Below are 72,089 nucleotides of genomic sequence, written 5' to 3'. Positions count from 1 at the left end.
TCTTGATTCATAAATGTAAACACCTCTTGGCCTCTTGGAGAGACATGAAAAGTAATATTGTCACGTGGTCCTGATGTTGAAGACTGTAGTAGTAGGCGGGGTTGACACCAAACTTTTTATTTCAGTGAAACTTTGCCTGAAGTACAGAAAGTCAAACTAAAAGCAATACATAGTCTGCCCTGATAGGTAAACAGTGCGTCGGTCATCAATAATCTGACAAGCTTACAGTGCATCTGCTTTTATACAAGTGCTACTCGAAATTCTGGGGTTATTGCTGGTGGCTGCGCTAGCACTTGACTATTCGCGTCCTGTCCACTAACTTAACAGTGTGATCTCAAGTTATCACGGAGCTCCTGAAAAAACTGCTGCGCCGAGTGTTTCTTAGAGTCTTTGTGAGCGATACCCGACTTTATCGAAATAAAACACATGGGGCAATATGCATGTACTTAGTTGTCAGGCTTGCCCTACCGCGGTGGTCTAGTGGCTAAAATACTCGGCTGATGACCCGCAGGTCGTGCAATCGAATCCCGGCTGCGGCGGCTGCATTTCCGATGGAGGCGGAAATGTTGTAGACCCATGTGCTCAGATTTGGGTGCACGTTAAAGAACCCCAGGTGGTCAAAATTTCCTGAGCCCTACACTACGGCATCTCTCATAATCATATGGTAGTTTTGGGACGTTAAACGCCACAAATCAATCAATTAGTTGTCAAGCTTGTGATTTATTTGCTAAATTTATTCCAAGTAAAAAGATATTTTTACCCCGAAAGGTAAAAAAGAAACGTCTGAATTTGACGTGTTGTGCTGCATGTGTTATTGCTGTGACAAATATATGAAGCAATTTACATAGCTGTAATAACAAAATACATGAACTTCACATTTCCCAAGCAGTTTGCAGTAGAAGTATTTTTTTTATTTTCAACACATTTTAATGCAGCCTTAAGTAATCTTCTCCTATCCAGAATTATCTGGCAAAAACAATTGTCATATGGCATTTTCTGTTTTTATTTCCGGACAACATTGAAATGTTGATGTGAGGTTTTACACTTGTTTTTATTATTGTTTTGTAACAAAGCACCCAGAGTATGTAGGCATTTGACTCAACTTGAGTCAGAAAATGGATGCTTTAAAAGCTTCTCAGAAAATACATTTTATTGATATTGTAAGCACATTATTGACAACGTTTGACCTTCATCTTCTTCATCTGTATATAATCATCATCACGAAAAACGTCGTTTTCGTTCGAAGGGTTCATCAGGCGATTCGGCCTAATGAACGCCGTCGAAACTCCAACGCTGCTACTGTCTTACAGAGTGGTAAAGGCTGCTTCAATCCCCAAGTCTTCTCCGACGTCACGTTCCCCAGGAGCTTCGTTCGGTTCACCGCTTGCTTCCCCCGTCCGCTGTCATGGCTCAAGAACCGCTGCCCGGAACATCCAGCATCCCTGTCCAACAAACCATTCTTGCATGAATCGTCAATGCCCGGCAGCATATTCTGTGGTCTTCCACGCGACGACATCGAGGTATGGCTAAAAGAATACGACATGACCAGTGTTTATAATTAATGGTATGAGCCTCAAAAACTTCGTCACGTCGCCTTCTATCTGTCCGATGTCGCGAAAACGTGGTTTTTTAACCATGAGAGCAGCTTCTCGGATTTGTCTACTTTTGCTCCACAAGTCTGTAGGATTTTTCGGAAACCGCACATCCATTCCGAAGTGTCGAAACGAAAGCTCGATGGGCGTGCCCAACATCCCGGAGAGACGTACACTTCGTACATTGAAGACGTCCTTGCCCTTTGCCACCGCGTGAACTCGGCGATGACAGAAGCTGATCGTGTTGGCCACATCATCAAAGGGATAGGCCATGTCGCGTTTAACACTCTGGCTGTTAAAAACCCCACCACCATTGAGGACGTCATCACGACATGTCAGCATCTTGATAAACTCCAAGCCATTCGATTTCACCCAGACTACCATGACGCCAGTGACAGCCGGCCTTCCTCGGATGCGGATTTGCGCGCGCTGACTCGCACTCTGATTCGCGGGCAACTTCAAGCGCACGGGTTGTCATGTACACCCACCCCTCGGCCTCACTCTCAATCTGTTGGTCTGCACGACATTATAAAAGAGGAGCTCTCATCCATGGCAGGCGCTCTCCCATCGAACACTACGGCGCCATCAACACCACCCATGACGTATGCGCAAGTCGCTGCCATGCCACCTGCCTTGGTTCAGCACGCGCATCCTGTTCCTGCGCAGTCCAATGTAGCAGCATTTGCACCACACTCGCCTGTCCCAGCGCCAGTACCAGCGCCCGTGACAGCTCCAGCACACTACGCCCCCTGGCGCTCGCCTCGCCCAATATGTTACTATTGTGGCATTCGGGGCCATTATTCACGATTTTGCCGCAAGCGCCAACAGGACAAACGCCGTGGCTACGATGTTTAGGAAAGGAATTCGGAGCCATCCCCGAACCGATACCAGCGACGCCCTACGACACGTTCTCCAACTTCTCCACTCGCCGCACCTCGCCCCTGCTATCCCGGACGCCGCCGGTCCCCTTCACCTCTACAACGCTCAACATCTCCTCTGAGACCGGCTGTACCTACTTCTGACTACCACTCGGAAAACTAGCTGGTGCAGTTTTTCGAGGGAAAGCTGCATCGCTCGAACAAACACCAAGACCTCCAGAAGGCCCAGCCAACTTGTTATTAGTGTATGCGGAAGGGGTACAAGTTCGGAAATTGGTGGACACGGGGGCTGCTATTTCTGTTATTCATGCGGATTTGCGTACTCATCTACGTAAGGTTACCACACCTTATACTGGCACTCTCTTACGTAGCGCAAATGACTCGCAGATACGGCCATCAGCACAGCGCACCGTTAGAGTTTTCATTGATGGGATCCGGCACCATATTCAGTTTGCCGTGCTGGCTTCTTGTGCTATTATGCTTATTTTAGGATGGGACTTTCTGATGCTGCTGCTTCCATCTCTTGTCGACAATGACTCATACATATGCGAGAGACGGATGATATTTCCCCGAAATCTTCACGTGACCGGCTACGAACAGCCAAATACTTCCTTGTGCCACATAACCACGAGCACGTGATCACGGTTATGTCTGACTCCATTGACCACGGTGACGTCCTAGTCAGTCCATCAGCCCGTTGTGTATCCAGAGGGATTGCACTTTCATCGAGTCTTGTCCGCTTCTCCAACGGCACCGCATTTCTTGCAGTACTGAATATCACCAATGAGCCGATTTTGCTGACCAAGGGCACTGTTGTAGTTTCCCGCGTGGACACACAACCTGTCTCTGTAGTGGCTTCGGATACCAGTCTGGTGAAATCACGTTCAATACCAACAGATGCTCCACCTACTATGGCTCTCGTCAATGCCATCAGCACGGATCTCACTCTCACTCCCGCGCAAGCAGACGAACTACTGGCGTTGTTGTCTAAGCATAATTTTTTCTTTTGAAGTACATTCCACTATTCTAAGCCAGGCTTCTGCTGTGGCTCATCGCATACACACCGACGGAACGTCTATTGTCCGTCGTCTCCCATACCGTGTTTCTTCCAGCGAACGTGAGATCATCGACAAGCACGTTGCTGATATGCTCAAGCAAAACATCATCCGCCCCTCCTCAAGCCCTGGGTCGTCACCTGTCGTTCTCGTATGAAAAAAGACGGTTCGAGGTGATTCTGCGTTGACTACCGCGCAATAAACAAAGTAACCAGAAAAGACGTATATCCTTTGCCTCGCATTGATGATGCCTTAGATTTCTTACAAGGAGCGGAATATTTTTCGAGCCTTGACCTGCGCTCCAGTTATTGGCAAATTCCAATGCACGAAGATGACAAAGAAAAAACTACCTTTGCCACACCCGACAGACTTTACGAATTTAACGTCATGCCTTTTGGCCTCTGCAATGCGCCAGCAACGTTTGAACGACTGATAGACACTGTATTGTGGGGCCTTAAGTGGAGAACATGCTTATGTTACCTTGACGACATCGTCATATTTTCTTCAACATTCGAACAGCACTTGCAGCACTTAGGTGAAGTTTTGACGTGTGTCGCAGCTGCTGGCCTTCAGCTAAACACCAAGAAGTGCCACTTTGCTAGCAAAAGTATTAAAGTACTCGAATATCTTGTCAGCAAAGATGGAATCTGGCCTGATCCCGACAAGATTACCGCCATTCTTCACTTCCCGGTGCCTCAACGCGTCAAGGAGCTCCGAAGCTTTTTTGGCCTTGCGTCGTACTTCCACCGCTTTATACGAGACTTCGCCATCATTGCTGCGCCACTTCACTAACTCCTTTTTTCGGGAGCGTCATACGTATGGTCGGACGAATGCCCAATGGCTTTTGACACCTTGAAACGTGCCCTTACGTCTGAGCCAGTGCTTTGTCATTTCGATAACACGCACCCAATCTCCTGCATACCGATGCCAGTGGACATGAACTCAGCGCTGTACTTTTGCAACGAACAGAGCGTTATGACGAACGTGTGATTGCATACGCTAGTCGCACCCTCACAGCAGCAGAGAAAAACTACCCCATCACCGAGCAGGAGCGTCTCGCCGTTGTCTGGGCCATCCAGAAGTTTCCACCATATCTACACGGCCGCCACTTTACCGTCGTCACTGACCACCACTCTTTGTGCTGGTTGTCGACGTTGAAGAATTTGTCTGGACGTCTCAGTCGCTGGATACTTCGTCTCCAAAAATACGAGTTTGACGTTATCTACAAATCTGGCAAGAAACACAACAATGCCGATGCCCTTAGCCGCTGTCCTTTACAATCCTCATCAGGCACTCCTGACCTGTCGCCAACTGTAAGTGAACCCATCAAAGTGTCCCCGTCAGTTCACTCACTCGCCGCTGTCGATTTTCTTTCTACCTTCGGCAACGAGACGTTTGCATCCCACCAACGCAGCGACACTTACTGTCGCTCTATAATGCAGCGCCTTCAAGGCTCCTCTCGTCCTCACAACGCCCGCGCCCATCGAGAGCTGGGGAACTTCAAGTCTGAAAACTCAATCCTTTACCGCTTTGTCTTCCACCCCGAAGGACAGCGCTGGCTTCCTGTTGCTCCTCGTTCCCTAAGGGCGCAGATTTTTGAGGCGTTTCACGATGACTCCAAGGCTGGTCATCTCGGTTTTCAAAAAACCTATGAACGCATCCGCAGTCGTTTTGCCTGGCCTGGCCTTTCCAACTGCGTAGCGCGATATGTTGCGTCCTGCTCGTTATGCCAACGCCGCAAGCGACCCACTTCCTCCCCGGCCGGTCTTCCACAACCTCTCCCGAGTCCTGACGCTCCCTTCGATGTCATTGGCTTTGACCTCTATGGACCGCTACCAATATCCGCTAGCGGCAAGCACTGGATTGTCACAGCAGTTGACCACTTAACAAAGTACGCCGAAACAGCTGCAATTCCTTCAAGATCAGCAGAGGACATTGCCGCATTTTTTCTGGAGGCAATCTTTCTAAGACATGGTGCACCACGGATCTTATTGAGCGATCGTGGCAAGGCGTTTCTTTCGAAACTACTCGAACAAGTCCTCCACGCATGTAATACGATTCATAAGACGACATCCAGCTACCATCCCCAGGCTAACGGCCTCACAGAGCGCTTCCATCGAACTTTGACCGACATGATATCTATGTATATCAACGCCGACCACACCAACTGGGATACCAACCTGCCATTCGTGACTTTTGCGTACAATACCGCTACGCAGTGCACCACTGGCTATTTCCCATTCTTTCTCGTCTATGGCCGTCCACCAAAATCTTTGCTCGACATCTCCTTTTTTGACGTCCCTGTGAACTCGTCATCGTCATCGAGGGAGCACTTAATCTCTCGCCTGGCCGATTGTCACCGACGCGCCCACCTCAATACACAGGCAAGCCAACAAGAGCGGAAGACTCGCTACGATGGCGTCCATCGCGTAGTTCACTTCAATACTGGAGACGAAGTACTGTTGTCGACCCCAACGCGGGTTCCCGGCCTGTGTGATAAGTTTCACTCACGTTTCATCGGCCCCTACGCTATAATCGAGCAGGCCTCTCCTGTTAACTATCGAGTAACCCCTGTTGTCATGCCTTCCAACGGCCGTTTTTGTGGTACGGGGGTTGTTCACGTGTCGTGCTTAAAAACATTCGTGTGCCGTACACCACCGTCATAAACAGCGGCCTAATTGGCCGCTTCCGCGCGAGTGGAAAATTAGTGTAAGCAGAATATTGACAACATTTGACCTTCATCTTCTTCTTCTGTATATAATCATCATCACGAAAAACGTCGTCTTCGTTCGAAGGGTTGATAAGAGGATTCGGCCTAATAAACGCCGTTGAGACTCCAACGCTGCTACTGTCTTACAATATTAACAATTATAATTTATTCAGGCTGTCACTTGCGATTTAGGCAAAAATTTCGCCAATGTATTGGCACTCACTGCATTTTCTGTGTGGCATGTGTTGAAAATAAATGTACTTTTTTGTAGTTTGCTTAGTTAACTTTATTCCTATTCAGCGGAGTTATTTGTGCTATCTGACCTTGTGTTTTATCATTAGAGCACAAATATTGCAATAATAAACAAGTAAGTTCTTATGAACAGGCTTATGCTTAGTTAACTGATGTAAGCTAAGAGTAAAAAAGATGTGCAATAAACTGACCCTTCTTGCCATCTGAAGATAACTTTCGTCACTCAGGTATTCACAAGTTTCCGGCGAGTGAAGCACTGTCATTGTATGAAGAAGTGCTCAAGTTAGCACATGTTTACGATTTTTGTAGCGGCCATGTCCTGCTTTTCTGCACACCAGCAGTTTAGTTAGCGTGAACGACACCACGTGGCGTATTGACCTTAAAACATTTAAAAGTTCCGCCATGACGTATGCCATGACGTAACTTTGAGAACTCTAGAAATGGGAGTATAAAAACGAAGTGTAAGATATGTGTTTTTTCTTTTGATTTACTTGATCGATTTGTGGGGTTTAACGTTCCAAAACCAACATATAATTATGAGAGACACCGTAGTGGAGGGCTCCGGAAATTTCGACCACCTGGAGTTCTTTAACGTGCACGCAAATCACAGTACACGGGCCTACAACTTTTCCGCCTCCATCGAAAATGCAGCCGCCACAGCCGGTATTTGATCCCGCGACCTACGGGTCAGCAGCCGAGTACCTTAACCACTAGACCACCGTGGCGGAGCTCTTTTCATTTAGTTCTTGTCGAAATAAGGCTGCCACCTCAAGCGTGGCGCCATCGAAGCGGCTGTGGCTCGAACTTACTTACGCAGTCAGGCTTCCTTTTACACAGCACCATGACCTCGGTGCCACACAGGCATTTTCGCTCGCGATCAAGGCCGGCACGAATCGACTGCGGTTCAGTTATTAGCCGCTCAGCGATTGAGAGTAACCATGCAACACGTCAGGAGAATAATGACATAGAGCGGTAGTGCTCCAACACTGACAAACAGCACCTCAGACTGTCGTGATCAAACCTGCGTTGAAGCGTCCTCGTGTCATCCTGTCGACGCTGTCGGTGTGCTCCTACACGCGCCGGCAAAAAGAGAGAAATAAACAATGATCACCTTAGTGAAAAGCATACGAGAGAGTAGAACGTAAAATATTATTGGATCATTTAAAATTTTATGAAACGTCTAGGTATATGGTAAGGTAGTTTAAGGGAGTTTTCAACTAATGAGGGAGTTTTATTGTCTACTGAAGTGTCATTCTTAAAATATACATTCCAGGTTGTGAGGAGTTCTTAAGAGAGCAGTAACCTCGCTTTTTCATACCTACATGTATATGCAGTATACCTACAGCAATTTTGTGCTTCAGACAGTGATATACAATCGACATATAATCGCTTACTATTGTATAAGAGCTCAATTATTAACCATTGCTAGCAATTCATTTAGTTCTTAATGTTTTAAAGAGTGCAATTACAATGTTACCTTTCGATACTCCTGTCACTATTATTTAGAATAACTTGCAACGTGCGAAATATATCACTGTTGAACTCAGTCAAATATTAGCGAATATCTTATGATAACCACCTTTTTTGGCATGCGAACAAGAAAGTAGTACGGGTACTGAGATCCTCACAAATGCTTTGTAATATGCGTTCAGGGATACAGAGACAACCACTAATTATGTTTTACAAAATCTACGTACATGCAGCATTTCAGCACACAAGCGGTTGAGCCCCGTAATAGCATTCGGTTGTGTTTTATATTTTGGTGCACCGGCTTATTACTTGTGGAAAGGGAGGCCCAAATTTATTCTTTAGAATACCGAAATTCACATCCAATATTGTCTTCTATTTAAAAGCAAGATTGTCCTCTCTTTTGGGCAGGTTAGCGATACTAACTGCGCATTCATTCCTTAAGATTTATGGGAATTCTGTAAAATGAAACATTTTCGTGTATACATATTTATGAGTTGTTTTTTATGTATCTTATTGACTTGGGGTTCATACAGCATGGTTGGACTTCGTAAAAGCACTTCTTAGACCATTATATGTTAAACTGCGTGAAGTTCCTTGCATCGGAATTGTAAAACAGAAATTTAAAAACGTTTTTCACGATATGTATCCAAATCATGCAAAAACGTTTCACTACTATACATTAAACTAGCTTCTGAAGAGGCATTTTTAGCAGACAAATGTAAAAAAAGTATCACAACTACAGATGCCTCACGCTCTAAAAAAAAATTCCGGACGGTAATTTTTCCGAGACGTTCAATTGTTCACTCTCAATTAGCCTTGCCAATTTCTTGTCAGTTGCTTCAGCGTGATGGCATTATGAAAACTCAGCCTATCAATCTCAAGTGTAGCCATAGAGACAAATACTTTAACTGTTTTCGGCACTCACTAAAAATAGCTTTTCCTAATTGTCACGTGACTTTGGGACGTTATTATTAATAATATTATGCTCAATTAAATCACGAACTTTTCCTTTTTTGTACCTTATCAACGTTACTCTAATCAGCTTAATCAGGCCACAAAGGGACAAAATGAACAAAAATGACGAAATAACGGACGCTCCGGCAAAAGGTGATCCGATATTCGCAATTTTTCTCAATCTCAGTGATCCGATACTCTCAACGTTTCTGACAACAGCCCTCATGATTCGTAACAGATTGAGAAGGCGATTGATAACTTGACCCATTGAAGTCATTTATCACTCACCTATACGAGTATTGACACCTCTTGTTCCCTTGGCGTAGCGATTTCTGTTCAACGCGAAAACTGGTATAGTAACTTTTATAAAATTACGCTCTCACTTTTCAAAATTGAACTATAGTATATACGCACACTGGTGGTCTAGATCCTTCCCCTCCTTTCTAGTCTTGTAACAAGGACAGAACAACTGAAGATAATTTTTTATCATTCATCCACTTCAATTTACTGAGGGGAAACGTTTTCAAAAATGGCGTTTTAGCGAATCGGATTGGACTTCGTCATTTTAAATAGTCTATCCTTAGGAGCCCCTCATCGTCATTTCACCGTAGACCTCCATTCTACGGTGAAATGTTTTTTAATGATTCAAGGTGGTGTTCACCTAACTATCTAAGTTAGCGTCATCAAGTTAGTTTAACTGTTATATAAAACTTTATACGATTATTATGTGAACACTTTTTATATAAGTAATTCGTTTCTTGGCCAGTCCCCAAAAGAGGGAGGGAGCCATATATATAGGTAATCTTTATTATCATTGTCATCAAAAGGTGGAGCGGCTTCTGGTGAAAAAAAATAAACAGAAGTGATGACGAGAAACGAACAATAGCAAAAATAAAAGTGGCTCTGTCCAGTATGCTTCAGTGTACCTCCTGAAGAGGAGACCAGAAAACGAGTAAGCACCACTCGGCACCGGCTGCACCAAAAATGTTTTTCCACTTTCTCGATTGTTACAAAAAGTTCGGGATAAGATTGCACGCAGGACACGAGTAGTGAATCTTGATCTCGAACTCACGTGAGCACCAGAGATTACACTGGAAATTTTGATCATTTATGTATAGAGGATTTACAGAAACCAACAATGCGTTTTGGTACCGGTTCAATCACGACGCACATGTGCTCTTTATGCTTCATTAGCTGATAAATAGACACGTTCCCACCAACGAGCATACCCTAGAATTATTTTCGGCCGATGGTATTGCAAGTAGGATTCACTTCACAATAAAAGCACGAACTGCATGAGTAACTTGAGATTCACAAGTTGAAAGCGGCTTCTAGGAACCTGAACGAAAACGCTGGTAAATTGTCTAGCGCGCTTGCATATTATAGCAACGCATCCTAGAATTTGACAATAGTATACAGTGCATGCAAAGTTCCATGCTGCCGCAAACTATCTCTGTTTGTGTGAACAATCATTCAGTCACAAAAGTATAATTTTTGTTGTAGTTTTTTGCCTGATTTTGTTTGTAGGGTGCAATCCTTTGCTATGAACGCTTTGCAATGGTGCTAATGAATATGATGAGTGCTATGTCTCACACTATCTCATTAGATAGATGCGCGGTTTCTTATCTCACGGGATAAAGTTGCTTGTGGCATGCCGATTCGCATTGCAGTGTTTTCTCTACCACGCATTGCTCCCTATAGTCTACATTTTCCATCATCAACAGGCTGTTTTAGCAAAAATCGCCAAGTGTTGAAAAAAATTATACAAGATCACTCATCATCATCATCATCATCATCATCATCATGAGCCTGACTACGTCCACTGCAGGACAAAGGGCTCTCTCAAGTTCCGCCAGTGAATCCGGTCCTGTGCTTGCTGCTGCCAATTTATACCCGCAAACTTGTTAATCTCATCTGCCCACCTAACCTTCTGTCTCCCCCTTACCCGCTTGCCTTTTCTGGGAATCCAGTTAGTTACCCTTAACGACCAGCGGTTATCTTGTCTACGCGCTACATGCCCGGCCCATGTCCATTTCTTCCTCTTGATTTCAGCAATGATATCCTTAACCCCTGTTTGTTCCCTAATCCACTCTGCTCTCTTCTTGTCTCTTAAGGCTACACCTACCATTTTTCTTTCCATTGCTCGCTGCGTCGTCCTCAATTTAAGCTGAACCCTCTTTGTAAGTCTACACGTTTCTGCTCCGTAGCTAAGTACCGGCAAGATACAGCTGTTATACACCTTTCTCTTGAGAGATAGTGGCAATCTACCTGTCATAATTTGAGAGTGCTTGCCAAATGTGGTCCACCCCATTCTTATTCTTCTAGTTACTTCAATCTCGTGGTTTGGCTCCGCGGTTATTACCTGCCCTAAGTAGACATAGTCTTTTACAACTTGAAGTGCACCATTACCTATCTTGAAGCACTGCTCTTTTCAGAGGTTGTTGTACATTACTTTCGTTTTCTGCAGATTCATTTTTAGACCGACCTTTCTGCTCTCCTTGTCTAACTCCGTAATCATGAGTTGCAATTCGTCCCCTGAGTTACTCAGCAATGCAATGTCATCGGCGAAGCGCAGGTTACTAAGGTACTCTCCATTAACTCTTATCCCTAACTGTTCCCATTCTAGGCTTCTGAAAACCTCCTGTAGGCACGCGGTAAATAGCATTGGGGAGATTGTGTCCCCCTGCCTTACACCCTTCTTGATTGGTATTCTGTTGCTTTCTTTATGAAGCACTATTGTAGCAGTTGATTCCCTGCAGAATTTTTCCAGTATGTCATATATACTTCATCAACGCCCTGATTCCGCAGTGTCTGCATGACGGCTGATATTTCTACTGAATCAAACGCCTTCTCGTAAACTATGAAGGATATGTGTAATGGTTGGTTATATTCTGAGCATTTCTCTATTACCTGATTGATAGTATGAATGTGGTCGATTGTTGAGTAGCCTGTTCAAAATACTGCTTGTTCTTTTGGTTGATTGAATTTTAATGTTTTCTTTTCATTAAACATGAAAACATGATCACTACACGTCTCTAATAAGTGCAGTATGCTTGTGAGCCATATAGAGCATGTCAGAATGTATTTTTTAGTCTGTCAAGCTTAGCACTCACAAAAAGTGCTTAATGAACATTGTAATTGTTAGTCTAGAGGAAAATCTTCAATCAGAAGTTTGTACGCCCAAACAGAAATAAGAAAATATTTTTTCTGTGGTGAGAGAACTCCACTGCCTAATTTACGCCATCCTCGTTTTAAAGTTTGCGAAAATGAAACATTATCACATAACTGCTGCCGAACGCGCTGCGTTTTTAGTGTCCTCAAATATTGGTCCAAGGAATTATCAAATGCTGTTCACGAAGAAAGATCGCTTGAGCAGGCTATCGGTGACTATCATGAACGTTAAGCGATGGCAGGAGGGTAACGATATGAAAAAAGAGAAAAAAACACCGACGTAAAAGCGGCTGCCACGTGCGAATGTGATAAGAAACCGCTGGGAGAATTCGACGCAGAGCCAGCATTTGCTTTTTTTTTTCTTCTTTCCAGCGATTAGCGAGCAGAGGAACATTGGTTGCGAACTTGAGGCAAACAGGTGATGCGCGCTTCACCTGTTGTTAAGCCGGTGAACCATTATTCGGTTTGGCTCACGAACACTGTGCCGAGGGCAGTCTAGTGAGCATCGAACACTTGGCTCATTGAATCTATAGGCTGATTTTTATTGCACAAAGTACTTGTTAGCATTGAATTTTTTTTGCTTTAATTCACTTTGTTGTATAGAACTGACATGGGTACCTGTTCAGAGTAAGTCAGCAGTAAAGACGACATGAATGTGATCACGCCTGAACTTAGCCTCTTATTACTCTTTGAACATTACTCCTTGAACAGCGTAGACTGCCATTGCGGCAACGAAACTAGTGTGTCATCGGTTAATAATCCCGAATAAATTATGCTGATTATGAGGCCGCCGCGTTGAAGCAGTGGTTATGGAGCTCGGCTTCTGACGTAGAAAGGCTCGGGTATACGGCCGGAGCGGTCACATTTTGATGAAGGCGAAATGGTAGTGGGCCGTCAGCTGTGCAATGTCAGGGACGTTAACGAACACCAGATGGTCAACACTTCCGGAACCCTCCACTGAGGTGTCTTTCATAATCATCTCGTGGATTTGGAACGTAAAATCCCGGATAATATTATGCTGATCAGATAAGCAGAGTATACTAAAGAAAGAACGTGTTCAACGAGTGTTGTTTCGCCACACGAAAATAGTCCTGAAATCTTGCGGGCCTCTCGATTGTATTATCGTCGCGCTTCCACTTTCACTCAATAATGGCAAGCAAGTTATCAGCCCGATATACGTTTTAGATGCGGAAGCATCTTATACTCGCGCCTTGTAGTGCGCCGTCCGCGCCGTCCGCACCGCTTCTCGAACATTCGACAGCTGACGCGCGCGCATGCGCCGTCGCGCCGTCGCCCACTCTTCCACCATCTGTGCATTCCTTCCTCCTCTACACACCGCGCGCGCTTCACTCCTCCACCATCTGTGCACCCTTCCTCCTCTACACACCGCGTTCGACATCTACGATTCTCCTGATTCTCCAGTCAACGCGCATGTGGCGTCGCGCTTCGAGAACATTCAACAGCTGACAGTGCATGCGCCGTCGCGCTGTATATATACTCAAGGTCGGCGCTCGCTCGCTCAGTTGCCGCTCGTCGGTTGGTTTGTACGGCGCGTCGACGTCCTAGGTCGCGGTGAAATGAATTCCAACGAATCCACAAACACAATGATCGACGTCCCTTCGACCAGCGCCGCCCTTTCGCATACGTGTGTACGTGTTCACTCATTTAACACCCCCTCCTACAACCACGTTAACCAATTTAGCCATCGACCCAAGTAAGTCGCAATTTAACACCCCATTTCACAACCACGTTAACCAATTTAGCCATCGGCCCAAGTAAGTCGCACTTTCACACCCCGTTAACCAATTATATGCTCCGCATCCTCCTCAGTGTTCCCCCGAGGGAAGCTGCGGGCAATTTTTTTTTCTTCGTTTGATAGGAACGTGGCGAGCGCTGAGAATTCAAGGAACGAAACGCAAGCCATCAGCGAAGAAGCCAATGGAAAGTATCTCTGTCGTTACTATCGCAAGTACGTGCAGTCACACTTTTTCGCATGTCCGCGTCTGCTTGCCAGCCGTTTCGCCGTCTGTTCCGCGCGCCAGTCAGTGAGGCAAAGGGGGAGGGTATTTGTACATATAATATTTATGCTCGTGCGTTTATTTGTATATGTGCATGTGTACACATAGGAAACCTCAAAATTTAGAAAGAATTTCAAGCACCCTCTCCTCCGCCTACGTCTATGTTAGCTATTGTGAGGAGAACATCACAGCAACGCGTCATCTCTGACGCCTCAAAACGGAATTCTACGTGTATGTACGTACATCCTTACTGCCACCATTTTCTAACATTAGAAATAGTTCGTTTTCGCCATTAATGTTATCATGTGTTTCCTGTCCTACGTTCGCATAAGCAATTGCCTTTTTTGGTACCCTCGCTGAGTGTATACAAAAGAGGTAGAAGAGAAGTGAGCCTGTTCGCCAAGGCAACCGGTATTGCAGTTAACCTAAATACCTCCACTTCACATCCATTATTCTAACTAATTGTCTGTAACTAGGCACTACTTTGTAAAAATGCTGCTTTAATACCTGCAGGTAATTCTTTCACTTCCGTTATGGGCGTGGATACAGGGGAGGGAACTCAAAGTATTAGTGTAAGTTCCTCCAGAGAGGTCGCAAGGGCGAGGAACTTTCGGCAATGCATCAGTGGCGCCCACTTTCTATCCCGCTTCGTCCGCGGTGTGATTGGATATGACCGTCATGACACCATATCCTATCACACAACGAATAAGCGCGGCATAAAAGTTTATGAATATAAAATGTGACGCTTTAACGGTGCGCATTGGGGCTGGAATACCGAAGATAACAATAGCGTTTGTCCTCGATGTGTGCTATGTTACAATTAGGGCTCCGTGCCTTCCAATAAATAAAAAAAATTAATGAACTCGCGCCTGTAAAATGTTTCACCATTATGTTTAATCCATGAACTCCCATTTTAACGTAACCGCGATAAAGGGCTTTTTAACAGCTTTTCCAGCACTGGTCTCGGCTTCGGCGTCTTTGCTTGTGAGTGAAAAATAATCGCACGGGCCACCGAAGCATCGATAACGATGCAAATAGAATAAATAATGAAACTCCTGGATCAGAGTGGGCATCAAACCCGGGTTCTTTGGGTCTGAGTGGAAATTTCACATGCATCATTTCAGTGTCAATTGGATGCTCTCCCACACGGCAAATTGTCTGCTTGTGAATATATTGAAAATTACTTCATCTGCCTAAATATGCAGTGAAAGTGACACATGCTTTACAAATCCTCGTGTCCTGTATGTATGCTTCACAATGCAACATGAAACAATGCAGTAATAAAGCGCGGTACAAGGGCTCATGGAAATTAGGCGTCAGAACATGTGATTATCCTGATGACTTTGTTGTTTAAAGCCGGCAACCCACTACAAAAAGTACACACGCTAGTGCGCCTCTTTTAGGTCTATGTAAATGGTGTACAGCTGGTGCAAAAAAAAAAATTCATGCATTAAGTGTTTGAAGTAGGCCCTATAGGAACAGAAGATCGCTATCGCGTTGAACTCCTAAAGGTTAAGCTTTAAGATCCTTTATTTTTTAATGACCACTGTAATCCTGTTTATCAAATGAACATGATCTAAGCCGTCATTGTCACGTCAGATTTTTTTGGAGAGGGGGGAGGGGGCTGTGGGCACTTTTTTTTACATGGGCCTTTTTCGTCGAGTGTGCCGTGGCGAAGAAAAAGTTCAAAAGGGCAGCGGGGGGGGGGGGGGGACCACGGGTTTGGTGTGGTGTTGCGACATGGCTACGCCATTGATCAACACATTCGGCCAAAATAAACGTGACATTAGTTTTGCTGTGATTCTACGGAATTCGGTTGATGGATCTCTTGGACTTTTTTGAATAAAGTTTTCGGTGGCATGCACGATGCCAGGTACTGAATAAGTATATCAGAAATAGAAAAAAACAAAGAAAGGCCAAGATTGATGCTTGCGATGAACAATTCGTAAAGCGGGCTTGTGTCGAGACTTCTCTTCCTTAAAGCTAAAACGAGAGTGTTTTTTTTTTAGCGCCAGCGTGTGTACGCTTCGTACCCTTTCCTCAACACATAAGTAACTATATAAAAATGATGCAAAAGATATTGCATCGACAGACCCTTTTATGAAAAACTGCCCTATCATCAAAATCGACGAGTCACCGGAGGTTCGCGGAAAACAGGCAGAGACAGTTTTTGCAACCATATGTGGCGAGAAGCTTCCTAGGGGTAGGATCGCCATGATATAGAAACAAGTGGTTCAGCACAGCAAAATATCACTTCATATGTTAATACACCTCTTTGTTCAGAGGCTGCGAATCACCTCTCGAAAGGAGGGCTCTTCCATCACCGACCACAACCTCGTAAAAAATTCTTGCATTGATTACAAGTACACATTTTCGTACAATACCACAAGCTATAGGATTCTTATACGGACAAAGTCTTGTATTCAAGTATTTCAACTTCAGTTTGCTTGTGTTTGTGCGCGCCTCCCTGACAGTTAAATTATACTATGTGTTATGATGTTCTTCTCTTTACATATCACTGAATGCGATATTGGAGCAATGTGGGAATACTGAGAAATCAGACGCGAATTTTTCACTCATGCAGTTGAGGATTACTAATATATAAACTGCGATAAAGTAACAATAACCTCCGAAAAACACCATGCCAATTTTAAGAAATAAGAAACTTAAAGAACACACATTAGGAAAAGATACACCCCGAACAGCGATAGTTTGGTAGTCCTCATAACACAAAAGCCGTTAGTCCATTTGGGGGTGCCTCAATGCCGGGTTGCTCGGAGTTAGAGCCACCCTCATCAGTTTACCCTTCACTCAGTTGTAATATTGTGTTTTTTTATTAGGCAGACGTTAATTATCTCAATTGTTGACATCGTTACAAAGACATAGTCGCTCAACACTATTCTGTCAGCGGTAGCAAAGATATGTGAATGGATTCTTCGTGGTCACAGTGGTCACCGACTGCGGTATATCGGCCATCTCAATGCGGAAAGTGTAGGACAGCTGGCTATATTTTCAAGCATAGATATATGTATATGCGCTTTTCATCAAGACAGAAACGATGGAATGAACAATTGAAACATGAAAAAAATGTAAATTGAGTCATAGGTGTTTCCGAAATGTTGAAACGCGATAAAAGTGCATGAGCACAGTTTCCCCTGCTCTTTTGAGGAACGAAAAATTCTTAATCGTGATCGTAAAATATGTTCTATTGATGACGGCTTGTTGTTTTCTCTGACAGCTCGAGTCTCTGGAACTTTCTGAAAGCTTTTATCTACATACGTCTTATCAAACAGACTTATCCGATGCAGCGCACACAGCTTTATGACGGACAAGAAAGAAGGCGTGCTGGTCGTTTTCTATTCACGCAGCACTTTAGATATGACAACTCATGACAAAACATCCTAGTTTCACCGAAAAGGTGATGTAATGAGTGCGGTAGCGACAAACTAAGTAAGGCTAAATTTTTACATCCAGTGTTGCGTAAGTTTACAAAACGCTGCTGTAACAGAACAGTCGCTCGCGCTAAAAAGGGGAATCCGCACAGTCGCTTCTCGTTCAGAGCGAAGAACGTAGAAGGGTATACAAGCCGTCCTCTGATGTCTATTAATATAGCATATGCCACCTCGTCCTGATAGTCAACGTTCACAGCCGCTGCTCGAACGCTCTTCCCCCACCCCCACTTTCACCTCCGTGTGTTTTCATGCGCCTTCAAAGTAAACATGGCGTTTATCCTTTGCTTCAGCAGCATTTGATGGCATGCTACACCCACGGGTTAATCTTGTGGCATGCGCCCTCTGATCGACGGAGATGGGCCGATACGTTTGATCAACCGTGTTCGTCCCCGCCGTTCACGCGCTTTTACGCACGCATAGATCATACGGTACACAGGGGAATGACGTCGATTGGGGACTTTTTTAAGAAACATGAAGGCGATGGCGACTTCGATGGCGATAACCTATTGATGATGTTCATGTGGTTGATATAGCGATAACACACCATTGAGATAAAACACGAAATTATAGGTTTACTGGAATGCTATTTCTTTAGCCTCTCCGAAGAAGCCCTACAAATTCACGTGCGTTCCGATTCCACAGACAGGAGGAACTTTTCTTCATTTTATTTGGCAGATCCCACGTAACAAGGGGATCAATGTAAATCGAATCATTCGCAAAAAGTGTCCCCTTGTTGTATTCTTTAATTAGGCCAATCATTAAGAAGTTATGCTAAATACGTGTACAAATCTTGTAGCACAGACATATGTTAAACAGTAGCGTATGTTTATATAACCAGATGTTTACGGTTGTGTAATGATGCTAACAGCAATATGGTTATTACCAACACATTAGAGGTAAGCGGATAATTAGCGCTTGTGCTTGCGAGGATGGTAACTCTGGTTAGTGGTGCCTAGACCAACTTCAGCGGATGTCAATGTAGTGTGTAACTTACGCTGAGACGACGTCAATGCTGTATCGTAGGAGCACATGTGTGATGTTTATAAATTTCAATGGTCAGCAGCGCAACCACAATTGCTGTTTCGCCTGCAATATTGCATTGCCTCGCCGCGGTAGTCTAGTGGCTAAGGTACTCCTCTGCTGACCCGCAAGTTGCGGGATCAAATCCCCGTGGCGGCGGCTGCATTTTCGATGGAGGCGAAAATGCTGCAGGCCCATGTGCTCAGATTTGGGTGCACGTAAAAGAACCCTAGGTGGCAAACATTTCCGGAGCCCTCCACTACGGCATCTCTTATAATCACAGGGTGGTTTTGGGACGTTAAGCCCCTACATATCAATAATTAAGTCAATCAAGGCAATATGGTGTTTTTCAAAAGCATTGTCGAGACCTAACTTAGCGCTGTGGTACTGTTCTTCATTGCCACGCAGAATGCTTGGCTTAAATTCCTGCTGGGACCCTAATATATAACTTTTGCATTCATCGGGTCACCTCGTTTCAGTTTTTTGGCACAATTGCACATAAATTACAAATGTCTGTTCCCACCGCTCCAGGGTCAACAAACTGTCAGTCCCATATGTTGTATACCAGCATATCGCCACATGGGGTATGCGGGTAGTTGCCACGAATGTGTGGAAGAAAAGGTTTCTCGACGTACGTACGCAACGGTACTTGCAAGTTATAATATCTTGACCCATTAAACCTAATTGACAGGCTTTCTTACCCTTGAATACAAATTCTGGTTTACCACAAAATAAGGAGGCGATACACATTGTATATATTGCGGTATATGATAAACGGGCATATACTGCGTATATCGCCTCTTAACCTAGCAGAGAAACATTAGTATGGGATACACGGTGGTAAATACACACGTGGGTGGCTAGATAAATAGATAGGCAGAGAGATGAATAGATAGATAGATAGATAGAAAGATAGATAGATAGATAGATAGATTGATTGATTGATTGATTGATACTACGCAAGGAATCGCTTCGCATTCGCAAAGCAATGGCAAAACGTATAATTTCACATATACAATGCCTTGCTTCACTACTCTTAGTTTCTGGTCTTTGCTTCGGTGTATTGTAGGGACCTGAGAAGAGCATAACGAAATCATGAAAACGGAAGGGAAGTTTACACTATAATACTCATATGGCAAAACGATGTAGCTTTGTTCACATACTTTAAAAAAAGAAGGAGCTTTGTTCACCTAACTTGATCGAGCATTGTTTTTTTTAGGATGTGTGAGAATTACAAATCCTAAGAATAAAGTGAGAATTACCGATGTACTTTTTAAGACTCTGATTTGCGTGAAGTATTTATAAATTCTCTAAAAATATTGAATATGAAGAAAAACAAGACTTCTCGAGATCATAGTGACAAATCGAAACTGAAACAGAAACATCTTTGTTTTTTTTTTTTTTGAGGTGACATCATGTGAGATTTTGTGAAAGTAATTCACGTGCTGAAAAAAAATGCTTAGACACGCGGCATCGAACCGATGACGGCACGCTAAGGTTGAGCCCCGCAACTGTGCGATTAACGCACACAGCCACAAATGCCAGTGAGCTGCTGGCGATAAGCAAGAGGTCATCAATTTGCCACAAGCATTTGAAGGACTGCGTCACGAAAAACGCCTTAAATAACAATGTTATGCCGATTGCGGCCCGTTGAGAATGGCTTCAATCGAAAACTGAGTGTCAGAACTACATACGGTGCACTGATCATAAATAAAACCTGCTTAGTTTTACTGCAGTGAACGTTTTTGTCTCGAAAAACAGGCCACTATCTTTCCGTTTCAGTAGACTCCCATTGTACGATCTTTAACTGCTCTGGGAACGAAATTGAAGCTTATCCCAACATCATCACTGCAGCACCCTCGTTAGTTAAGGTTCCCAGACGCGCTCTGTGGTCTGTTTTTTTCAAAATTTACCCACTACAGTTATTTATTCAAGATAACTCACTGATTACATTGAAAACGCGCTAGCTTCAAGCTGGGACCGCTAGGGGCGCTGGCTGGTATGTGTCCAGAAAAGCAGATAAGACGAAACAATGAACCGAATAGTTCAACGCTGAAGTTGCTTACCATTGTCTGCAGACACTCTTCAGTTTAGGCAGTGGCCTTGCACAAGCGCTGACACATGCCGCTGCTACGAGAACGATAGTTTGAAATGTGTTTGAAATGTCGCCGACGTGTTTATAGCCACTTTGTGCATATAAACCTTGTGACAAGCCAGGCAAACTACTGGTGGTGCTGTGGTATAATAGTTATCGTGTTTACACTCAGTGCGTGTTGTCGCGAGTTCAATTCCTGTGTCGTGCGTACTCGAATGCAATTGTCATGTTTGCGCGGTAAAGCGTATATGTACATTTTCTGCTATGTCCCTGCGATGAATAATAGCAATAAATACCTCTTAAGCTCTAATTTCATGCCTGAAATACTTTCTCTTTTTCGGCAGCGTATAAAAGGGCGTTTCTAAGGTTCTCAAAACAGCAGAGAAACTACCACTGGGATCTATTCAAGCCCCCAAATTGAGTTCAATAAAAACACCAACTTTGCTTATAAATTCCCTCTTTAGACCCCATTTTCTTCGTAAACAAACCTTGTTAAGCCTTTTGCCAACACAAATCGGCCGTGTATCTCAAAAACGGAGCTATTTTGTCGGTGATACACAATAAGCGAAGCTTTATCACTTCATTCAGTATCAAATACGAGAATAGCTGTGAATGAATGAGTTTATTAAAGCAGGCTGATCACTAGAAAAAATTTAAGTGGACGGCTTTCGCTTCAATAGGCGCCGCCATCTTATTTTACGCATTCCGTTAGCATGCTGGTGTCCAAACGAGGAAAACAAAACTCCCCAGAGACCCTACAAAAGCAGCGCAGACAAGGGTGCTCGCGAAAACCTCAATTAAGAGGGCGTTTCACTTAGTACCTTATGGATGCATGCTGGAACACGGGCTTAAAACACCCTAAAAGGCTAAAACGTGTTTACAGTGTAGACCACTGTGGCGGGGCAGCTTTCGAAGTTCCTCTCTTTGTGCAGCAAAGGACGGACTAATACGTTGGCATTGTGAATATGTGCCAATACACGTCTCCCGTTGATACGGCTGACGTACACGTTTACGTAAAAACACGCGGCTTGTGCGTACTGTGCCACGCTGAGCCTCTAAAATGACGGTATGCACACAATGGTCGACAGATTACAACAATTTTGCATAAGGTCTATCGGGTAAACAGCTCATAGATGCGGCACCGAAACGGCATCGGTCGGAACTCAATAAGTTCCAGAACGGCGGTTGCGTCTACCTGAATTAAACTTGGAATAAATGAGCTGCAATAAGCAGTCCGAGGTTTTTACACATCGAGTTGTTGCTCATTTATTTCACGAGTGTCCGCGTAAAATAAATGGTTGGTATTTAATGTCAGATAAGAGTTTCAAAATTAATCAGTCACCTCAAGAATAACTGAGTTCGTGTTTTTTTATATCAGTAAGTTAGCCAAAAGTTTGCCTTTTGCATTTTCAGTCTGATTCCCCATCCGCTGACACAATTTTCTTCTTGATTGATTCATGCGTACAGTATATATCTCTTCGGCACCAGTAACGAATAACACGTCCAAGCAATACGTACAGGTTCCTAACAGGAGACGCTCAAACGTGTGTCCTTTGTGTTTATATGTGGTTTATAATGGACATGGTGTACTACTGATTTTCCTTGTCATTAGTTACACCAAAATAGAGCATTGATTCTCAAAGTAGATTTCACGCAACCCAGCGTTTCGGTGAAGGGTATGTAAGGATTTGTTGTTTTAGATTTTACGATCAATAGCCCACACATCCTACATGATGGATCGGCAGATGGCGGCACTTTCATGCGCTGAAATAGCCCTGAATAATTGTGTATATAGTGCGCACCATGAAAGTCACGCGGTTTGCGGACCGGGCCGAGTCAATCAAGCAGGGCGCTGGTAAATTATGTTCGTGAGCTTTGTCACGCGTGTGCGGTAATCGATTCAGTCATCCTGAAAGCTGAGATAAGGATGACAATACTGGCTGTTCAAACAATTTGAAACGGTGTTTCGAGCAGGCGGAGTGCTTTATCCGTGGCTTCTGGTGCGCCGGCATCATGTGGCAGTTTTCCATACAAGTTCATTTGTCACCGCACTAAGTTTGTTTTTATCAAAATGCCCAACGCTCACTTCCGTAGGTGCAGCATGCAAGGCTTCGTGCTGGCGCCTCACCACTGGTATCTCGGTATAGGGGCGGCCATTTCAGAGTCCGGCTAACATGTTTCCTTTTTTAAACTAAAGTTGGTTTTGGCAGGTATGACACATTTCTTACGATGATGAGATGGCGCTGTAGAACACACCGAAAAACGGCGCATAAGCGGAGAAAGTTTATATAAATATGATCGCGTTCGATCATATTTATATGGAAAGCGAGCAATGGAAAGAAAAATGGTAGGTGTAACCTTAAGAGACAAGAAGAGAGCAGAGTGGATTAGGGGACCAACGGGGGTTAAGGATATCATAGTTGAAATAAAGAAGAGGAAATGGACGTGGGCTGGGCATGTAGCGCGTAGACAGGATAACCGCTGGTCATTAAGGGTAACTAACTGGATTCCCAGAGAAGGGAAGTGGGTTAGGGGGAGAGAGAAGGTTAGGTGGGCAGATGAGATTAAGAAGTTTGCGGGTATACATTGGCCGCAGCAAGCACAGGACCGCGTTAACTGGCGGAACATGGGAAAGGCCTTTGTCCTGCAGTGGACGTAGTCAGGCTGATGATGATGATGATGATGATGATGATGATCGCCTTCCCTACGTTGACAATCGTTGCAGGCGAAAGTGCTTGAGTCTCCTGTGCTTAGATTTTGGTGCGAGTTAAAGAACCTTGTGTGGTCAAAACTCTTGAAGCCTTCCACTACACTTTAAGTCATAGTTATAAATTGGTTTTGAGACGTTAAACCACAACAAATATAAATATTTATACTATTAGAATTGGCCTGCGATATTAACGGTAATAAGCTGATGGAGCAGTTCTAATAATCCACCCATGCGCATCGAAAAGCTTCATGTCACCAAGGCTCCTCTCCGCGCTAAAGTTAGCAGTTTCGCGACTATAAGGAAGTACCGCCGGAGTTCCTCAAGGCCAGAAAAGTGAGAAACCCAGATCTAGATGGCTCGGTTTGTTGATTCTTCAATTTCTCAGGCCTTTTTTTTTTCTGGGTATGGACCATAATCGGACGGCGCCTTGCCCAGTAAACTAATTCACTTGCTTAGACAACGGATTGAAAATTAATCTTATAGTCTTTACACCTTTTTATTTAAACTTTCTAGATTTAAAAAAAGAATCTTTTGAATGATAAAGAAAACAAACCGAAAAACTTACAGAAGTGTAATCAAGACAACGAAATTAAGCTACACCTACAACTCGATTCGTTAAGATTTTTGCGAAAACATTCAGCGTGGAAAACGCTAATGTGGCTTCAAGCGAACATTTTTGCACCCAATGAAAGTATCTTCGGAAGTGATAAATTCAAATTCAACTTTTGTATGGGTTCTTTCAGTAGTCCTTTCCTTTCTATCTTAATTCTTAGCCAGGTTAAAAAGAAGTGTTGCGGAGGCTCACTCTCGATCTTTCAATTAGTGTTTTTCGCACTTGCCTGCTGTAAATCATTGGTAGTGGGCTAGTGATCCATAGTGAGATTTTTCCAATTTTAATGGCATACAATCGCTAGGAGTTCCTGTTGGACGAGGAAAGATTAATTTGCGTTACGCCTTGTAACATACCGCTGCGATGTAAAAAATCAAGAAACTGATAATAAAGTGCTTAAGGCTTCACAAAACAATACTGTATGACTTTAAAGTCAGATTTTGTTGCTTTTACGTCATTGCTAGGGTTTAACTCGGTGATGCTAAATCGCCTATAAGTTTAGTAGACTTTATCTCGGTGATGGTCGATTGTTTGTATGTTACTTCTACAGGTCCGGTCAAGGCTTTAGCTAGGTGATGCTTCAAGTTGTTTCTCTGTAGTTGCTAAGGCTTTTAACTTTGCAATATGAGGTTACTTTTAGGCCACTTCTGTGGGCTCCTAACTGCTTTAAGAGTTGCTTCTATAGGTCATCTGTGCTTTAGCGAGCATAAGGTTGTTTTCATGTAATCGAAGTCTATTTGAAACCTAAAAATCACCCAGCTAAGCTGTTTGATGCATTGCGCGACATATACAGTACAAATTTTCTATTTTTTTCTTTCATTCTTGCCAGCCTTTCTCTTTATCTCTGTAGCCCAATATGATATATTTGTGTTTCTTTTACATATATCTATCTCTCCTCTTTTTCTCTCTCACGTATTACACGTGCTACGCTCCGTCGAGCATAGTTTTGTTGAAACCTGGCACCTACTGCACACCCTTGTTTTGCTTCCCCGATTCCTCTAGTTCATACCCACGTGAAGAGCGAGGTACTACAAAACACAAGCTGCCGATAGCCTAACTAAACAACTACACTGTAAAGAGAATGTATAAAGCACGTGCCGGTTCGCGATAGCTTGAACTTGCCTTTATTTTAGGACATTATCTCATCTTTGCAGTTTTCGATAGTCCCCAAGCAACTAAACGTATACCACGTTAATTTTATCATCTAATTAACACATTTTAGGTGGAAACTATAGGTTTTTTACCCCGTTTATTATAGAATTTTGGGTGAAGTAAACACCTGTCGGCTCTGCTAAAAGTTTCTCAATTTTGTTATTGGCTGTTATTTTCTTTTCTCTCTTTCTTCGTCTTATTGAAAATTTTAAAATTATTGTTTTTCTTTCCATCTTCGTGGATATGTTAGTAAGCTGTAATATTGTTTTTATTAAAAGTGTACACACTTTCTTGGCCAATTGCTCAGAGTGGGTATGTGCCAAAAGAAGCTAGAGGAAATAAACAAAATAACTAATAGCTAAGCTTCACTACTGTAAAGACAAAGAAGAGAGCGCAGGAGCACTGATGATGACGATAGTTGGATGTTTTTGTACCCCTTCTGCACACAAAATAAAGATAGGTCATGCGCTAAATACCAACACAACAATACCAAGTACACCGTGGTACATATATAACTGCTGGGAACGTCCTGTTGAGAAGTCGGTTGAGAGGCACGTAAACTCTACTGTCGCTCATCAAAATACTCGTACAACACAAGAGCAGCACTACGCTGTCGTGGAAATCCAGTATTGTACGAGAGCGTATACAGTATACGTACAGTGAGCGGTTGCGAAAATCGAAGAGTATCCCAGAAGAGACGTCCATGCAAAGCCGAGTCATGAAGATTGAACAAGTGGCACATACAGCTGGGGTATGTATAGGTAAAATAAGAGAAAAACGACGTGATTCGCGAGACCAAAACGAGCTTGAAGACGGCTGGCGCCCCTGTCTGCCGCGCTAGATACTATCATTCCCGACAGCTTCGACCTCCGCACCTCAAGTCCTGGTGCTGCTCTCGACAGGTTCGGTCGCCAAGCAAGGCATCACCTTCGTCCGGACACGGTCACCCCTTCCCCTTCGTAGCGGAGTCCTGGTGCATCCTCGCAGGGGGAGGTGGTCTGATCGGGTGAGTCTGAATTAGGCATCACGCTGTGATGTCTCTCTCTTCTCGCAACCAGGTAAATGCTGCCTGGTCGGCCTTTCTAGCTCCCAGTGAGTTACCAATTGATCTTTTCTTACAAAGCGGTGTGAGCAGCGTTCCCGTGGACCTGGTTCCCGCTAACGAATAATGCGGCGATGGCGTAGTGGTTAGAGCATCCGCCTCGCATGCAAGAGGTCCGTGGTTCAAATCCCGGTACCGCGCAGTTCCCAACCGGATTAAAAAAAAAATGCGCGTGTTGATGGAACTGCATTAAGAGGCCTGGGGTGCGGCCTCACCGGCAAAAACACCGCCGAGAACGCACTCCCTCACCAGAGAAGGATTGGCCACCCTGGTGCAGTATCTGGCCACTACCTCCCACATGCTTACGTCAAACGGATATTATACTCGGATTAAAAATCCAAAAAGCATTCAGGAAGAGCTCCGGAAGGTGAGTGAACACTACCAGTTGATTACTGGGGTGCGACAGTTTGGTCACGGAGGTTTTCTACGCTAATTTCCGGACCAGGCCTGTGTCACTGATCTTCTCAAAAGCACAACTTTTGTATCTCTACCGGTTATCTGTTTCACACCTCCTCATTTGGCATGACAGAAGTTTAGTTCGTGGGGTGGAATTGAGCCTAACTTCTCTAGAAATTTTAGAAATGTTGTCCGTAGCAGAAGCCGTATCAGTGTTCCGGTGCTCGCCTATCATCGACAAAAGGAAGATCCTGACTGATTCGGTGATAGTTACGTTTGCCGGTACAACTCGACCAACCGAAATCAAGGCGTGGCCACTCGTATAACGAGTTGAATTGATAACCCCTCGTTCACTGCAATGCGCCAAGTGCTGGTTTTACGGTTACAGCATAAAGGGGCGCACATCGGTGGTCCGTTGTCAGATGTGTGCATGGCAACATAACGCTAAAGAGTGTACAGCACATGAAAAGTGTTGTTGTCTGTGCAACGAGGCTCACGCAGCTCACGACATTAACTGTCCTGCAAGGGCTCAGGAAATGCAAATAATAGAAATCGTTCAGCCAAAACGTTGTTCTAGACGCGAAGCCCGAATCATCATTGTAGAGCGTTCTCGGGGATACGCCAGTGCTATGAGTCGTCTCAATAAGGCGATAGATTCTTCTCTCCCACAATAGCATCAACTATTAAAAGGTCAATGGCAAAGGCTATGGAAAATCTTTCCTAACCTTTACCGAATCACTGGAAGAAATAGTGAACGCGCAGATGACACAATTGCTGCAGATCGGCATAGAACCGGGTATGACTTCTTTGCCATCCTCACCACCTAAGGAGCTTAATGCGCGGTCGATATAATCAGCTTCAACAGTAACCACCTGGAAAGAATTAATAACTGTCGATGAAGAGGTGTGCTCCTCCGGTAACACGAACCGTAAGCTAATTATTCCAGGCAAGCAGGACTTGGATTGAAGTACCGATTCAAGTTCCCATGAATTGCAAATGGACTCGGAATCTAGAAACATGAAACGGCGTGCGTCGCCTGTAACTAAGGGTTCTCTAGTGAATCACAAGATCAAGAGCAAAAAATATCAGAAGGAAAGCGCTTTAAAGCAGAACTTTTCGAAAGATAGTATCTTGGAGAAGGCAGTGCATAAAGCTGGTTTTTTTTTGTAAAAATAGGTGGATTGAAAATATAAAAGTGAAACCGCCACACAATTTTTTCTGCAACAACTGATTTATACTAACTTTGTAATCAACATGTTCCTGATGTAATTCTTTTGCAAGAAACTTGGCTTTCACAAGAAAAGAGTTTTTATATAAAAATTACCGCATATTTACGTTAGACCGGCCCTCTAGGGGTGGCGGCTTAGCTGTATTTATAACTTCGAAAATTGCTCATCGAGTTAAAATAACAAGTCAAGTAATGAATTTAGACAATGAAGTTTTAGCGTTAGATATCTCTCTTCCGGGATGCCCCCCCTTTTTGTTGGTTAGTGATTATTTTCCAGCGTGTGTTCAAAATTCTTCTGTGCTTAATTCTGTAAATTCGTCATGTAGGAAACAAATAGTATTGGCGGATGATTTCAATTCTCATTATACATCGTGGGGTTTTAGAACAGATATGAGTGGGTTGGGTCTGTGGCATCTGGTTTCACAGCATAACCTAACATGCATTAACACACGAACACCCACTTTTGTTCGTAGTCGTTCTCGATGCACGATTGACCCTACCTTTTATAGTCCTAACCTTACTATGTCTACATGATCTGCCCTAAACTTGGGTGCAAGTAGTGACCAGTTGCCTATATATTTTGATATTGTATGTCCGGTAACCTCGGTAACCAGCCACTAAATTACTCACGTAAATTTAAGTACATTTGAAAAATCACTATGGGGTGCCTGGTCCCACCAAATAGTTGAAAGTGAAGAGCAAACAGCCGTGAATTTAAGTAACGTGATGAAAAAATTGTTAAATAAATCGAAATTCACCGTAAACGTAAAGGGAACAAACAAAGGTTCTTCTAATGCTTGGTGGAATTCAGCTTGTACACGCGATTACAGACCAAGAAGAACTACGTGGCGTAAACTACTTTACAATCAATGCCCTAGAAATTGGAGTGATTACAAATATGCGGATGCCATTTTTAAGAGAACAGTTGGCGCTGCGAAAGACAGCTATGATAGTCAGCGTTCTGAGTTTCTATGAAAACCTTGCAACAGGAAATCCCTCTTTAAGTTCCTCAGAACCAAAAAAGTTAAACCTTCATCCAACAACATTGAATCAGTGGTTTCTACTGCAAGTGAACTGTCTAGTTTTCTCGAAGATATTGCAAAAGGACTTGAAAGTCGCTTTACGTCTGCCTTCTCAAACCACTCGTGATTTTCCGAGAAAAGGGACGGTTTTGAGGAGATCACTGCTTTGGAGTTAGAATAAGCAGTAAGAAACTTGCCCAAAACTGCGCCAGGACCTGACGGCGTAACTACTTCGACAATAAAAATCATCCGTAAGGTTTTACCCCAGGAACTCCTGACATTGGTTAACCACTCTATCAGAAACTCAAGGATTCCACCTGATTGGAGAATTGCTAAGATAATTCCTGTATTAAAAAAAACAAGGTGCTGGGTTTACGATAGATAACATCAGGCCTCTAGCACTTATATTTAATCTGGTAAAACTGATTGAAAGGCTCTTACGCATTAGGATAGATAATTGGTTGGATGAAAACATGGTCTTGAGCCCATGCCGAATTGGCTTCAGGCGTGGTTGCTAAATTTGGTGTGCCCATGTCGATTTAGAAAGTAGAATACAGCTTGGCCGTTATAAGAAACAATATGCCGCCTTAGTAACCCTATAGTTATCACAAAAGCGCACGATAGCGTGGAACATTCTAAACTATTAAATTCACTTAAAAACGCATGTCTACCACAATACTTTGTAGCATGAGTAGATTTCTTTTTAAATGAGAGGGAATTTTACTTTTCTCAATCTGGTTTGTCGTCGCTAAGGCACAAACAAACTAGAGGTCTCCCACAAGGATCAGTGTTATCGCCGCTGTTATTTAATATTTTACTATGCACTATTCCTGTACAGATAGACGCGCAAGTGTATGTATACGCCGACGATATCGCGTTTTTTTGCTACAGCTGCCAGTATACATTCACTTTATCGAAGTCTGCAGACGTATATGAACGCTCTAGAAACGTGGTTTAAAAATTAATTTATCACTGAATGTAAAAAAAAAGTGCGTTGGTAGTTTTTCCTCTGAGTGTTCCGGTTCATATTGCTTTGCATTACCCCCAAGACGTTATCCAGCAGGTGGAATCTGTTACGTTTTGCAAACATTTACCCAGTAGATACTTAAATTGCATTTTGGATGACCATTTATCTAGATTAGAAATGGCTGAAGTGATCGATACTGATGCTTCAGTTTGTGAAGAAAAGGTAGGGGTGAGACTTGCATCATTATATTTAGATCGGTCTTTTTCAATTCGATTACTGGACTTTATTCGTATTTATCATGCGGAATTACTTCCCATTTTATTAGCTCTACGTAAATTACCCAATCTTTATCAGAAGCCGTCATTCTGACAGACGGCCTATCCGTCTGTTTCTCTATGTATCAAATTTTTCAAATGTTTTAGAAATATTTCATTCCACATGATTCCAAGACATATACGTATTATTCGCTTGGTATGGGTACCTGGACACAAAGGTATTCCTCTAAATGAACAAGTGGATGCCCTCGCATTTTTATCATGTAACGGTTTGGTAATATCTATTTTGCCGACTTTGGCGTTTGTAACTGTGACACGTTTTCAAAATTTGCCGTATCGAACAACTTCGCAAAGTCGGCGTTGTCAGTTTCCGAGTTCCCTCACCTCAATTATTGTTGGAAAAATCGATCATGTTCCTCCAGAATGACCGAGATCGCAGTCACCACAATACGATGCCGAGTCCACCCACTGAATTTTTACCTACACAGGTCTGGTCTGGTACAGTAACCTTTATGCCTCCACTGCAATGAGTGTGCATCTCGTGATCATTTCTCTTTAAGGTTCAGATTATTCACCAATCAGAGGAAAAGACTTCTAGATTAACCACTTCGAAGGTTGAGATTAAATTTATTCCTTCCGGTTCTTCTTTCCTTTGGAGCTACCGTGCTGTGTTTTAGCCAAAGGAGCATTTGCGAAGCCGTTTGCGATTTCCTTCGGGAGACGAGAAGAATAGAATGCTAAGTTCATCGTTAAAAAAGTATCAAAATAATGCATTTTTATTAAAAACTTAACGTTTCGAAATTATGAACACTTCCTTTTCAATAGCAAGACACCGTTCGTTTCATGGCCGATCACCGTGGTGGGTTGCACCAGGATAAAAAAGGAACAAACAAACAAACAAACGAGCTTCGTTGATCCGCCCAGTTTCATATTTCTTCTGTTCAACCGTTTTGTGAAAAATCAAGCAATAAAGCAAGGCATTTGGAAATTGTGGCAACGCCGAATTCAGCTCTTAAAGTCCTAAAACGTAACCATAGTTTTCAGTGTTCAGCGTTGCTTTGGTGGTTCAGGCCGTTGCTGTCTATTGGGCTATTCGGCAGTCTGTTATGATTTGCTGCGAGAATGTCATATTGTGTGAAGGATATTAATCTCGAAGAAGTACAGACTACCTCTGTGGCAAAGCTCGGCATTCATTTGGCATATTATCAAGATAGCACCGTATAAATGTCGATGGAAGTGCAGTGCTGAGCAACTGAAACGCTGCTGTTGGCCCGAGTAGCGGCTGGCGCGTTTTTGAGACATGGGCAGATGATTGATTTTCGTTCGGGAGTCGCATACCATTTTTATACAGAAGCAAGACCTTTCCCATCGTCAAATAATCTAATCAATTATGTTTGTGTCCATAGAGTGCGCAAGTAAATGTCAGGCGCTATGTCACCCGATTATCGAATCGCGAGTCCCAAGTTCTGAGAATGACAGGATATTAACTAAGGGCAAAAATTGTCACGAATGTGCATTTAATGTACGCTAAAAAGCATAGAGAAACGTTGCTTTGCTATGTCATGTTATAGCTGCCGATGACATATAGACCATGGCTCCAGTTTTTGCAGTTATGTTCTTGAACAGGCCTCACTCAAGAAAGCGATATTCTAGGAGGCCAAGTTTAAAGCAATGCGTGTTGCTGTTGGTCCGGTGATGGGCCTCACTTTTCTCGAAGTTACAAAACGCAAATAACGACTACGAAATATCGTCAGTTAGTGCAACAAAAGGGTTAATATTTTACGCCTTGTTGCCGAAATGCTGGCTATTTGGTCATGCAACTGCACCTTGCTGACAAGCGTTTATAAATGTATTGCATGGGATTCCCGAGTACGCAGGCCAAGGTCTCAACACGGCGAGCGTCACAACACTCTTTCCTCTTGACTGTCGCTAAATCACGTGGTTTCAGTGATGTTTCCCTCACGTATCAACGCGCTGGATTCCCTATTTTGGGACGTGCTTGTCCTTCCTTGATACTCAGATGATCTGCAGGGTGTTCTACTAAGCGACTTCCGAGACAGTTTTGTAGCTGATTTCACACTCAATTTCGTTGCTTTCCACCGGACACACACACAAACACACACACACACACACACGCGCGCACGCACACACGCACACCTACACACACACACACACACACACACACACACACACACAGGCTGCTTGAGGTCTTGGGTTCTGATCTAGGCTACTGCTATCACATTTCGATAATAGCAAAATTTCGATAATAGCCGATAAGAGCAGACTGTCTGCTCTGAGTGCCTACTTATTTGTGCATTGGAACCCTACATGGGCTTTTGTTCCCGTATATATAGTACTGATTCTCTGTTTCCCTGCCAGCATTGATGGATGCCCTTGCTGTTCTCTCCAAAGCACTGGGGGACAAAACGCCCAGTTCTATTAAAGAACTCACAAAGGTGCTAATAGAAATGTTCAGCACCATCAAGGCGGCCATGACAGAGGTCAAAACTAGAGTCTGTAGTTTCGAGGAGTCTTTGAAGTTTCATAGTCAGGGCTTTGACGAGTTCAGATCTGAGCTTTAGGCTGTCCGACAAGAGCTGAGCGAAGTTAAAAAGCGTTGTCTGGAAGACGAAAGGGAACGTCATTAACTGGTGAAGGAACTCGTAGACGCAAAGAAAAAAATTGTAGACCTGAAGCAGAACTCCAGGTGGACTAATCTAGAACTTAAAGGAGCACCGTTAACTGAAAAGGAAGACCTCGGTCAAACACTAGATGAGGTGGCCACTCGCCTGAGTGTTCCGCTTTCGGATCATGACGTGGATGTGGTGCATCGTGTCCCCACAAAAGGGGGCGGGCTGCCCAATATAATCGTCGAATTCAACTCTCGGGCTACCCGTGACAGGCTTCTGTTTGCCGCAAAAAAGAAGCTGCTGAATGCGTCCCTGCTGGGTTACCAAGTAGATAGCCCTGTACACGTGAATGCCCATTTGTGTCCCGAAAACAAAATTCTGCTCGAAAAAGCTTTTCAGTTCAAACGGGAAAAGAACTGGAAATTTGCATGGGTCGCTGATGGCGAAACTCTAATGTGGAAGTCCGAGAACTGAAGAGTTGTTCACGTCACATGCGATGACGACCTGATGAAAATAGTATAAATAGCGGTTCACAACTACTGGTACTCCTATAACTAACATCATGCCACTCTCTGTTCTCACACCTTACAACGTACCTAAAAACAACAATATTTCTGTCTTCTACACGAACATCCGCAGTTTAAACAAGAATTCGAACTTGTGTTCCTTTCTACGCATGTCTAACCTCTAGATGTTATAGCGTTGACGGAAACATGGCTAATAAAGGGCGAGAATCGCAACATCGATGGGTACACATTCAAATCTAATCCCCGAGAGTGACGCACCCGTGGCGGCGGTGTGGCCGTCTTTGTAAAATCAGGATACTCCTTGTCGAAACTTGAATCCGTCACAAGCAGCTGCGTAGATATTGAATCACTGTTCATCAACTTGGAGTGTTCCATTATCATAGGAGTTATATACCATCCTCCGAATTCATCTTACGTTTCTTTTCAAGATATGCTTGAAATGGTGCTATTTACACTTGCGGCAAACTACAATATTCCCATTGTGATTACGGGAGACTTCAATAATGATACCTGCAGTCTAGTGTCTTCTGATTACCAGTTTTCGCTTGCTTCTTTCAATCTTCGAAACTTGATTTCTATGCCCACACGTTTAACTGGCACCTCAGCGACGATCATAGACCACGTGTTGACAAACATATCCACCCCTATCAATGCAAGTGTGTATGACGAACCAATCTCTGATCACCTTCCTATTTGTATCTCGATTATAGACCTGTCCAAGACTGCACCTAAAAATCACCCTGTCATTAAAAAGATAGATTATACCCTATTAGGAAACAAACTTCTATCTCTCGTACCACGCAGTCTGTACCATGATGATGTAAATACTGAGGTTGCCAATATAATCAAAACTATGAGGACTGCTATCAGTAACGCTAGTAGTACCGTATCTTCTCGCTCTTATAACGTCCTGATCTGCCCTTGGATGACCCTAGACATTCTTGCTATCTTGAAGAAAAAAACAGTTCTGGTACGATAAATGGAAACAGAATAAACATAATCATTATTACATAGGGTAGTATAAAAATTTACGGAATGAATCTGTGCCAATAATCCGTGTACGCAAGAAGAACTATTACTCCAGTTTTATTCAACGCGCGAATGGGGATACAAAAACAATATGGAAAATTATACAAGGAGTTGTAGGAAATTCTAGTGCTCATCGTATTCTCCCTTTAACAATAGACGAACCAAGTTCTGAAAGATTCAATTTATACTTCACTAGTATTGGTCCGTCCTTGGTATGTAGTCATCCTGACTCTAATTACATGTGTTTAGCCAGGTCCATACCCAATACCTTCTTTATTCATGACATAGAATTAGGAGAGCTGTTATCTAAAGTGAAAAAATTGTGTAATAAAAAAAAACCATGCTGGATGGAATTACAGTCCATCTGATCAAGGATAACATAGACATGTTAGGCCCCATCTTGTGCCACATTTTCAATCATTCCCTAGCAACCTCGTCCTCCCCCGATCCTCTGAAATTCGCAAAAGTATTGCCCTTTAGAGACGGTAATCGCTCTGACACTTCGTGTTACCGCCCGATATCAGTTCTCAGTATAATAAATAACATCTTTGAAAAGCTACTTTTTTCTTGAATCAACAAATATCTGGAAAAATATAAAATTTGATGTCTGCAACAGCATGGTTTCCGTCCGGGATATTCTACTTCCACTGCAATTCAAACATTGACACAAAATGTCAACAAAGCTTTAAATAGCCATAAACTAGTTTCTATTGTATTTCTTGACCTACAGAAGGCATTCGACACTATCGACCACAGCATCCTTAAAAAAAATTAAATAACTATGGCTTTAGAAACGAAATCTTTGAATTCTTTTTCAGCTACTTCACGCATTGTAGTCAAATTGTTACTCTAGATGGCATCACTTCTTCGCAAAAACCAATAAGCGCCGGGGTCCCACAGGGATCTGTCCTGGGCCCTTTGTTCTTTAAAATATATGTAAATGACCTACCACTGGTTATTAATTCTGCGGAGCTACTATTGTACGCGGAAGATGCAGCTTTAATTGTGACGGGGGAAAATATGCAAGAAATTGAAACAAAAACAAATGCTGAACTAGCTAATATATCACATTTATTCAAGGCAAATAAATTACCGTCAACGCGTTGACGTCAACCGACAAGTACATGATAATTCATTCCCGACATAAGCCAATTAATCTAGACAGCATTCAAATAAAGGTAAATAATTATGCACTCGAACGCGTCAATTCATTTAAATACCTAGGTGTAGTTATCGACAACCATTTCCACTGGCAACCCAATATAAAATCAGTGGGATCGAGCTTATCTTCGGGCTGTCATGCAATGTTGCAAGCGAGAAATCATTTCGGCATTGCAATATTACGGATCTTGTACTTTTCTCTCATCCACTGTCATCTGTCCTACTGCATTGATTCATGGGGTTGGACCTACACTACATACCTGGAGCCTTTACGAAAACTACAGAAGCGCTCACTAAGAATAATAACGCACTCAAGCCACGATCATCCCAGCGCACTTCTGTTTAGTAAACTACAAATTTTACCAATGGACAGTTTGCGTCAACGGAGAACTGTCGTAGCCGTTCATATTATCATGAGGTATAACCGTCCTGTTCATTCGTCCATTCTTTGCTCCTCATCCCGCCCTACGAGGAATACTGCTGCCGGTAACATTAACCTTCCTCCCATGAACAACGTATATGAAGAACGGCGTCTGCAGTTCGTCGGTACCAAAATCTGGAATAGACTGCCCCAGAATATAAAATCGGCTGTTAACTTTGTTTAAAAATAAAAAAACACTTCCTTGCAATCCTTATTGTGTCTCTGTAACCCCCTAATAGTAACAAAATCGCTCAATCCTTGTATATAAGTACCACTACGTCCAGTGAAAGTTTACTGCGTAGTTGTTATTACTCATTGCCTTTCTTTTGTTTGTGTATAAAAATTACATGTTTCTGTTATCTTACCCAAGTTCGCGTATCTGAATATATATGTCTGTACAATGTCTAACCTTCTTTACTATATCCGTAATGTTTATCATCTTCTATCCAGGTTCAATGCCTTGTTCTATTGTTTTGCTACATGTGCTATTGTTGTCTCGTGCTATCGTTCGAATACTGTGCCATATTGTATCGCATCATTGGACCCTATTGTAGCCTTTGGCTATGGGTCCAAACAGTTTTTTGATCTATCAATTTGGGATTGATAATAAAGTGAAATGAAATAAAATGAAATGAAATAAGAACCCTCCTATAGTGCATAAATTGCATTGTACGCTATATCGTGGTGTATGCAGGTGATTGAAATAAAACCAGTGTCCTCGTACAAGGACGTACGTATGTCAACATTGTCAGTTTGGCGCGTAAAACTGCACAATTTATTCATGCAACTTTCAAGAAGAAAGCATCACAAAATGTGAAACGTAACCGTCGACATCTGGACAAATGTCGCTACAATATACATCCTGCAATGGCACTACGAAGTTGCATTTGGCATAAATTTTGATGTACTCGTGACGCCACTATAACGTCACTTGTTCCCGTCTTCAGGTGACATTGTCACTCTGTCACATGATCGCTGTGACACTGAAAAACCACGTTGGGCGTGGGCAGCTGTCGGGTAACATGGGAAGCAGAGATCAATGCAGTTCACTCAGAAGAAAGGGCCCCTCGCATTTGTTAATATAGGGATGATGGTGGGCTATATAGATATATATATTTCCACAAGCTTGTCTTGCGGTGCAAGGTAAGATGTGGACCAGAAAAACACCTTGATTTGGTTTTTTTTTTTCGGTATGCGTCTTACTTTGCAGTATATACATCACAAGCATGAAAATTTCGTCCTCGAGGAGCGTTAGGCAATGCACATTGCGTCAAGTGGATTTTTATTTTTGAACGTCAAATAATGCTTTGCAGAACATACGAAAGGGAGACCGCTGCCCATGAGTCCGTGACTGGCCGGAAGCTCCTGAAACTATCCTCCGAAGACGCCACTGGGAGTTTTGCTGGAGCCGCTGAAGGTGGAGCTGGAAATGGCACTCAGTAGGCAACGAGAACATGTGCGCATCTTTTCCTTGCCATTTTCGCGAGAAAGACAGGAAGCCGTTGAGCAAGACAACCTCATCTATGATGCAATATATGCAAAAAGGCTGTTTGTTTTGAGAAATTCATCATATTACAAACTCAAGTTTACTGAAATTCACATAAAGCGTTTATTTAATATGGTGTCCACCTTTACCATTTTCGCTGATGACAAAAAAGTCAAGGCCCTGCCATCCGCGACTGTCTCCTTTTGATAGTGGAGAAATTTAGGAAGCCGTGCTCGGTGTGGTGTGAACGCTGAATAAACAACACCTGGTGGTCGAAATTTCCTGAACTCTCCACCTAGGCATGCCTTATTTCATTCTGCGCTTTTAGCATGTGAAAACAAGAATATTATTTTTTAACGCTCAGGCATTAAAACCATTTTGATGAAACCAATTTAACTAACTCCATATGCAATTCACACATAACGCTGCATACTTTTCTTGAAGTGAAATCAACGCCTTGTAAGAAAATTGGTATATGCGAAACGTTTTATATTATTTTTGAAGGTGTCCAAGAAAAAGTTGGCAGAACTAGTTTTTTTTTGCTATTATTTGTCCGCCTCATGTAACCACCATCTGAGTATGAGAGACGCAGTAGCGGAGGGTTTTGCACCCGAGTTTTCTTCGTTATTCTGATATCGAAGTCTACATAAAACATAAATCTTTGTGCATTTCTGTTTTTTCCTTATAGTGCACCGGACACCATCAATTTGAGCGCTCACGGATTGATCTAGAAATTTTAGCGCTATTTTATGCATGATACATTGTTTCCAGCGTATATCATTGCCATTATCACCATCGTTATCATCAGCATCATGAGCTTGACTGCGCCCCTAGTAGGACAAAGGCATCTCCCATGTTTCACCAGTCAACTCAGTCATGTGCTTGCTGCTGCAATTTCATATCCGCAAACTTCCTAATCTCATCTGCCCACCAAACTGGGAGTATCTGTCTACCCTTCACACGCTTGCCTTCTCCTCGAATCCAGTGTCGGAATTTGAATGACCAGCAGTTAAGATGCCTTCGTGCGACATGCCCTGCCCATGATAATTTATTCTTCTTAAGTTCAACAATTATGTCCTTGACACCTGTTTGCTCCACCATACTCTCTTCTTGTTCTTTTGAGTGACACCTATCATTTCCTTTAAAATGCTCGCAGTGTCTATAGTTACTGTAAACCATAGAGAAACGTACAAGCCAGTCTAGTCCACCATCGAAAACACAAAAAGGAACCATTGCTTTCAGCGGCATCACCAACGACACTGGTGTTGCGACAAATAAGCACCATGCAAAGACGTCATCAGAACGTCACTCGACACAAAAGTTGCGGTGTTTTGGCCGGGTAACTACGATCAAAACACAAGAGTATACAGGTGGCCCCACAAAGCGACGTGAGGTGCAAACAGTTTGCAATGCCAACGTGGCAAATGCAAACTACGTCGGGAGCAGAGAGCGTATAATAGATTATGTAATTCATTGCAAAGAAAAATGCTGCGGATTTCATATTCGAGTCATGCTATAAAAATCTATAGGAGAACATGGAATTTTTTCTTAAGGAACGTTGACAATTGTTTCGCAGAACCCGGGCCGCCAGGAAGAAGTTTCCAAAGGCGACGTGAGGACGAGTTACGTCCATAATGACATGGGAGGCCGTCCACCAAGGCCCTGTAGTCTGCCTCTTCTTGAATGTCTCACGCGCACACACGTTATGCTCAAAAAAAGAACAGAGATTTTAACAGGACTGCTCGAAAACTCGTCCACCATGCACCAGGAGAACGTGCGCCTGACAATGAGCATATTGCGCGGCGTCACCACGGTGCGTATCTTTCAACAACCACTATCATGACAAAGTTAAGAAGCTACTGAGCGAGACTGCAGAACTTCAAGAGCAACTGCCTGCAACGCTGTTTGTTCTGAACAGCCCATCCTATTAGGAACCTTGGTTGCCCGAAACTTAAAAACGCGAGGTTGGAAGCGCTGTCAAACGTTTTCGTTGCTGACACGAAAATCAAGAGTTAAATCACGGCCACGTTAGTTGGATCCCGACCGAGGCGAAATAATATACGCCGATGTAAAAGGTCACTGATTGTCAAGAATACCGGATAGTGGGCATTACCCGGGCACTCTGCTATGTAATGGCTTATTTCAAACCGTGCTATAGGCACTCACACCCTGGATATTATTATTATTATTATTATTATTATTATTATTATTATTATTATTATTATTATTATTATTATTATTATTATTATTATTATTATTATTAATATTATCCGCTTTGTGTTGCGGGGTAATTTTGAGTAACTGCGTGTTCACGGCACTGATAGCATTCAGTTTTCTTTGAAAAGTTCAACGTATGACTCATATGAAAACCCCTACGAGTGACAAGGTTTCTCTCCTTCAACCTTGAACGTTTACAAGGGTATATTGGCAGCGATGATTACTTTTTTTTCGTTTACCCTACCCCACATGCAGTTTTCTAAATTTAGATACGAAGAAATCCGCCTATTTGTGGGAATAGTTTTCCACGTTTTGCCTCTTTAGTGAGAGAGTGGCGCAAGGCTATAAAGGCGAATATTAAGGGTCGGCAGATATATGGTTGTTCAGGGAATGAACGAACTTGAATGAAAGATATACCAAAGCTACGTGGTCGGTTGGCTCGTGTTCGCATCCTCCGAATTTCTATTTTTTTTTGCAAGCTTAAGCTCGGTGTCTACTTACGCAGAAATGGAGTTGAAGAAGGCTACGTTTGACACTATATACCATTCCAGCACGGTTTCCGCCTAATGCATTCAACTGAACCTCCATATCACTGAAAACACTCGCATTGTAACCACTACCATAAACACACACACAATGTCATGTTGAAAGTTCATCTCAGAATTCTTAGTTAAAAGAGTATTTCAGCTGCATTTCTCCTGAAATACACATTGCTTGAGCTAAAATCGATAACTAAAACGATGCATTTGAAGTTTGGATGAAAGCACTGTTTTGTGGAAACGAGATTTCACTTAGATTAACGATTCAAATTCAACCGCTATAGCTGTTCAGCCACTACCTTGTTCCTCCTTTTTTTCGCGCTCATTAAAGATATTTTCGCGATATTCTCAGAAAGGTGTGCAATTTGTTTCACAGGGTTCTGTTTTGTGGGAGGAAGTCACTTCACCGCACACTCTACATGAGTTACACCACGCTTCGCACAAGTTACCTCGCCTTACTCCAGTGTTGCCCTCAGATTTGGGTGCACGTTAAAGAGCCTCAGGTGGTCAAAATTTCCGGAGCCCTACACTACGGCGTCTCTCATATTCATTAGGTGGTTTTGGGACGTTAAACCCCACAAATCAATCAATCAATCACCATTGTTGCCAAAATCCACCAAGAAAACAATGTAATAAATATGCCAAAACAAGACCAAATAAGCAGCGTAACCACTGTGAATAAGCTTAAAAGAAGCAGAAGCTTCATCTTTGCTCCAAACTTTGTAAGCTAAAGGAAAAATCTCGTACCTTGAACTTCTATAAAACATTTTCCGTCTTTTTCCTCATCTTTTCGTGAACTACTAAAATTTAGACTGTGGAACAACATGGAAGAAGCCTTTCTCTAAAACCATAAACAGTATGACCATAAAATTAAGCACACGTCTTCAGCATCATAGTGGTACGAGTTACAAAAAGGTGCTCCCATACTTGCCTCCCACAAAAAATATTGACCTTCTTGCCGCATACCGCAAAGGAAAGTTCCAGGTTTGAATTTCTTAATCATAATTTATTCAGCTTTTGAAAGTTCTAAGTTTGCCCTTTTTAGGAAGAAGTTAGACGAAATCTGAGAAAATCTCAGCGCAGTTGGTCAGATATTGTACAAAAAATCTATCATGTTTGCAAACCAAAAAAAAAGCTGATCGCCAGAACACGATTTTACCTCAGCAAACACGCGCAGAATGCGCGAAATATTTTTTACTCTAAAGAAAGCGTGTTCCCGGAAACATTTGCAATCAAAGAATCCGAAAATGGTACGAAGTGAATATAGTCCGTCGATGTACTTAAATCTTCTATAAAGATGGATACACGCAGAAGCAATGACTAAAAGATTGCCGACGCATCCTTTAGAAAGCATTGTCATAGGCGCCATTTTCAAAGGGCTTGGAGCACTCCTACACGCGTTAGCAAATGCACGGCTTGACTCCCTAGAATGTGTGTTATTCTTTAGTAATAAAATAAATAATTGCATTTTTCGTCCACCAACCAACAGTAGTCAGTAATGCATTTTTCCATTCTTGAAATTAACATGAGTACAATAAAAATATCAGTAACACAAAGGGGACTTTAAAACACCTATAACTATATACTACAACAAAAATGTGCAAAAATGTCACCGAAAACGCATAGTTACCTCATAACATTGCCCCACTCGTAGTCTCTAATCACTTGACTGCTTATTTGTCAGGGCACAATTACCTATATTTGTTGATTTTCCCAACGTATATGAGCTTTAACACCCAGCAACTTGAAGTGAACAACAAACATGCTAGTTGTGAATGATGGACGCGCCAATAATGAGCGTGATGATTCTTGAGATAACTATATTTGGGGGGAAAATGCAAAGAAACCCAAAAAGCATGACAAGCGATAGGAAAATTCATCGCGTAGCTCAGCAAAAAAAGAAACCGGAATTCACCTATTACAAGTGGAACAAGTGATTCTGCCTTACATTTTTCATATTCCACTCACCTTAAGGTCTGACCACAAGTATTCGTTGCAGCGCATCAGTGCGTTCATTTTTGACGCGTCACCGCACCTTTTCAGAAAGGGCGCATTGGTTAGTGAAGTTGCGCGCCCTTTCTTTCCATAAGGGCATGAGTGGCGCTGTGTCAAAAACCAACGCGCCGACGCTCTGCAATAGGTACGTGCAATGGGTGCTTAGGGTGAGTCTTTTACACTCTTCAGAGCCCTCTTTCTATGGCATCTTTCAAAAACAAATTGTGGTTTCGAGATATAAAACATCAGAAATTGAAACATTATTAAACGCTACCGTGCACTCTACACCATTGCCATAGACGCACACTTCTTTATACCGGTACAGCTATATTTTGCAGGTCAAAATGTAGCCTGTGCGTATGTCACCGTTGTTATAAGTATACGTCCCAACTTGTAAGCCCTGTACTATATGGGTATACAGTATTCAGATATTTCGCAGGTTACCTTGAAAAATAGGCTTTTCACCTGGTGCACCCACAAGTGGCATATATTTACCAATCAGCAATGTATTTACTTCACTGCTTCACATTAACGTTTCTAAGTGGTAAATTTCTGTTAAAACTATGAACAATCTTTATGGAGGACAACCTGATGAGATTCAAAGCGGCAGTGGTGCGCACATCGTTGACCGGGTTGAAACGGGTGTCGACGCGGATAGTGGAAGAACAGCTTGCAGCGAAACTCGGTGTAGCGTTTACTCGAGTGAACATTCGTTTGAAACGCAAAGACACGGGAGGCGGGATGCATTGACGACGCTTGTGCTCAGCTTCCTTGGCTAGCGTCTTGACGGTGTTACCTGTGCGCCGTCTGTGATTCTTGAACGAGATCGGTGTTCTTGACTCGCACCTCGTCGGTGTTGCTGGTTTTCCACTGGTGACGCTTGCGTTCGGCTTCCTTGGCGGTGGTGGCCTCGACGGTGGTGTCGTCGCTGCGAACGCAATCGGCATCGCTAACCATCGCAACGCCGGTGAGAGAATCAAGAATCAAATTTTATAGTTACTATGAAGTAAAGTCATTACAGACAGTATACAGAAGGAGGTTCCGTAGTCGGAGATTGAATTGGGACCTCCTGTGCATGATGAACATAAAAACAAATAAAACATAGCTTCGACAGGAAGGGAAAAATTCCAATAATCATAATGATATGGGTGATAAAGCACATTTCATAATATAAAGAAACCATGTAAACACGAGATGTAAAAATAAAAAAGAAAAAATATATAAATATATACACACATATATACACACATACATATATACACACATATATATACACATATATATATACACACATATATATACACACATACATACATACATGTGTGAGAGCATGCTTTAGGGGCTATGAGAATGAAGTGCTACGTGTTGTATTGGTTGACAAAGAGCTTTTTTATATTTTACAAACGAGTGTGGATTCATTACTTTTAAGATGGATGGAAGTGAATTCCATATGGAAAGTGAGCTAAAATGAGCGGTTTGTTTGCCATAGTTAGTCCGGGCTTTCGGTAAGATGAAGTTTTTGTGGTAAGCAAGTCTAGTGTTGTTGGTATTGAGAAGTGAGGAAGATGGGATAATGGAAATGGGAAATAGCTCATTGATATGCTTGGATAAACATATGACTAGATTATACTTAACCATATCGCGCACTGTAAGGATGTTGTAGCTGTAGAATAGTTGTTTTGAATTGGTGTAATGTGAACTAGAAGTGACTATTTTAATTGCTTTGTTTTGAACAGTCTGTAACGGTGCGAGGTGAGTGTTGTAGGTAGTGCCCCAGGTAGTTATACAGTAGTTGATGTGAGAATGAATAATGCCTAGTATAGTGACAAGACAATGGAACGTTAAAAAAAAAGGGCGAGACCGAATGAGGATGCGTATACCATAAGACAGCTTTTTCTTGACATCTAAAATATGAGAGTGGAATTTTAAGTTTCTATCTAGTTTGACGCCCCAAGTAAACACAATCATTACTAGCGTGGATCGAATGATTTGGGATACTAATTGTGGAATCCGTTACAAGCGATCGCTGATGTGATGAAAAGAGAATGAATTGGGTTTTTTGAGGATTGAACTGTAATTTGTTTAGCTTACACCAGTGTAGTATATCGCGAAGATCTGTGCTCAGCTTATTTATTAAACAGTCTATGCTATTATCGGAACTAAAACTCGTCGTATCATCAGCGTAGAGCAAATATTTAGTGTATGATAAAATTAGGTAGATCGTTGATATAGATTAAAAACAAAAGTGGGCCCAGAATGGACCCTTGTGGTACTCCTATGTTCGTTGTTGTTTGTTTGGAGTGGGTACCGGAAATACTGACCGTTTGGTTTCGATTAAGGAGATAACTGCGAATAAATAACAGAGCAGGACCACATATTCCCATTGCTTCCAGTTTTATGAAGAGTATCTGATGGTTAATAGTATCAAAGGCTTTTGTTAGGTCAACAAAAACAGATCCAGCTAAACTGCCATCGTCAATCGCCTGCTTTAGAAATTCAGTAAGATATAATAAAGCGAGATCAGTAGAATATCCTGTTCGAAAACCAAACTGAAAATCAGTAAGAATGCTAAACTTTCGAAGGTAATTAGTTAGGTGCTTTTCAAATAATTTCTCAATAATTTGCTGAGGAACGGGAGCACGCATATAGCCCGGTAGTTCGTTACCAATGATCGGTCTCCTTTTTTAAATACTGGGGTAACTCTAGCACGCTTAAGTTCGCAAGGAAAAGTCCCTTTTTTAAATATTAGATTAATGACATCTGCAAGAATGTCAGATATAGATAGAGCAATCAGCTTTATGTGTGATGAACTGATGTCGTCTAGACCAGCGCTAGTGGTTTTTAGATTCCGAATTACCGCGGTTACTTCATCGGCAGAAGTGGGGAACAAATAGAAGGACTGGGGAAAGCGAGTGATTTCGTAATCTAAAACTTGGTCCGATGGCAGATTGTTCGAAAAAAAGAAGTCACTGAATGTATCAGCAATGTCACGTGGATTTGAGTGCACAATGCCGTTATGAATTATTGAAGTAATGCTTCCTCGGCCGCCGTTTCTATTTAGAAAGGAATTTACTAATTTCCATTTTTTATCGGAGTTACTTCCACATTCCAATATTTTCTGTTCGAGGTATTTTCTTTTTGCTCTTTTTAAGTGCGCACAGAGATTGTTACAGTATTTCTTGTACCTTGCTCTTAGCTTAACATTGAAAGGCTGTTTCTTGGTTTTTTTGTAAAGATTCTCGCGTCTGCGCAGTGCTTTAATTAATTTATCAGTTAGCCATGGGTTTTGAGGTGACGCAATGATCTTCTTGCATTTCTTCTTATGCGAATGGGAATGTAAGTAATGTAAAAGTAAAGAAAAAAAGCGCGAGAATGCTTCTTGAGGGTCGTTGGTTTCCCTTACAGCAAGCCAGTCTGAATTCGTAATGTTCTCGATAAGTGCTTCCTTATCCAAAACAAGTTTATGAAAGCATGCGGAACGACAAATAGGAGTTGAAATAGTTTTAAGAATAATGGGATAATGGTCGGTGATATCACTGGTAAGAATGCCTGCTTCAGGAGCGACCAGAAGGTTTGATAGCGCATGATCAATCAGTGAGCATCCGCCTTCACGAGAAAGACGTGTAGCTTGAGTAATTAGGCATTCAAAACCATAACTGTGATAGCAGCTAGAATATGTCATGAAGTTAGCGGACGCGGTATCAAGCAGGTTGATATTCATGTCACCAACGATAACTCCATTTTTATTTTCTGATGATATTGATTCAAGCACATTGTCTAAAGCGTTGCAAAAATCGGTAATGGAGGTAGAGGGCGAACGATAAATACAACCCAAAATAAAATTTTTGTTGTCGATGTTAAGCAACAAATGATCAAATTCTACCCATACAGCTTCACAGTTAGGTAAATTTAGTGCAAAGTCATGCCGTCGTTTGAATGCCAGGTTTGATAATACATAGATGGCTGCTCCACCATGATTGCTTGATGGTCTGTGTGCGTATTCAGATGAGTAGTTGGGGAAGCCAAAAAGATTTTTATCAGCGTCTGAAAGCCAAGTTCCGGTGATACAAATGATAGGAAAGAGCTTTGTGATTGTAGAGAGAAGATTTTGAATGTCGTCGTGATGTTTCCGCATACTACGAGCATTGAAATGAATAAGCGAACATGAGCTGTTAAAAAGAAAATGATCCAACTCCGAAGGGTTTAGGTAAACTGACATGGTGAATCAGATACAGCGATGGTGAAAAAAACAACAGCGTATGCGTAAAAAAAAAACAGGGATATCTAGATTTAAAAAGAGAGATCAGATTCCTTAGCAATGCGGTAAACCTGACTGAAAGCAGAGAAAGGTACACACACTCTAGCGGGATACATGCCGTGACGGCGTCCCACCTGTCGGCGCAATCGCACGACAAACAGCGCCGCACTGTCCACATTGTCGCCTCCGCGAAATTCTCGTGGAGTGGGCAGCGCGCGCGCTTTTTCTAGCAGACGGGTGGAGAGTGGTGATGCGGGTGAGATGATACCCACTTGAGGAGTTGGCTCGAGCGCTGTAAGTGGTGGAAAGGATGGTGGATACAGGCCAGAGATGGAACAGGCGACAGGAAAGAGGCGTCACCACGCACTACTTCGAGGGCGTGAGCAACTTGGCACGCTCCAACACATGCGGCGAAAGGAGTGGTGCGGACCGAGAAACAGCGTTACACAGGCTAGTCGAAGAGCTGCTTCGCATTAAAAATTACCCTTGAACTGATCGGCAGCACTACAAAATATTCCAAATGGAAAAGATTGGCATGTGCTTGCCTTTCTCGTAATGGTAGGCCGTTGTCGTGATTGCTACACAGCTTCCAACTAACCGAGTAACATTGCTATCAAGGTCCATACTGAAGTCTTTTACTATGCACTCGCTAAATACTGGTACGGCGTAGGTTCCTTTCAGTAATACTCAAATCTGCAGCATCAAGCAGTGCAAGTGAAGGTGTCTCTAAATCGCAAGTGCAAAAAACAAGCTTGTTGAAATACTTCGCGTTGTTGCCCAGGTGTTGGAGCATGAGCGTAAGTTTTCCTGGTCATGCTGCGAATCTCTCCAAAGAAGTATGAATCCATGGTCGTCAATCGCTAGGTCATTTCGTGTAGCACATCACTCTTCCATCGTATGGGGCCCGAAATTCACTTACGTAGGAATTCGGCCTGGTTTCACAACACTCGCTTCCCTTTAGTGTGACGTGCCTGTCCGTGCTCACTATATCTGGTGGTTTCTAGATATTCTACTGAATGAAATTCAAAAAAATTTAGAATGCTATCACTGCTCTGAAGAAACAATATAGGTGTTCTCTGCTGGAATGGATTACACGCACAAGTTCAAAGTCATTTTTTTTTATTCTCCCCAGCTGCCTTTCGGTATGAGCGTTTTGACTGTGCACGTGTTTGTTACTGCTCACATGCCTGCATATTTTGCCGAACCGAATAATACTGATTCCAGCAACAGGTTTTAGACACGTTTTCATACACCGTTTAAGCATAGCCACTGAAGGCACGGTGAACACATTTATGTCGTGCGGAATTAAAGAACACGCGTGTAGTTATATAATAATGCGGCTGATATACGTACAAAATTGAGATAGAGTCAGAGATATCATATTGCGAGTTAGCTGTGCAACGTCCCACAATTTCCGATTTTCAGGGCGGAAAGCTTACCTGACTCCTCAAACACACGTGACCTTTGGCTTTAGTGGCATCGGCATCCACACAGCTGTATCAAAAACAGCCGACATGCGGTAATGGCGTCATAACGTCACACGAAAACATTGTGACGGAGTAATCAGGACACTACGACTATACATGACGAGGTCGTCACCCGACAAGGCGTCACTTGGTCAATTTTTTGATGATCCAGGTGCCATAGGAAAACCAGATGAGGAGCAAAGAGCTTCACACGCCAATGTGCCAGTTGCAAACTTGTTCGTGGGCACAGAATTTCGGGGAGCGCTGAAGAGATGGTATCGGTCACTGCAAAGACAACCATAATAGATTTCATTTTTGGGTCAACCTATGAAAATGCATAAGAGGCCATGTTAATTTGTCTTAATAAACGTCGACTGTTACTCTGCAGCAGGCCACGAAATCAAGCGAATCTACTGGAGCCACGTCGTCCTGCCCCCGCGGCGCCGACTATTCTTGGCTTCGTGATCCAGAGAACATCGCGGAACTGCACGCATTGTTGCAAAATTTATCGAAACAGAGGAAAAAGTTGCAAACGTTGATGAAGAAGACCCGTGATGCGGTTACCGATAATCTCCTGAACTCGCTTTGGATTCGAAACGAGATCGAAAAGGTGCGAATCCTTCACCGGCTGCTGTATGCTCAAAGATAGAAAGCTGCTAAGCGAGACTGCTGAAATTTAAGTGCGATTTCTCCAACGCTGTTTGTTTCAAGCAGTCGGTCGCGTTAGGAACCTCGATTGGTAGAAGTTTCGAAATGCGCTGACTAACATTCCCGCTTCGGACCGGGAAGTCGCGGGTTTAATCAGAACCATAGCGGTTGCATTCCAATGGAGACGAAATGGTTGAGGCCTATAGTGTGTTGTGCGATGTCAGTGCATGTTCAAGAACATCGCATAGTCGAAATAACCGGAACCCTCTACTACGTTATGTCTAATTTAATATTATGTTTTTGGCATGTAAAACTCTGAATATACTAAATATTATTATTATTATTCATTTCTAGCTCGATAACAATTATCAGTAAATATCTCTGAGTGTCTACGAGTTCACTGCATTCATACCGCTGACTTGGTTTTCAAAAGTGTGATGCGCTGTTTGTATAAAAAGGGTGGTGGGCGACAAGGTTAATTTCTTTCCTTCAAGTTTGAGGGCTTACATTGAAATATAGGCAGCCATGTTTTTTTTTTGCACTTCACCACATATAACAAGAAGTTTTGTTGACGATTTTGTATAAACTGGCTCGATGACTAAAATTCTCGCAACCGAGTCTATTCAATATGGCAGCATGCACCAAAAAAAAACAGTCGGGCAGTTGAAGTCTAGCGCTTTCTTTGGATCTTGTTTTTGAATTTCTGTTTTCCTTGCTGCTTGTAGTTCTTATTTCGCATTCCTAAAACATCTGCAGGTACTTTTCTCTGTAAATTATGGCACCAGAGCGAGCTCGACAGCAAGGCTATTCATTAATTGGCTCCACATGTGCTGACGTGCTTTGTTGTCATATCAGCGCATTGTCTCTCCCCTTTGTCCATAGTGTTTCTTGTATCTTCATACGACCAACGCCATATAACACAGCTTCAACCCCTTGTGCATTTTGGTTTCTTTCTTAGGCGTCGTAAGCACAGCATTCCAACGACCCACCACGTCAAAAGAAACTTGAAGAATACGCGATGGAGCTGTCTACGGGCAGACGACGGTAGTTGCAAGGCCGACAGCGGCATGTTTTTTTTTACATCATAATCCTTTTCTCCATGACCATACAAACACCCAGTCGTTCTACCTGTGCGCTTTTTTTTTTTGCAATCCAAGGTTCTTCTATTTGTCAGGTGGGCCGAGGGGCAACCTGTCTTGGTACAATGAGGAATGGGGCTCCTGCTTCGCGCTGGTGACAAAGACTTATTAATATGTTGAGTTTAAGGTTCATAAACCACCATATGAAGTTGAGAGACGCTGTAGTGAACAGCTCCGGAAATTTTGACCACCTGGGGTTCTTTAACGTGCACCCAAATCTGAGTACACGAGCCTACAACATTTCCGCCTCCATCGGAAATGCAGCCACCGCAGCCGGGGTTCGATCTTGCGACCTGCGGGTCAGCAGCCGATTACCTTAGCTATATCTGCGGGCCTGCTGTGTTCAAAGTTTTCAACGACAGTGCGTCAGATAAACGAGCGGTTGTGTACGTCTAACGAATGTTATATATCCGTACGCACGCGACAGACTTAAACAGTTTGCTCTGTGCGTATAGCTGTGTTCCGCTCGCAAGCAGAAAAATGTGTCGTTCACTAAACTGCGCGATTAGTCAGAAGCCTTCGGTATAATTTTGACTTCCTGTAGTTCTCTATAAGTACACCTATATAGTGCAACGTGCACCATAACATTCTCACATCCCTCCGTTATTGGAACGTGGCCACAGTGGTCAGATTTGAAAGAGTCACCACGTACCTAATATACGGAATACAATATAGAGAAACAGAGGAAACTCTTTATTGAAAGGCAGAGAATTTAGCCGGCGTGAATAGGTTGCTGACTTACTACTCTGCGGGGGGGGGGGGGGAAAGGAGATAGGGGACCGAGAGCGCGGGAATAATAAAAGTTAAAATGAAATTTAAAAAGAGTAACCGCTTCGGTCAAGCAGAAAGTCCATACAGCGGAATAACATTTACGTTTCGGACGGAGAGAAAAATGAATTTAGACGACCCCCTGAACATGTGATTGTTTCAGCTTGGTACAGGTTCGTTTAATAACGTGTGGCTTCTGACGCGTGCTTGTTAGCTCTACCGCGTGAATTTGCGTACATACATAAAAGTGCTGGCGGCCTTTGTGACACTGATTTTGCCACTCCCCTCCCCCTGCAGATTCGTTACACGGGCGACCGCGACAGGCCACTTGATGAACGTCAGGTGCGCTTCCAGAACGCTCGCCGGGAGGGACAAACCGAAATAGTAAGCGAAACCCTCCGTGCTTGTTCGGGGGCCGAATTCACAAAGCTTTCTCTTTGGCTACGCATTTTCTTAGCCAAACATTCTCTTATCTGGAGGGATTACTATAGCGTGGGTATGAATTTAACTTATTCGGCACTTAAGAGGGCAAGGAAGACACACGATAGCCGATGAAACGACAAGGAAAGAAAGAAGTGTGTGCCGATAATATCAAGGTAGCACGCAAAGCGTCTAGCATCGAGAGTATACGATGATAGCCAATGATTTGCTTCATCTAAGTTTCAGTTGCGCGAGCGTCTGCTACAGCGCTTACGAGATGCCGCGTACTTTGTAATAGACGTTTTGGTGGGCTGTGCAAAGCCAGGCACTCGCCTTTAATCAACGACTGTAGCTAAAGAAAATAATTGCTCGATGTTCTTAAGCCACCGAGCAATCCATGCACTATCTCGCCAAGTACAAGTAAACAACAATTCAGGTGCACCACATAAATGAAACCACACATAAATCGATGCATGCAATGTTTGAAAATGTGCCTCGAATGTCTTCTATTTAACGCGACCAGTTACCTTACATTTCATTGAAGCTGCGCTGCTACTTAACTAATTCGGTACAATCTAGCACGGTATAGTGGTGAACGTAAGGGTGTTTTGTACCTATAGTCAAAGGTAGCCTTTGTTACAATATTCTTATTACAAGACACATGAGCGACTTTGGTGCCTGCAGACGAATTTTGCGGAAATAAATAACAGCAGTAATCAAATGAAATTGTGAGCGCAATTTCGCTGGTTCCGTGCACCGCAGCATTTTTATAAAGCCGGAATGCGATAACGTGCATACGCTTACGCTTAGGTATATGTCTACGTAAAATGAGGGAGACTCGTCGGGAGGTGTCTCAGTGCTAATGCTTTTCACAAAACACGGTGCAAATATTTTGTCCAGCGTTGTTTGAGTGCGCAAACAAAGCAAGGGACGTGTATGCGAGTGTTGAGGTCGAGAGACGTTATCACACGTGGGAAAAGAATGAAGAGAGAGAGACTCTCGTTTTGGCTTCTCGAAAGCTTGAAATTGATAGATAACAAAGACAATTTTCTGGCCCAGCAGACGTCAGGGAAAATCTCCGCAAAGCAGCGTCAGATGCTCGGAGAGCATAAAAAAGTGGAGTACGCGTTATATGGGAGTGACAGCCACTCAGAAATTGAGATGAAGTGTGACTGTCCTTAGATGTGAGAATCAATGCTAATTAGGAGAGTTGAGTTAATGAGCCAAAACTTTCCTAAATAACGATAATGGAAGCAAACTGAGCATTCATCTAGTGAAAGTGACACTAGTGACAGTGAACTCATAATAGTTGATTAGCGTTGTCACAGGCCGATATATATTTTTATTTTCTTATTTATATTTGGCAAACTATGAGAGGGTGGCCTACGTTAGAGCCGGCTATCCCAACATCATGACAGTAATGTACAAGAATAAATAGCGCACGGTTATACAGTCACACGTGGTGGTTTATATCTTCTAGTAACCTTGCGCAAACGCATTTTAACTATTTTTTCTATTTTTGACAAAGTTTTACAGGACCTTTTAGGAGCAAAGCTCCTTAAGGCGTGGGCTGTGCGTCCCCTGTATGTAGCCACCTCTCGTTCAGTTCTAAGTATTACGCTAGCCACCGCCCGATCTAAAGTGTACAGACATATCCATCCTTCCATCCGTTCATCCGTCCGTCCGTCCATTCATCCATCCATCCATCCGTCCATCCGTCCGTCCGTCCGTCCGTCCGTCCGTCCGTCCAAAAGATGCAAGATGTTATAAACTAGACGGCGGTACGTGTAGTTGATTATGAAAGATGCGAGGTGTTATAAAATAGGAATGATGCCACATATGGCGCGTGTCATCGTTCGATATAGTGCGACGACGTACGATAGGGGGAGCGTTGCAATAAAATCGAGGGGGCAAAATGTACGGAGGATTCATGGTTTACCAGGTTTACCTCCGGAGCTTCGCCCACTCATCATCATTCACTTCGTGAATATGGCGGCATTTTTTTTGCATTTGGCTTCATTCGAAGGAATGACGATATATCAGAAATAGGGCGAATGCAAGCACTGCTGCAGTAGACGAGCGGTTACAGCGCTGAACTACAATCTAGGAGGTACTTGGTTCGATTCGCAGAATCACTGAGCACTTGTTTTTTTTCAAGAAGTTGCCCGGCCTGACATTATGCGTGGTGGCGGGTACTAATTTTTTGAGAAGTAGGCTTTCGCACTTGCTTCTTTCACTCCCCTTTAGACCCAAACGCGCTGTACTGTGCTCCTTCAAAAATTAAACAATTCAGGGTTCATAATTTTCTCCTCCATCCTCTCTTATCGCAAAAGTGTCCAGTGCTGAAATACCAATATCATACCTGGTATATTACTTTTCACGTGTTTCGATATTCGACCAGCAATCAGCCTTCACGGTGTTTTGAAGAAAATCTACACATGCATTGAGCTAACTGCTTGCAGCCAAGTTGACTGCCTTTGTAGGAACACGCTTTCGTGCTAATTTGGTGGGCATCATCACATGCAGCAAGACCAAAGAGCACGGACAGTTAGAGCTGACGCAAACAGAGTAATTAGTTTGTGTCTTCTCTCCCGCTCTTTGTCATGCTGCACGCTTCAGTGTAGTGTCGCTGTCAATGGTTAAAATGATCTATAGCAGTTAACCGAGTTCTGCTGAGAGGGTCTCCTATTGTCCAGAATGAAACAGAACAATGGCAATTTGATTTGTGTGATAAAGTGATACCCTGCTTTTGGTTACTAGAATAAATTTCTAAACTGAAGTTTATTTTTTATTAACAACCGTTCCAGTGCAGATGAAAGGTGCATGGACAAATTCGTGTATTCAGCTTGACTAGGTTTGTGACCTTAATTGTAATTGCGAACCGGTATCACAGTATGCATAAATATCACACACATATACAACCACGGGTGATAGCTTGCTTTTTCTGATTAGAATTGAAAGGTTGAAATCGACATATTCAACCAACGCTATGTGTATGAGATATGCCATGTAGAGTAGCTATGCTCTAAACTAATCTTCACAGGTTCGTTCCATTTTACCCAATTTCTTGCCCATCACTGTAGGTTGGTAAATGAAACAACTTCTTCGAACACACATATTCTGTGTAAGGTTACATTTAATTTTAAGCAGTACAAAACAAATTGAAATGTATAATGGCTCAAAAGAGAAATAACTAGAAACAAATTCAGCCAAATCATTACCAAACTTAGTCACCAATGATAAAGGGATTCACATTTAAAAGATACATACATACATACATACATACATACATACATACATACATACATACATACATACATACATACATACATACATACATACATACATACATAGATACATACATACATACATACATACATACATACATACATACATATACGCACACACACATATACATATGTACACCCATACATACATACATACACTCAGGTGTAAATATTGAAATGAATGGCTATAAAACAAAAATTCTAATACACTCATTTTGAATATACTACAGAAAGTAACTCACGAGAGAAATCCACCGGCATTGTTATGTCTGAACACGGTGTTTCTCAAACCATCTCGCAAAAACTTAATGCATAGTTTTCCGCTGCTGCCAAGTGACAAGCAGTTTTTATAAAAAACACAAGAATAAAGCCCTTGACAATGTCATGCTAAAGAAAAGGGCTGTGCATCAATATTTTGTACATGTCTGCAATATCACTCTGTTTATTTACATAGCTTGGCTCATTCACAACCCACTAACAAAGCATGTTAGGACACTTGGGCTGAAAGTTGGCACAGCGCGAGTAAATATTAGACAATACATGAATAATACAATTATAAGCTACTAAGCTCCTTGGTGCAAACAGTGTTTATATTGACAGCTATAGGTGCCATTTCGTTCCCCCAAAACACTTCTCAAAAGTAGAATCAAGTTTATTTAGCTAAAAGTTTCTATTCTGGCGTGTCGTGGTGGCTCAACGATGGAAGTGACTCTTTCGGCCAAGAAAACAAAGACCAATTATTTTTCCAGTTCGAGAATTCACCCCATGCTAACATTGAGGCAGGTGGTAAGAAGGCTTTTGGAGAGAGGAAACCACCACATTCCCACCAGTTGTGGCCTTGGGTAGCTACTTCACTTGGACAAAAATGATGAAAAACACTCCTCAAGAAGACTTCAAAGTTTGCACATCAACACAGTTTCCATACAGCTGTCTATTAGTCTGCTTGAAAAATATTGAGTTTACTGCTGGGCAAAGACTGTACACTATGTGGGGTGATGCTACAGTGCACTGCATGTATGTCTTGCTGCTGGCCTCAACTGCGATGTTGCTCAGCACATATGTGTAAAATAACAACTATTACTATGCCACTGCAAAGTAATTATGTGTCATTTGCATGAAACAGGGACCACAATAAAAGAACATAACAATATTTGCCTTCACAATGTTCAAAAAAATGTAAATAAATTTCCACAGAGTTTGACAGTTCATCTGAGGATAGTATTATTGGTTGTAAACACATTCTTACTTCCACTAACAAACAATTTTAAGATGCCAGATTCAATATTAGAGTATACCAGCACTTTTGTAGGGCTAAACAATTCTACAGGCATCTAGAAAAACACAAGTGAATGCATGCTATAGCTACATATAAAAATAAATACCTTTATTTCTAGTCTGAGTAGAGCTGCATAGATGATAAGTCACTTGCATTACATTATGAACAAACCTATCCGAGCAAAGTATACATTTAAAAAGTTACACTTACACAGTAGATAAGTAGACTGTTGAAGGACGGACAGGCAGTGGGATAATACCCTAGCACTGAAATCTACTGTTAAGATATACTAGGAGTAGTGATGATCCTCTTCCTTCCAAATAAAATAATCCACATAGATTCACTTCCCAGAGCTTATACACTCATGGCATCATTGGTGCTATACAAATGAGTGTACACTGAAGAATTACATCGACTAAGTACATGATTACTGCATCCATGGCTTTACTTCTTGTACTACAAAGAATGCAAACACAGTTACCATTGGCGATCATGTATGCTGTGATTTCTGGCATGTAAATGTAGAGGCACGCAGGTACTTAACACCCATGTTAAAAACTTCAGCTCCAAAATATTTTCTCACTAACACTACAGCAGCCTTTAAATTAGTGTCATAGTTTGGTATCTTCTATGCAAAATTTAAATAATTTCGAATGCAAGCAAATGAACTGCTGAATAATTCACTGCTGAGAAGTTAAGCAGCAGCTGCTCCTGACATCACAATGTGCTCTTTCTGCTGTTGTAAACTTTGAGCAGGAGAACAGTAACTGGCAGTCCCTTTATACTTGTTGGTCTTCTGTGCTCTGTTCACTATACACTGTACATGACCGTGGAGCACCGAACCCCTTGTTACTGCTGGAACTTAGAAAAATACATATCATTGTTACAACCTTGCTACATGCAAGAGTGTATAGTTGTCAATTATGTGCTCATATTTACAGATATTGTATTTTCAGAAGCCCATGACAAGCCTCAACACACACACACACACAAACAGTGAAGACTGAAAATATATTTAATATGATACAAGAGCAAAGCTACAATGTTATAGATGAAGGCATGAAACTTCTGCCCGACATAAAAAGCCAATAAAGTTTCTTCTATTTTGACTTTACACTAGGTGCGAGAAGCAGACCACAAATAAGTTCACTAAAACACAAGTTAGACTGCATTACAACACAACAGCCAATGTTCATAACTTAACGCTGTCTAACATAGCCAGCTCACCGTACTGCGTATAGGATTAAATGGGCAGTCTAGAAGACACAAAGAGCCTATGGATTATGAGTATCCTTGTTGCTGACATCTATTATTCTAAAAATGAATAAAACCTTTCAAAAATGCACTTCATCAGGGAAAATAATCATACGCAACAAACACAACGGGCTCCTACAGGTGCCACCATCACTCACCATTATTGTTGATACCAGTGCCTTGCCGGATGGATATGCTGCGTCCTGCACAGAACACCAAACGAGAGCTCCATGACTTGGATTGCATGTGTGCTAGCTGCATCGCTCTGCTGCTGAAATAGGCTAGCCACAGACAGAGAAATGAGAAGCCATGGCTTTGAAACACACTGAACGTCACCTTTAGAGATCAACAATGCATACTTAGGTCAGGTACAATTTGTAGAAAAATATATATCACTATGCAATCCTGGTGAACATGTTCCGCTGAAACACAAGCAACAGCACTGAGAGAGAAAAAGCTACATTAGGTAAAAGATGCAGTTACTGGCCCTATGTCATCTGAGGCTTTTTTAATAGGTCTTTCTCGCTGCAAGTTGTGAACAGCCAGGCAATTTTCACCCACTTGCTATTTCCTTCCAGAGCGCTGGATCCACAGAGGCAGCCACAAGCTCGTGAGCTCAATAAGGAATCAAAGTGTTTGTGCTCGTTTCAAACCACAAGCTTTTGAGTCTCAGATTATTGGAGTTTCATTCATAAGCTGCAGGCTTTCAGCTTTCAACATTCTCAATTATCTTGCAATTTAGTTCTATAAATGTTGAATAAGAATTATGTGTAAGAATATTAAAGGTATCCACTGAAAGCAACCATGCTTGGGTTTTCCATTTGTGCCAAGTAAGTGGTGTTCACGTAATCGTATGTATTAAAGAAAAAGTAACCTTGCAGCCAGCCGTTAGGCAGTTTTGTGCCATCTAATCTCCCAAGCAGATCGCAGTCCTTCCAGATGAGGCTGCCATGCATGCTTCCACGCCACATCCGCTGAATGATAACAGTTCCAGCAGTGACATAGGCTCGAATAGTTAGGGAGAACGTGTCCTTCCTACTTTTGTACAGGTGCTCCAAGTAATGATGAGGATTGATGTGCCAGAATGTGCAACCGATGCATCACAGGACCTTAACAAACCAATTTCTGCGATCTTTGAATAGCCAAAAACGAGATATTTAAAAACAATCATTAAAAGCACTAACTTCTAATACTTATTTGAGGAAGCTATCACTTCGTTAAAGTGACCAAAATCTGCTATAATCACTTTGAAATAAACTGAAGCCCCATGTAAAATTTACGTACCGCAATTTATATGTCCTACTGAAGTATAGTACTACCACAGTGGTAATCGTCTATACAACTAATTTTCCAGAATAACATAAATTTTTAAGTGCAACCTGGCTCCTGAGAAATAAACTCACATTAACTTTCCAACTATCAAACGTGGTCAATCGACAAGCCCAACCTCATAATCAAACAAGAGCTCACTTGTATCAAATCACAAAAAACTTTTTATGTATTTGCTCCATAATATATGCATGTATATAACAGTAGTTAGTAGTAACGTTTTCATGCTTCAACTTACCATAGAGAAACATTACATCTGATGGGCTTAAAAACTTGCACACGTTATAGAACTGCGTGAATTATAGTACCGGTGAAATTTAGTTCTGCAAGGTGAACTCACCGATGGCAGCATTTAGTAGCCGTCGGTGTCATGAGGAACCAAGTAAGGCCAACAGGCAAAGGACATCTGCAGACTGGAAGCTGTCAATGACAGCAATGAAGGGCTGGCCAGGCGTGCACGTCCATTGATAAAGTGTAAGAACTGGCCATGACAGGCTGTTGTCAAGGCTCTAGTGCCGTGCAAAACGATGTCCAGACGAACTCGGAAACCTGCAGTTATGCGATATTGGCCTACAACGTCATCCAAAGCAAGGCACCGGTGAAATCTTTGCTTTTTCTGGGGGCCGGAGGGAAGCTTGACGTTCACGGGCTCTCGCTGCCACATAGAACTCTCAAGTTCTTACCGAAGAACAATCTAGGCGCACTTCCGAAGTAACACGATCCACAACAGAATGTAGTATCTCGCAGTTTTGGTTGATCACATCACAGCGCTAGGACTATGGTTATCACACATAAAAAGACGTGACGACTTAACAAACAAAAGCGCCAAGCTGCCCCACCACAACTTCGCCGGGCAAAACAGTTATCAACGCTGTCTTTCAATTTTCGGTGACACGAGCACAGCTTGTTCAGAAGTCTTGGAACGTCAACACAGCACCACTGTTCACAACGAACATCGTTTCACTCCCGAACAGTACATTGCTCTCAAGTAAATAGAAGCGTACGGGCTAACTAGTGGCGAAGCAAGAATCGAGTGCGTAGTTCATACGTTTCCGTACGTACTTGGGGTCACTCAAGTAACGTGTCGAAACGCTGTCAATCCGAAATGTCGAACAGCACCCAACTGAGAGACTGGAAAGTCAAGCGAACGAACTGTTACCGGCACACAAATACACATTGCAGGCTTCTCGAGTGCTAGTTGCCGTCGATACACCGACGCCGATCCCCGCTTGATAACCACACCGACGCACAGGGTTCGCTGCGCTTCACCATACACCATTGCACTGCCACAGCTTTCCGCACTGCTTACACGCACCGAAAGAGCTGCTGTAATCACAACACATCCGGTGAAACGCTGAAGTAACTCGTGCGAGAAGCGTTTGCTGAAAGTCGCACCGACCGATATGCTGTTTACGACGCCATGTTGTTTTCGACAACGGCGCAGCACATAAGAGAGCTCTTAGAAAGTACTTGCACTATTTTCACGGCGTGGAAAAAATTTCTCTTATGTGCGAGGGGGGTGATATGACGAACAAAACAGGCGTGCCAGATGAAAGAAGTGTTTTGGCAACGTCACGGAGTGAGCTGATGTAGAGGGTATTGCTTCACAACCAATCACAAGCTGTGCCTGTCGGCCAAGCAAGCCGTTGTCTGCTCGCGTTTGTCGTCTGCTTCGATCAGAGCATGCGACAGGAGATTCGCCTTTGCAACGCTATTATTCTCAGGTCAAGTGGTCGCTGCGTCGCACAAAATACATGTCAGTGGCTCGCTCTACCTTTGAATGATGTTCGTGCGCCAAGTTAAATGGCTGGTAATTGATGCAGGGATGAGTTCAGCCAAGGTTTGCTCCCAGAATCGTGAGGGTTTGCATATTTTCGGTGTCATACAAAGTTACTAGGGTCATTTCATTCCTATTGCTTGCCATATTATCACGGTCTATATCGGTGTCTGAACAGTGAAGGTGAAGATGCATGATTTGTTTGTAGTTCCATGCGTAATCACGCGCACCCCTAATACGCTTTGGTTTACAAAGTACGCTTTGTTCCAGATTGTCCCAAAGTGTATCGACAGCTGTATTTCAGAGATCGCAACCATTGGACAGTTAGAGCCAATGAAAGTACACTAGAGCACAAACTTTAAGAACCACTCACTGAAAACTTCCTCTCATTTTTATTTCCAATAGCATTCAAAGATTGTTCTACCATTAACCTCTTTGGTGGTAATTTCCACCAATGAGGCAAGGATCTCGAGTCGCACTTTTAATTGGATGAGATGGGGCGCAACACAACAACATAACAAATAAGGTTGATCCTATGCCATGACGCGTTCGAATGCACTGACCATTCACGTATCACATTGGTTGTCATCCAACCACAAATCTTTACATGCGTAGTTTTATGCCATTGACGCCCAATAGAATTCTTCAATTACTGCGACTTCAAACTTATTGGACGATGGTGGTTGTCAACATCAACCACTGCGTACAAGGGAAACAACACGCGAAGCTCAAAGCGCCGAAAAAAATAAAAACGCAACAGCAGTCATCAGGCAGCCTTTAATGGGCGTGAATTAACTCAAAACCAGCCAGGGCACCAAAGCATACCGCCGCGGCAGTAGGTTCTAAGTAGCCACATTGTTCCTAAGAGTGGTCCGGACCACTCTTAGGATTTTCTCTCAACCATGCTGTTTTTACGCACAATTTCGCTTCGTGAATCCACTTACGAGCACTTTTCGGTGACGTAAGCAAATATAGCAACTGCATCACCATCGCTGACATGTTCCCGGGCAGTCACAGCGCGCTTTATTTGCAGCGGCCGATGTGACAACAATGGCCTCTTACGACGTTTTTTCGTTTCGAGAGTCGACTTACGCAACAAAATTTCTCTTGCGCAAAAATTTTTTCGTAAGTGAGTTTTGTGAATCCGGCCCCAGATGCGCACGCACGCGCGCACTGTGCGGCGGCCACATTGCGGAAGGCCGAAGAGTGCTCGAGTTTGTGCGCCCTAAATGCCCGGCTGCGCATGCATGGTGTCGCCTTCCACAGTGGCTGCACAAATTTCGCTTGTTTCCTATTGGTAAAAAAAAGGGCGCAAGTACTTAGTTGTAAAAATATTAGGAACGATGTTGAAGATGCGTTTTTTAAGCGTAACTGTGCGAATCCCGAGAATAAAGTTCGTGGTGTTAACATTTTATTTTTATTTTGTAGGTTCATCCTAATTTTGTTAGTTGTCCAGTATTACAATTTCTCCTATTATAGATATGTCAATGTGACCTGTGCGCCTTATTAAAATGATGAGCTGCATCAAAAAAAAAGTCTACGACTGTCTTCAGTTTTGCTCATCAAAAAATTACAATGTAATTGTAGGTGTGTAGATCTTTAGTTACCTAAGCTGATAGATCGATTGCTACTTCATACGAGGCGACGTACAAACCATGCAGTCACGTTGGGAAGTGGACGTATAGCATGCGCGAACATTTATTCGACGCATGAATTCATCCCCCTCTTAATGAGAAGGCAGCCTGGAAAGGAAGTAACTTCGCAAATGTTCCTTCGCTTCGCTGTTTCTTCGTTCCTCTTGAAGTGTAAAAATATTTTGAATGTTTTGCCGATATTTTAAATATATCTTGAATATTTAGTTTCCTCTCATGATCAAGTTGTTACATGCGTATTCACCAATTTCCTACCGCGTTCCCCAGGCTTTCCTCGCCGTCTTTTTCATGTGCAAATATTATCATAAATTTGATAAAAGAGTATATAAGAAAAAAAATCGTGCGACTGTATCATGTCTATATATAGATCTTGCTGAAATTTTGACGTTACGGCATCCCTAGAGACGTGCAATATAACACAATCATGGAAGTTAAAGCTGATCATCTTGTTAATTAAGGCGTAAGTATGTGGTTCGCAAACACAACAGTTATTGATTTTATGTAGAACGTCTCCATCTTTAGTGGGATTGAATTTGCAAACAGTCGTAGTTTACCTGCCTCGGTGGCTTGCCCGTCTGCTGACCTTCGAAGGCGGAGAGATCGAATCTTGGCTGCGGTGGTCACACTTCGGAGGAGGCGCGATGCTTAGATTTAGTTGAACGCCGAAGAACCCCAGCAGGTGGTTGAAATTTCCGGAACCCTGTACTATAGGGTCTATCTTGCAATCAAAAGTCACTAGACCACCGCGATGAAGCAGTGACGAAAACCTAAAGCATCGCTTTACATCGCCGTCAACCCTTCTTTGAACAGAAAGAGGCTCGTACCTCCTCTTCTCGGACGAACACCAGTGCCCTGACGGTGATGGGACTGGTCGTTTCACGGCTGTGAGAACAAGCTCTTTGAGAGCCCCCGACAATATCACTCACTATGGTCACGGATTCATACTCGAAATTAGAAACACGCGTACGTTTCTTTCCAGCATTTACAGTTCGTCATATTGTCACAGTTTACTTCAGAACAACCTACGTAAGACACAATTTCATCGCAACCAATATAAATTTAGCAATGGACGCTCTTTCTGCTGAAACATGACGTGGTTATCCCTAAATATTTTTGTAGAAGTTGTTTTCTTTTTGAAAACAGTGCCACATTTCAGTCAGTAAGTAGTGTATATACATAATATATGATACATTGAACCTATTACCTGTCAATTTTACGGTCTTTTTTAGGCAAGGATGAAACAAGCGAGCATGTCTGCTCCACGGCCGGTCTCAGCTCCTATGCGCCACACTGGTCGTTCGATGGCGGGCGACGTGGCTGTTCACCGTGAGGCCAAGATTGTGGCTCCTAAAAGGTTAGCTTATAATACGTCCACCACGGACCGGATAAAGTTTAACCGCCCCTTAATTCTCGCAGGTCCCCTTCCTCGACGCAACTGAGGAGTTCTGCGCGGAAGGAGGTTCCACATTCAACCATTACAACTGCTCCGAGGCCCGCCGAGAGTGGTCACTCGCGCCGCGTTCCTCAGGAGTACGGCTCCTGTACTCGTCCGTCAGCCGTCGTGCCGGCGCGCGCGCTTCGGCGCAAGTGACGGACTTGTGCGCACCTTCGCAGTGTGGATCGCCCGCCCTTGAACATCGCCTGAACCCTCACTGCTGCTCCTACTTTTTTATGAGGGCATTCCTTTTTAGTGTGACATGCAAGGACACCACCGTTTGTGCCTGATGCACTGAACGCCACTAGTATATGTCAATCCAATACTCAGAAATGTTCGAATTGTGACGGGCCTCACGAAGGACTGCCTGATTATTCGAAGGGAAATGGTAGTGCAGAAGAAAATGGTTCGGGACCACTCGTCTCTCCGGGAAGAAGCCGCATCTGTTAGACGACGACGATCTCGTCATCGACGGCACTCCAAGACATCCAAAACACCATTGTCTTGTGAACCGCGCTCAAAGTCGCCTACACTTCTGTCTCCCAAAACAAGCACAGTCGGATCGAAGGATAAGGAAGTCGCCAACAGCGACACAGCTGACGCCTGGCCGGAACTCCCACGACTACACGTCACTAGAGAGCGGCATCAGACTTCAGCAGTGAAGCGCTCCTTGTCCGAATTCACTAAACTAACAGAGGAGGATAAACAAATAGTCGCCGTGGTCAGCTCCCTCGTGAGTACCATTCGTGTGTTCGTGGAGAGGGTGCAAACACCAATAGCACGAAGAACATTGCAGCTTCTGAATACCATCAGCCCGGTTCTAGCAAGCCTTCAGAAGTCGATTGCTTAAGAAGATTACAGCAGAACCATGGCTTATCAACGGAAACAGCTATCGTTTGCAGATGATATTCGAAACGCTTTCATACTTCAACGGAATGTGAGAGTCCTGAGGTGCCGGATATCGGATTTCCGGTTGTTCGTGTTCAAAAACCGCTTCCCGATAATGGTAATCTGTGAGCCGAACACATCGATTATAAGAATATCAGGATACGAGTCTTTCGCCTCAACCACGAATGGAAGTAGCAGCAAAGTTATTGTTTACATTCACAACCTTCCTTACTTCATCCATGCTATACCGCCAGATGACAAGAACACTCTAAAGCAGAAGCGTTTGTCTTTTATACTTATCGGCGTATATATATATATATATATATATATATATATATATATATATATATATATATATATATATATATATATATATATATATCCCACAAGTCCCTTTGATTGTAAGATACTAACAGACATTATGGCAGCTTTTTAGGCCCTTGCGTTAAAGTGGTAATTTCATCGCACATTATCTGATATGGGGAAGCTCGAGGACAAACTGGAAGAGCGCTCACTGATATCGTTTGTATCAGACCACAACCTGCGCCTTCTGAGTGATGGTAGCCCGACATAGCTGCGAGGAACGACGCACAGCAGCTGCCTCGACCTGACACTGGTGTCGTGTTGCCTAAGTTCAAAAGTGCTGTGGTTTATATATATCGAATCCCATGGTAGCGACCACATTCCGTTTATGTCAGCATTGATGGTGAAGAGATTTCGTCCTCGCCGGTCAACAGGTAAATTTACTGGACACTTTATGAAGATCAAGTGGAGGACACGTGCAGAAATGATTCCTCGTGTGGGTTAGAAGAAGTAATTGCAGATGCAATGAAAAAATGTACGCGCCATATCAAGCGCTCACAGAAGCGCACGGAGCATGACATCGAATTAGAAAGGCTTTGGGCGTTTCGTAGATGTGCTGAGAGAAGATACAGGCGTACCAAGTCGATTTTAGATCGCAGAGTACCAAGGCGCATCCAGAAAAAAATACAATGCCGAATAGACAAGCTGCAGGATCAAAGATGGAAAAGCTTTTGCGAGTCATTAGACCCACGCAAGCCATTGTCTCTTTTATGGAGAACTATACAGGGTCTTCGCTCGGGCGCCATGCAACGTCATCCCATCAAGGCTCTCGCACTTCATCACAACCGGCATGAAATTGACGTTGCCGAGGGTTTTTGCGCGACCATCACCAGCGGGACAGTCCTGTTCTCTGATGTTCTTTTATGTGATACGCCCAGTCTACGAGATATAAGTATGGATGCTTCATTTTCTATGGAAGAGCTAGAAGCGGCTATGACATTGTGTAGGCGTTCTTCTTCACCAGGGCCCGATGGGATAACGCACACGGTTCTGCGTCACTTAGGCCAAGCAGCTAGACGACAACTGCTAAATTTATTTAATCGGACATGGGAAGATGATATCGTACCTCAAGAATGGAAACGGAGCCGTCTTGTGCCACTTCTAAAAGCAGGGAAATCGCCTCTGATGCTGACATCCTACCGGCCAGTAGCTCTCGCCAGCTGCGTTGGGAAACTCATGGAGCGCATGATTCTCACGCGCCTAGAACGGCTCCTTGACCAGCACAACATTCACCCCGACTCCATGGCGAGATTTAGACGAGGCTGTTAATCGATTGACAACGTCATCAATTTGGTGCCATCAGTAGAACAGCAGAAATTTAGGAAACGACTAGCACTTGCGCTCTTTCTTGATGTGAAAGGTGGATACGACAACGTTTTCCATCAAGCTATACTAGACACACTGCTGTTGATTGAACTGGGAGGGTGAATAATTCTATGGATCTGAAGTTACCTGACACGAAGATCCTTTTTTATATATACTGAAGATGGCCCGACCTCAGACCACTACACGTGCCATGGCTTCCGCAAGGTGGCGTTTTAAGCCCAGTTCTTTTTAATCTTGCCTTGCTTGGCCTGGCAGAAGCTCTCCTGGAAACAGTCAGTGTTTCAATATACGCTGATGACATCTGTGTCTGGGCATCTGCATTGACACGCCTACAAGTTCGAGCAAGGATACAGAGGGCAGCATCGCAAACATCTGACTATATTCGCACGCAAGGCCTAACAATCTCAACAGAAAATTGTGCACTGCTGGCCATCACGCGCGAGGCAATGACAAGTTACCCGATAAGCATTAATGGCCAGCCCATCTCTTGCAAGCGTATAGAAATCGTTTTCTAGGTGTCATTGTTGACCGCGACCTCTCCTGGCGCCCTCATGTGACTAGATTGAAAGCGAAACTGGTATCTATTGCCCACCCCTGAAAGTCATCGCTGGAAAAAGATGGGGTCCGTCATTTAGTTTCATGCTACAGCTTTACCAAGCACTTTTTATCGGTGTACTGCGCTACAGTTCTCCTCTACTTACTAAAATTTGCAAGACAAACATTCGAGCACTTCAGAGTGTGCAAGCACAAGCACAACGTGCTTGTCTCGGTCTGCCACGAGCTACCTCAACCGCTGGAACAGTTATATTGGCTCAGGATCATCCGGTTACAACCTACGTCACAACCAACGGGCTGAGAGCACATATTCGGCACATTTTACGGATGGTATTGAGCAATTTGAAATTTCTGCCAGAAGAACGACCGCAGGCGTCGTTCCTAAGGTCGTTAGCTCCCACCGCGCTTTGTTATAATCCGTTTTTTTTTACCATTGGCACGTTCGCCGTCTGCCTTGTGGAGCCTACGACAACCCGACGTGCACCTTTCTGTCCCAGGAATAAGAAATAGAAAAGTCCTTTCTGCCTTGGGTTTGAAGCAAGCGACTCTGGACTGTTTACACACTTCCTACGCTGACAGAATCCACGTTAACACAGATAGATCTACCACCCAGACTAGTTCCACCAGCGTCACTGTCATTCCATCGCGACACATCAACATTACTTACAAACTTTACACATGAGCACATCGACTGGTTCGGAAATTGTTGCCCTGCGAGATGCCATCGATTATATCAAGCAACAACAGGCTAACAGATCGGCAGCATTCTGTGACTCCAAGGCGGCTCTACAATGTCTTTCGTCGGCACTTCATCGCGGGTCGTACGAACAACTGGTACGGGAGATCAGCAAAATGCTGCAATATGCGACCGAACAAGGACAGAACGTTGTGTTCAAGTGGGTACCAAGTCATTGCGGTATCTCCGGCAACGACCTCGCCAATGAAACGGCCAGAAATGCACACGTACAAACAAACCCTGTGTCCATACTTTTATTAAGAATTGACTAGGTTAGATACCTAAGTAAGCTAGCGCCGGACATGACACTCCAAATGTGGCAGTCATCACTGTTCGCACATCATCGACTATATTATCTCGATCCATCTTTACGACTGCGGCTGCCCTCTGGTCTTTCTAGGAAGGAAGGTACGGTGTTGTACCGTCTGCGTCTGCGCGTAGCCTTCACCACTGCCAACTCATTTAAGATAGGGATGGCCAACAGCGTGAAGTGCAACGATTGCGCGGTCGATGAGACTATTGAACACATCTTATGTTACTGCCCGCCATAGGCAACGCAAGCAACTGTTGCATTTTCTCAAAGAAACCGGCCTGTTTCATTGTTTGTGATTGTGAAACTGTTATGCGTCGGCCACGTCAGTGACCTTTTCTCTCCTCCTCTATAACTTTCTTTCCCCTCTCCCCTTCCCCAGTGCAGGGTAGCCTACCGGGGTTCAGCCCTGGTTGACCTCCCTGCCTTTCTCCTTTTGTTCTCTCTCTCTCTTTTGAAAAGAATTTTAACACTCCCTTCACCGCCTACGCCTATGTTGGCTATGACAGCAACGTGTCATCTCTGACGCCTCAAAGCGGCAAATTTGCGTGTATGTACATAGTTACTGCCACCGTTTCCTAACAGTAGAAGTCAACGTAGGTCACTCGTCTTTGCAAATCATGTGTTTTCTGTCCTACGCTCGCATATGCAAGCGCCTTTGTCGGTACCCTTGCGGAGTACTGGAAAGGGGGAAGTGAAAAGAGCCTTTTCGCCAAGGCAGCTGTTTATGCAGTTAACCTAAACACCTCCGCAGCACATCCATTATTCTAACGAATTGGCTGTAATTACGCTCTACTTTGTAGAAATGCTGCTCTTATATCTGTAGGTAATTTTTTCACCTCCGTCATGAGCGTGGATACTGGAAAATAAAAGTATAAGGGTAAGTTCTTCCAGAGTGATCGCAAAGGTGAGGCATTTTTGGCAATGCATCAGTGGCACCCGCTTTCTATCCCGCTTCTGTCGCGGTGTGATTGCATATGTTGACACTGCCCCCCCACGGTGGTCTAGGGGCTAAGGTACTCGGCTGCTGACCCGCAGGTCGCGGGATCAAATCCCGGCTGTGGCGGCTGCATTTCCGATGGAGGCGGAAATGTAGGCCCGAGTGCTCAGATTTGGGTGCACGTTAAAGAACCCCAGGTGGTCAAAAATTCCAGAGCCCTCCACTACGGCGTCTCTCATAATCATATGGTGGTTTTGGGACGTTAAACCCCACAAATCAAATCAATCAATCAATGCATATGTTTACACTGTCGTGACACCATATTCAATACGCAACGGATAAGCGCAGCATAAACACTTATGAGTATAAAGTGTCATTTTTAACGTGCGAATTGGGGCCGGAATACCGAGGATAACAATAGCGTTCGACCTCAATGTGTGCTATGTTACAATTAGGGCTCCGTACCTTCGGATAAATAAAGAAAATTATTAAACTCGCATCTGTAAATTGTTTCACCCTTCTGTTTCATCCATGAACTCCCATTTTAACGTAACAGGGTTAAAAAGCTTGTTTCCCAGATTTTCCGATACTGTTCTCGGCTTCGGAGTCATTGCTTGTGAGTGAAAAATCATCGTATGGGTCACTGAAGTATCCATAACTATGCAAATAGAATAAATAATGAGAACTCCTGAATCAGAGTGGGGATCGAACCCGGGTCGTTTGGGTCCAAGTGGAAATTAAACATGCGTAATTTCAGTGTCAAGCGGATGTTCTACCACACGGCCCATTGTCTGCTATTGAATACATTGAAATTACTTCGTCTGCTTTGAAATGCAGTGAAAGTGGCACACGCTTTACAAACACACGCGTCCTGTATGCATGATTTGTTCAGATGCGTCGAGTGAGACACAAGCACGGCTCATAGCAACAACAGAAAGCCCCCTTTATTCCTAACTGCCCCCTTGCTATATACCCCACATTAGGAGGCGCGCGCATGCTCCTCCATTCATTACAGGATAAACATAGCACTAATCCCGGCTGTGGCGGCTGCATTTCCAATGGAGGCGGAAATGTTGTAGGCCCGTGTGTTCAGATTTGGGTGCACTATAAAGAACCCCAGGTGGTCGAAATTTCCGGAGTCCTCCACTACGGCGTCTCTCATAATTATATGGTGGTTTTGGGACGTTAAACCCCACAAACTATCTATAAACATAGCACTCAGCATCCACTGCATGCTTCACAATGCAACATGAAACATTGCAGTAATAATGTGTGGTACAATCGCCCATGAAAATTAGGTGTCAGAACAAGTGATTATTATAATGACTTCGTGGTTTAAAGCCGGTAACCCACTACAAAACGCACACACGCTACCGCGCCTCTTTCCTTAAGGCTGTGTAAAGGGTGCATAGCTGGTTCGAAAAGGTTTCATGCATTAATTGTTTGAAGTAGGCATTATAGGAACAGAAGATCGCTATCGCGTTCTAATGGCGAAGCTTTAGGATTCCTCATTTTTATCGACCACTGTAATCCTCTTCCGTTTTTTTTTCAAACGAACATGATCTATGTCGTCATTGAGATGTCAGCCGCAAGGGCGTAGACAGATTTTATTTGGGGGGTGGGTGGAAGGGGATGGGGCACTTCTTCGATAGAGGCCTTTTTCGTTGAGTATGCTATAGCGAAGAAAAAGTTCGCGAAGGACGCGGGGGGAAGAGGGGGGCACGGCCCTAGTGTGGCGTCGCGACATGGTTACAACATCGGTCGACCCATTCGGCTAATATAAACGTCACCTCAGTTTTGCTGTGATTCTATGCGGAATTTGGCTTATGGATCTCTTGCAGTCTTTCGAATGAAGTGTGCGGTGGCACGCACGATGCCAAGTACTAAATAACTATATCAGAAATTATATATAAACAGAAAGGGCAAGACGGAAGCTTGCGATGAACAATCCGTAAACAGGGCTTGTGTCGAGAGTTGTCTTCCTTAAAGCTAAAACATAACTTGTTTTTAGCGCTAGAGTGGTAACGCTTCATTACCTAAGTAACTATATAAAGCTGATGCAAACGATATTGCGTCGACAGACCCTTTTATGAAAAACTGCCCCATCATCAAAATCGACGAGTCACTGGAGGTTCGTGGATAACAGGCAGAGACAGCTTTTGCAACCATATGTGGCGAGAAGCTTCCTAGGGGTAGGATCGCCATGATATAGAAACAAGTGGTTCAGCACAGCAAAATATCACTTGATATGTTACTACGCCTCCTTTTTCAGAGGCTGCGAATCACCTCTCGAAAGGAGGGCTCTTCCATCCCTAGCTGATAACAACCTCGTAAAATATTCTTGCATTGATTACAAGTACACATTTGCGTACAATACCACAAGCTTTATAAAATTTATTCAGACAAAGTCTTGTATTCAAGTATTTCAACTTATGTTGCTTCTGTTTGTGCACGCCTTTCTGACAGATAAATTATACTCTATTGTTATGATGTTCTTCTCTTTACATACCACTGAATGCGAATTCGGAGCTATGTGGGAAAACTGAGAAAGCAGACGTGAATATTTCACATAGTTAAGGGTTAGTAATATATATATACAGCGATAAAGTAATAATATTATCCGAAAAACACCCTGCGAATATTAGTAAATAAGAAACTTAACATATATTAGGAAAAGATGCACCCCGAACAGCGATGTTTTGGTAGCCCTCATAAAAGCTTTTCTCATTCATAAAAATTTGATTGATTGATATTTGAAGTTTAACATGCCAAAACCACCATATGATTATGAGCGACGCCGTAGTGGGGTCAGGCCCCGAAAACTCTCAAGTTCAAGTGATCACCTGTAGGGGGCGAAAAAATCTACCGCGGCGCGTTTTTGCTTCAAACACCCAGAGTGGATCTACTAACCTCTCTCGGCACTCGCGCTATTGCATTCTTTTATAGGGGCGCCCTCGTCGGGGCCAAAATTCAATTTTAAAATGATCAAATACTACATCTTTGCGTACCGCTACACATAAAAAACAACTTGTTCTTCTAGCGAATAGTTTTCTTAAACAAGTGCTGCGTCATCAGTTTTTTATAATAGTTTTTGCTCCAGCTGGCTCTAGGTGAGCAGGTGAGGTGAGCCTATTGCCATCATTATCTTCATTTCAAAGTGTGCGGCGGCCAACGGTCGCGACGGCATGTAACGGCTCGCGGTACGTTCGGATTTGTATCGGACTGTTTTGTTTCGCTGTAAATATTTCGAGCCTCTGCCGACCAACACGCTGTTTCTCGTTCTGTTTATTTTGACTCGTTTAAATGCTTTCGCGAAGGGAGTTCAAGTGACTTCCGGGGAATGAAGCAATCGTTGAAGTTTTTATCGGATAAACACCCGTTGCAAGCTCGGGCCGGTGAGTAGAAACCAATTCAGTTTTTTTAAGGACGGTTGCTTGCGGGGCTAGTTGGTTTATTTCAACATATGTAGTTTTTTTGTCAATGTGTAAGCGTCACATGGCGGCAGCAAACGGCGATATTATGTTTTAAAATTGTTTGACGTCTCAATCTGCAAACGGAAAAACGGTGCGTTACTTGCGGCTTGGCTTCGCGTGGGAACGAGTCGCTGACTCAATAGTTAATTCTGAAATTCTATCGCCAGGTAACACTAACCAGGCCGTTGCGATTAAAGAAGGCAAATAAATCACTGTCACCTCGCATGTGTCTTCGTAGCTAGCCCATATAATAGTGCTAAAAACCTACGAGATGATAGTTTACCGCAGTCGCGTATAGGAAACATCATATAATTATGGGTGTGGTTTTGCTATAGTGTGACAAAGAAAGCGTCACATAAATCACAAATACTTCTTTCTCTGCCACAGCCTCCTGGCCCACCTGACATGGAAGCAGCTCTGTACAATGGGCAAGGAACCTGCTACATGCCTTGTGAAAAAGCAGCCCTGAGTGATGCACGTGTTATGAGGTACCACTACATATATGTATAAAATACTGCTGTTTACTACTTAACTGATTTTATTTGTTTACTTTGAAAAATTTTATGCATTGATTATGCATTGATTTCATGCATTGATATCTGGTGATGTCACTTGCTTTTCCAGACTGCCATGCAACGACAGGATGACAACCCCC

At 43.1% G+C, this 72,089-nt stretch overlaps 1 protein-coding gene across 1 annotated transcript; it reads left to right on the top strand.

Annotated features, from left to right (window-relative positions):
- The first annotated feature begins 26,005 nt into the window (after window positions 1-26,005).
- Window positions 26,006-63,974, top strand: LOC142775470 (uncharacterized). The gene is made up of 6 exons (XM_075876869.1): window positions 26,006-26,145; window positions 37,211-37,353; window positions 38,960-39,196; window positions 50,711-50,797; window positions 62,638-62,762; window positions 62,825-63,974. Exons 2-6 carry the CDS (start codon window positions 37,327-37,329, stop codon window positions 62,997-62,999), a joined length of 651 nt encoding a protein of 216 aa, XP_075732984.1. The 5' UTR covers window positions 26,006-26,145; window positions 37,211-37,326; the 3' UTR covers window positions 63,000-63,974.
- Window positions 63,975-72,089: the final 8,115 nt, after the last annotated feature.

Source organism: Rhipicephalus microplus, chromosome X, assembly GCF_043290135.1.
Source record: "Rhipicephalus microplus isolate Deutch F79 chromosome X, USDA_Rmic, whole genome shotgun sequence".
In the NCBI taxonomy this organism is placed as follows: domain Eukaryota; kingdom Metazoa; phylum Arthropoda; class Arachnida; order Ixodida; family Ixodidae; genus Rhipicephalus; species Rhipicephalus microplus.
The sequence above is the reverse complement of the archived record's forward strand: the minus strand, read 5'-3'. Positions and strand labels throughout refer to the sequence as shown.

Excerpts from the sequence above, each read along its gene's own strand:
- LOC142775470 (XM_075876869.1), top strand. The coding sequence starts at position 37,327 with ATGGCACTCAGTAGGCAACGAGAACAT. Across the intron at positions 37,354-38,959 it reads TCAGTAGGCAACGAGAACAT|AACCCGGGCCGCCAGGAAGA; the intron begins GTGCGCATCTTT and ends ATTGTTTCGCAG. Across the intron at positions 39,197-50,710 it reads TATTGCGCGGCGTCACCACG|ATTCGTTACACGGGCGACCG; the intron begins GTGCGTATCTTT and ends CTCCCCCTGCAG.